Below are 72,089 nucleotides of genomic sequence, written 5' to 3'. Positions count from 1 at the left end.
TGTCACAGTGCAGGCAGTCTAGCACCACAGACTGGTTTCAGATAGGCCAGGTAGAAGGCATTTTCAATGCCGACTGTCTCCAGTTTTGTCACTAATTTGTCCTAAAGCAGCTGCTTCCCTTGTCATTCACCTTTGATGATGATAATTAAGAAATCTTCCCATGGCTTTCAAGGCATTATTAAGCTAGATTCTGTTTTTAAACATTAAGATATATGGCAAATCTCACCAAAGTTGTGAAAAAAAATTCATCAAGTTCCTTCTCAACTTTATGATGCAGTCTCCTTGTCCTCTGATATGGAACCCCTCTCCCCCATTTTTCCCTTGTGACTTGGTAGACTTCTGAGAACTTCCTCTTTTTTTCCCTTAATTTTCCTTTAGTCACAGTAACAGAACTCAGACTAAGGTAAGCACAGGCTTGTAGAGCAGTACTCCAGACCCAAGAATGTTCTTCGAATCATATCTTTTCTTATAGACTTTTGAAACTTTATACAGATTGATGGAAATGTTCGATAGTCTACCCTCCATCCTTTCTCCAATTCAACTATGTCTGCTACCTCATAGCACAAATAAGGTGATTTCATTAGCAGAGGTAAGGCTCTTGGTCTATAGAGAGGCAGTTAAAGAACGGAAATGAAACCCTAGCCTCCTCCCTCTTGCTTACTCTTGTGAGCACAGAAAGCAAAGAGAATTCCCAACAAGGTGCTGGGGAGGGGAGGGTGGAGGGAATGATCCAAGACTGGGGCAGAATTAAATATGTTTCATCTACATTATGCATATTGTTAATTATGACTATACATACTTACTTTTCCTTTCAATTTATATAATGGAAGAAATTATCTGGATCTCATTTTGCAAATGAAAAACTATGTGTAGGAGAAAATAATTAGTCATACACACTACTAAGGAAAAAAACCAAGGCCAAAAAGAAGCTTGTCTTATGCAGGCCATTGTTTTGCTGGCCTCCAGGAACCAAAGCTTAGATCTTATAAGGTCCAATCTCCCTCCTTTCCCTTTGTGGTAGCTACTGCACAAAATGTGTTATAAATGAGTGTACAATAGCTTTAAAAAGAACAGGGAAACATGCTTTGACAATATTCATGGGCAAAGAGCCCCGGGAGTTGAAAAATTCAATATCAGGGGCAGTAACAGCCGAAGCACTGCATGTAAGTGACATGATCCTGCTGGGTGCTTGCCTTCTCTGCTACAGGAGAGAGAGTTGTTTACGTTATGGGAGTTTGTACCCAAGAACTTGTTAAGGGTAATAGACTGGTTTGTTACATAAATGTACATTTCAAATGAGAAGAATTGTGAAATTATGAGGCAATCAAGTGGCAAAGCTTCCAGTGGACTGCAGCAATTGCTTCCTTTGGCCACCTCTCAGCCAGTCAGCATCAAAAGACTCTAAAGACGAAGTGTATCATGTTCTTCAAGTCTCAGAGTTCAACAAATACAGGCAGTTGCACTTAATGGCGAGTGAGGTCAGGATTTCTTAAACCACTCCCCTGCCGGTCCCATGCTCAATAAAGCCCACTTTTGTCAGAACTGTATTAGGCAAATCAGGGCAAGGAAGAAGCTGGAGCCCACACCACCTGGCTTCTGCTGAACTGCCATCTAGACTTGTTTCTTCACAGCTCTCAAGGAAAGACAAGAGCTGAGAGGCAAAGAATTTCCCCTGGCTGGCAGGAGTTTGTGACAGGAAGAGAGATGTTCCAAACAATCGAATCTGGAAGGCTTGCTGTGGGAAGTTAAAACATTGACTAAGAGAAGGAACAAGTTGGGGGTGGTTGCTGTTCATCACTACTGCATTCTCCAGGAAAAGATTGCTCTTCCAAGGGAGGGAAAGGAGACCCCTTCTTTCATTATACGGGAGGGCGCATATTAAGGGAAGAGCTAAAAGAGGAGGCTGGAACCTGATTTGTCTGCGGCAGAATGTATCTCTACTCTCTGTTTTCTGAAGCAGAAGGTTGCTCAGCGCTGTTGAATGTTGCTGGATCAGGGTCTGTGGAGACCGTTACTCAAGGAGGATGTGGCTGGGAAATTCATGGTATTTCTTGCTCATCCAGAGGTCTCAAGTTCAGGTCCCAGCACGTTGGGTGGCTCACAACAACCTGAAACTCCATTTGGTCTGATGTCATCTTCAGGTCTACGTGGGAATTGTCACTCATGGGTACATACTCACAGGCAAAGACACAGACACACACAGACACACACACAGACAGACACACACACACAGACACAGACACACACACACAGACACACACACAGACACACAGACACACACAGACACACAGACACACAGACACAGACACACACACACAGACACAGACACACACACACAGACACAGACACACACACACACACACACACACACACACACACACTAATTTAAAGGTAATTTGGCACTAGTCACCATGAAGCCGCTTGTCACTGTTGTCTGTTAGAGTTCAGTATAGTCTCTAATTCAAACAAAAGTTCACCTAAAATGAAGAGAGATTGTTCTTTCCAAAATCTTCACATGTGGTTTGAATGTCCATATTCTGGAGGTCATGGCCCATGACTAAGACTTTTTCCATGATTCCTCTTCACTTAAAACCCTAAACTCTGTGGAGAATCTTTTGTTCTTTCGTAATCTGTTGATCCTCTACTGTCTCCCCACCCCCAGCCACCATATAAATCTGGTTGGTGACTGCTTGGGGTCTGTTTTATAGGGCTTATTAGAAATAACAGTGAAACACCTCTCCCTGGCGCCAGGTCTTGGTCACAAAGGAGGTCTGCCAATTTGCAGTAGCGTTTTTTATGGTCTACTACCAAAGCCATCCCCATGGTCCCATCTGGAAAGGAGGGATGAGGGTTTCCTCATACTAGACTATCAAATGACAGAGTGGGATCATTTAGTCAATCAGACAGACACTTGGTCCTCATAGAGCAAAGGCACAATAGTCGATAGTGTCTGTTGTAAAGTCACCTACCCCATTCCGTTGTCTGTTTTGTAAACCTGCTTGGAGAATGTTCTTTGGAGTTTGGTAAGTCCCGTGGAAGTGAGAGGTCATCTCAGGGAAGCTGGTGTTTGGGGTCAGCATGATGGGTAGACAACAGGAACACTGATTGCATTAGAACTCAGCTGTTTGTTCCCATGAACGAGTAATTCGTTGATAGAACTGTGATTCCTCCTGCAGGAAAAAACAAAAAACAAACAAACAAACAAAAAAACCCCTAAAACACAAAACCAACCCCAGCTGCTATTTTGGGGAGGAGGAGAGAGAGTTTAAATGAAAAGCCTATGAAAGTAAACTACCCTGCCAGGAAGACTGTCCGTGAGCTTTCCAAATCCGTCCACTAAAGTAGGAATTTGAAAGCTGCACCACAAACTGCCTTTCCCTTCAACCAGGATGCCTATTATGGTCCTGGCTCCGCGCTGCTGGCCTATTACTTACACATGAGTTTCGTTACCCTGTATTTTAATTATATGTATAGAGCAAGTTTTATGTTCTCTTCTGTGAGTACTCGTAAACTTCACAGAGATCACCCCAAACCATACCGTTCTTAAAATAGCCTTCGCCTCTGTCCTTGTAGTGATACCAAATGACATTCTCTTGACCCAGCCCTGGCTCATATTAAGGACATTTGGAGGCTGGCAGACGTGCTTATTCAAACCCCGGCTTAGCTCGAGTTAAGCATACCCCAATTGCCAGACTCTGTGCCTAGAACACACCATTAGAGACAGGTCATGTGACTGGCAACAGGCACAAGCGGGATTTCTGCGGCGTCCTTTGAACTTTCCCGGTGTTTGAGTCAGAGCTGTGGGCTCTGGGGGGGTGTGCCACTTCTGTTAGCTGTCATGGAACATGCATGGGTTTGCATGCTGCCCTCTTAGGTGTGTTTCCCTCTCTGCTCTGTGCTCTCCTTCTCTGGCCTGAGAGCCACAAGGTGTACTTTTTGTAATTCTGGGAGAAGAGTGGCTGCAGCTAACTTGAAAGGCTGGTCACATTGTTATTAAATGTCACCAAAATGGGTAAAGAGAGTGTTCTAGCCTTGATTGCAGGGTCAGACTGCTACAATGTCACCTTTCTCCATTTCTGCTGGACTATTTCACTGCCATGGGAAACAGTGTAAATCAGCCACTGGATGGCTCACATCTTCCTCCTTCTCCCTTTAAAAATACAAGCTCTCTTTCCTCCCACAGATCATTATGGCTGATAAATCAGAGGCTAACCATAATATCTTAGGTGACGTGGTTATAAAATATGAGCCGTGAGTGTTTTCCTTTCTGAAACTTCACTAATTGTGGCATAATTCACTAACACAATGTTTTATTTTAATTCACATAACCAGACCAGCTCAAAAAGATTGTTTGAATAAAGGAGTAATATCACACGGCTATATTTGTTAAAGAAGCAAGCGTTATTGACCCAGCTGAGTATCCTTGGTGGGTCGGGGCTGTGGCTCTGGTTCGCAGGCTTCGGTGTGTTTTTCTAATCTTCTGTGGCTCTCCCTAGGCAGGAGTACAATGTGCATGCGTCTGTCAACCTGGGACTCAGAACGGAATCATTTTAAACTGGCGGTGAATCTTGGCATTCATCGTTATGCTGTGACACAGAAAGAAAGAGAGATGTGTTCCTTTCCCCAGTGCGGTGTCTCTGAGGCTGGAGTACCAGTGGGACCGGTTTGCATCCTCCTCTCCCTCCTCTCCTGTGCCTCTCAATCCATGACTTTGACAATTTGTTCGGTTTTTGTATATGAGTTCGTGAAGTTTTCAAATTCCTGGGTCTCCGATGGTAATTCTTACTGATGAAACGTCTTTGGGAAAAAGGAATTTGGAATGAAAACAGATGTTATAAAATTCATGTGTTTGACAATATTTTTTTCTTTAAAATAACAATAAAATCCATAGCTCAAAGTCAGGGAGGCTCCTATCAGGGGTTCTGATGAAAAACACTTGCAGATCGCTCTGACAGAGAACCATGGCAGCAGAAGTGCTGACGACGCCCTGTGATGAGTTGAGTTATGATCTCTAGCCGAGTAGCTGATTATCTAGTGTTCCTTCTCTCCAAGATCTGGTGAACCGTCGCAGTTGAATGAGCAGGAGGGCTTCCTGGTATGCATGTGAGGTACGTAAAAATGCCCTCTGCGGGGCTACAGGCTAAGGGACCATGTGTGCCATAAAACTGTAGCTTGAGCAGAGCCCTTGGCTGGGTTTCTGGGTCAGGGCCTCAAGTAGTTCCCAGCCTTTTCCTCTTGTGGTTGCTGGCTTTCTAATTTTGGTTTCTAATTGTACCCGCCATTTTACCACAAGACCACAGCTGTAAGGTGGCATTTGGAAAAAAGGAAATAAGCCTGTCGGGTCCCACCCCTTCCTGTTAGAGGGATCAACTGACTGTATTGTGTTTATCATGGATTTTTAACTTGGAAAGGAGTTTATAAGCCATGTATCTAATTTCTCTTGATTTTCCTTCTTGACTGCCCATCAACCCTAGGCTCAAATTTTACTGATGAGAGCCTAATTTGAAGAATGAAAATTACCCGTACAAGTTGAAACATATCTTTTTACTTTTATCATTTTTATATCTTGCCAAGTGAAAAGGAGTGAAGCATGCTTATTTCTGAAAAGGACAGAAGCCTAGAAAATATAAGTTCATGTGACTTTTTTTTTTTTTTTTTTTTTTTTAGGATATCTCTGTCTTCTCCTGTCTTTGTCTCTCTTTTTCCTGTAAAATTTGTGAACTATCCTAGCTCTGAGACCCTTTTGTGGCCTAAGGAAAACTTACTGAATCTGGGGAGATGAGGCAACAAGGCAGAAGACATAGTGACTGAAGAGCTCTCCATGTTGAGGAGGGTGGGAAACAGAGATACTTGGATACACATCATGAGAGCTCTTTACAAAGTCATAGAACTCAGGGAGAGAAGGCTTAATTTCTTTTTCTTTAGAAATAGTGTGGAAAGTTATTTTTAAGTTAAGCACTGAGCTACAGAAGAAAAGTGAAATTGGGTTATAAACTTGACTAATCAAGTTTCAGAAAATGTCTTATGGATGTTAAGCAAAAATTAGGAGTCAGCTAGGACAACTTTCCCTATGTTTTTGGTGATCTTCAGAAATTTTCTTTTACGAAATACTGACAGTTCCAGAAGATGTCTGGCCCAGCTCAGATGCAGTAGGCTACAGCAGCATATTGTGGTGCTAGTTCTTTTTGTTCGTTATTCAAATGTTTGACCTAATATTTGGAGGTCACTTTAATGGGGCTGACTGGCATGTATAAGGTGCAAGGTCTTTCCTGGTAGCTCTGTGTAACTACCATGGTCAGTTGCTTCCGTTTCATACGGTATACCCAGCGCTTGAGTCACGGAATTTTACACTTAGAACAACTCATTAGAACTTTCATTTTGTTGATGAACAGTCGAAGGCTCATACAGTTCACGAGATCAAAAGGTGAATCAAAAGGTGTATGACTTTAAATTTGATTATTCATCAGGAGGAAAAATCTCAGCAGAGATTGGGCTTGAGGTCAACATTATTAAGGGGTGGGAGGCGTTTCCAAGCAAGTCATTAATTTGTCCTAGAAGGCCCTTTTTTAGAAAGCTATGCATAGTTGGGGCACCTGAAAGACGTTTTCTTCTATTAAAATTATTTCTTCAGTGACTTTATGGCAACAAAATTAAGTGAATATGATTCTTCTGTCCTAGACTGGCATCCCATAATACTTAGATTATTATTAACTATTACAAGAGGCTGCAAAAATGTCATGGAGATAAGTAATTAACAGCCTTAACAGTTACTTTCCTAATGAAAATAAAATTAACAAAATCACCACTAGAGCACAAACAAACATAAAAACCCAACCCAAACTGAGTAACAACAAAAAAAAAAATCAGCAATGGCAACAGAACCCCAAAAATTCAACCTTTAATCCTAGCTAAACTTGGTTAGAAACGCCTCCTTGCATTCTTGAAGCAGAAACAGAAGGCTTGCCACAGGTTCAAGGTCAGCCTGGTTTGAATGGTAAGTTCTAGGTTAGTCAGGGCTATCTACTAAGACCCTGTCTCAAAACAAAAACAAAATCAAAAACAAAACAACATAAAACAAAACAGAAAGCAAAACAAACAAACAAACAAACAAACAAAAACCCCGAAACAACAAAAATAAATAAAACTTAAAGAAAAATGCCCTCCAACCCTGTGCACTTAGTATTACTAGAGGAAATCTTCAATTTTTGTTTTAAGTAAGAACAAAAGATACTAAAACACAGCACATCCTAATCACATTTTGAGCTTGAGACTGTGCCCCAAAGCTGGCAAGGAGGGAACTGAGGAAATGATACACTGAGGCACTGAAATGAGACTGATCTTCAAAGGGATTCTGTTCTGTGCTGGGACCTTAGCTTTTTCTGAGATAGCTCCTTTAGTTGCTGATAAACTCAGGAAACAGGAAAAAAAGAAAACCTTGCATATTCTCTATCTGGCTTCACAGCACGACTTAGAACCATAAGCAGTTGCAGCTAGAGGAATTTCCCAGCCAACTCCCTCATTTTGGAGAGGAGGCCTGGAGAGGCGAAGTTACTTTTCCAAAGCAGTACTGTTAGCTAATGGAAGAGCTGGGAGTAGAAGCCAGAACTAATGAAGCTTCAGCTTAGCGTTCATGTGGCTTAGCATGGTGGTAGGAATCCAAGAAAGGGGAAGCTCGGGAAGGAATGAGAGCAGCTTGTGATTGAAGGTCGATCTAAACCAGATGCAACTGAACTAACAAATACATAACCAACTTCACTATGACAAAATTAGACAGGGCTAAGTCATTAACCTTGCAAGGCAAAATTTATAAGCATTGACTCAATTTGACCTTAACCCAATCAAGCCTTTCCATTTACCAGCATCCCAAGAACACACTCACAGATGCAGGCACATATGCACACACAGTACACCCCTTCAGACTTCTCTCTGTGAGACTATGGACTTAGAATGTGGAGGGCAGTCTTGATAAGATTTTCTAGTAAACTATGCATTTTGATAACTAAATTTGATATAATTGCTCATTGCATAAAAATGTCCGAACTGGTTCATAAGAGACATTCTTATAGCTTTGAACTCTGTCTCTCTCCTAGCTTGGTAAAACACACGGTCCCACTGCAGAGGACAGCTTACACTGCCTCCGGATGCCCACAGAATCTCTTCCTTTCTAAGCATTGGGAGGGTTTTGCTCCTTCTCTTTGCCACAGGACTTACCTAGGACAATGGTGTGAAAGAAGAAAGGTTGGACGCTACTCAGGCTCTGAGGTGCATGCTCGGGAGAATGTTTGCTCTTTTCTACTGTACGGATCAGTGCATGATACAGTATCCCAGAACCTATCCTTGAATGCAGGACGTACAAAGAGGAACGTCCGTCTTCCAGGGATGGACACTTACAAAGAATAAAAGCAATCTTTTATTTTTTTTAAAGGCACTCAGCTTCTAGGGGTGTTCACTTTCACAGCAAAATTTAGACAGTCTTGATGGGAAGAAGATTCTTAATAGGCTCACCCTGTTCGATGTATTTAATCACTAATGAAAATGTGCCTATACAAATTGAGAGAGGTCAAGAGTTACTTCTATTACTGTTCTAGAGAAAGTTGTGCAATCAGAATATCTTCTTGCATTTGGATGTTGCTGTAATATTTAAGACTCCTCAGAAATAGCTTTCTATCTTACCTGTAAGAAAAATACACTGAAATATACCACCTTCTGTTTTCTCAGATGGGAATACTAAGATTTTTTAGTTTAAATGGCAAACTATGGCTGTGAAGGTGCTAAGAAATGAATTTGCTCCATTTACGAATAATAGTTTGCCTCTTGCCTGCAAATAAGTTCAGAAATTTTCCCATTAACCCTTTCTGGGTTGATCAAGGTTGATGGAACTAATGTACCATAGAGAAGGCAGCTAGGAGCTACCACACTAGCCGCTCTACCGCTTACATGAGTCCAGTGAGAGAACACAGACAGTGAGTCAGCCAATGTCTCTTAGTCATCCACAGATAGGCAGTGAGGAGTCACAGATACCAGGAAGCATGACATACTGACTTCCCAAAGCTAAGGAAAGCTCAGGATGCTTAGAGTCTCATCTGTGCATTCCCCTTCTGCATTTTGTTGCATTTGTAGTATATTTAAAGTTATTCTAAGGACAACATTACCTACAAAGGGAAAGAGCTGGCACTACCACAGACATCTAAGAATCAATTCTGCACATATTTCCTGAAAGACCACCATAGTGATTGGCACATGATAAGACTTAATAAATATTATTGTTTTTGGTATTTTGACTGCCACAGATTCTTTCTACCAAGAAAGCTGTGCTTAACTTAGAAGAATAAGGTCCTGCGAATTCCACAGTAGTCAAGAACCAGTGGGTTTGAGTAAGGAGAGCAAAATGTGAGGTTTATTGAGAGGTAGAAAAATAGCTTTTTGTAGCAGACAGGAAATTCAAAAACCAACCAACCAACCAACCAACCAACCAACCAAACAACCAACCAACCAACCAACCAACCAACCAACCAACCAACCAACCAACCAAAAGACCAGTTGACTTTTGCCTTCTTGCACAGCTCATTTATGTTTTGGGATGAGCTTGAATGTTTTGGTCCAAATGCCATCCAGAATTAACTTAGGATGAACATGGTTGGGTAGTTGGAGGGTATATGTAGGAGATTCTGATTGATTTGTAGGTCAGATGAAGTAGTCAGGCTCAGGAAAGCTAGCTAAAAAAAAAACAAAAAACAAAAAACAGAAAGAATCTGGAAAACAAACGAAGGCAGATGGTCAGCTGATATCTTAATGTTTTGGGGAGTTTTGTATTCCATTTTCTGAGCTCACTTGTTTAGGTAATTTATTGTAAAACTTCAGTGCTCTCAGGATCCACCAGGACATAGAATCATCTTGTTTTCCTTGGGCCTCTATTCCCTACCAGCTATATAGAGCTTCTTTTCTCCTAACGTTTATGAATATGACTATTATTTCTCTTTTCATATGAATCACACTCTTCTTTCCTCACCTCATCTTACTGCCCACTTGCTGTTTAACTTCTACCTCACATCAGATGTGCTTGAAATTCTTCATAGTATGGTCAGGTGAGTAGCCCACAACTAGAATGAACACCTTCACAATAGACATTACTACTGTGTCTTAGTCAGGGTTCTCTAGAGTCACAGAACTTATGAGTGGTCTCTATATAGTAAGAGAATTTGTTGATGACTTATAGTCTGTAGTCCAACTTCCCAACAATGATCACCAGCAGCCATGAATAAATCCAAAGATCTAGCAGTGGCTCAGTCCCACAAGGCAGGCAGGTGAAAAAGAGAGGCTCTTCCTTCTTCCAATGTCCTTATGTAGGTCTCCAGCAGAAGGCATGTCCCAGATTAAAGGTGTGTATCACCATGCCTGGATCTGGGACTTGCTTTGTCCCAGATGACCTTGAACTCAGAGATCTCCTTGCTTTAGGATCCTGGGATTCATAGCCACTTTGCCTCAAGATCTCCATACCAAGATCTAAGTTAGAAACTTGTATCTCCCAGTCTCAAGATCAGGATCAAAGGTGAGCCTTCCAATTCTGGATTGTAGTTCATTCCAGATATAGTCAAGTTGACAACCAGGAATAGCCACTACATACTGGGTATAGGTATATCATAATGTATAAAGTTCATACAAGTATGTGAATGAGCCTCAATGTTCCCTTGTTTAATCCCCTCGTCTTGAGTGTATGCTGGTTTGTTGAGTCAATTTCAACAAATAGAACATAGCCGACTATAGTTGACTGTCATTTTCAAGATTATTTACCAAATGTCTATAGCTTCCATCTTGGGCATTCTTTGTCTTTCTTCACTTAGCCAACCATCTATTATGCAATTAGGACAATTACAGACTGGTTCACAAAGTCACCCACTAAAGTTTGGCAATAGCCACACGAGTAAATTTGGAAGGACGTTTATCACAGTTAAACCTTAACATGACAGCAGTATTGGTTGACAGCTTGATTGACAGCCACTTGTCAAACTACTGAGATTTTATTTGCTTTGTTTAAGGACATTATGTTTTGGGGTGCCATTGAGTATAGTAGACTCTACTGATAGCCAAGTAAAACAATGCTGACAAAACTATTTTGAGAGGAGACTTCACTGGACAAGGACTAACGTAGGAGAACGAGCCCAGTAAAAGGCAGAGGCTCACAGGGCAATGGTGCCTAGCAGCCATTTTCCTCAAAAGTTCTTTTATTCTAATCATTCGGATTACACAAATGTAAATGTTGTAATGTTTTGAAATGTGGAGACAATGAGAGCTGGAGTAACCCAGTCCAGGTCTGGCACTTCATAAAATAGAAGATCAAGACCCAGGGAGGATGTCTTAATGTGTTCCACATCAACATAGCCCAGTCACACACAGGACTGGATGCCAAGATTTCCAGCATCTTGCCGACGGCTCTTCGTTATATCATGCTAGCTCTTTCCTTACAGTTGGGGAAAAAAGGAAACTGTTTAAGAGCAACTGTTTTGATTCTACAATTAAAAATATTTTATTTTTAATGACATGTATTTGCATGAGGGGTAAATATATCCACATGAGAGTACATGTACTCCTAGACTCCAGAAGAGGGAGCTGGATCCCCTAGAGGTGGGAGTTACAGAGGGTTGTGAGATTCCTGATGGGAGTGCTGAAAATTAAACTTGGGTCCCCTGGGCCAGCCCAGCGAGAGCCCTTCATAATGATTCTTAGAAGCTTACAATATTTTTTATTTTAATGAACATCGAGACTTTTTTCAAAAGTCTGAATAGAATATAAGCATTTATTCTTTTTTCATTTTTGTTCATTTACTGAACACCTAGTATGTGTGGGTCAACACACACACACACACACACACACACATACATACACAGAGAGATACTCATACACACACATACACACACACACAGAGATACTCATACACACACATACACACACACACAGAGATACTCATACACACACATACACACACATACACACATACACATAATACACATACATACACACACATACATACATACACATAATACACATACATACACACATATACACAGAGATACTCATACACACACACACACACACAGATACTCATACACACACATACACACACACACAGAGATACTCATACACACACATACACACACATACACACATACACATAATACACATACATACACACATACACATAATACACATACATACACACATATACACAGAGATACTCATACACACACACACACACACACACACACACACACACACACACACACTTGGTTCTTGCAATCATTGAAAATACTTGCTGGATATACCAAGATTTATTTCATCACCAATAAATATGCATCTGTTCTGAAAGACAGATACCTCCAAAGTTTTAATTATTTGATCCCAATATTAACCAAAGCTTTAGACAAAGCTGAGATGCACATTTGTATTGTGTGACCTTCAAGGACATAGCATGGATTTCTCAGTCACGTACTGGAAACAGCATGGCATGATGTGCTATGGTAAGTTACACAGAGAGACATGATTGACCCTTTGACTAAGAAGGTAAAGATAGTTATAGAATAGCAGTTCTCAATTTGCGGGTTGCAAACCTTCTGGGGATTGAATATCCCTTTCACAGGGATCTTCTTACACTATTAGAAAAAGCAGATGTTTACATTGTTATCCATAATTGTAGCAAAATTCCAGTTATGAAGCCACAATGAAAAATAATTTTATGGATTGCGGTCACCACAGCATGAGGAAATGTATTAAACGGTCTCAGCATTAGGGAGGTTGAGGCCACTGTTATGAAACAACCTGCTAAATAAACAGTCTTCAGTTCTTCCCTTCCTTCTAGAGTGATAAGACCCCCGGCTTGTGGCAGTCTGTTTCTGATCAGTTATAGCCTCTAAGGCTATGAGTAACATTGGCATGGCCACTAATCATTTGCTGAAAATTTGCTGCTTAATAACCTGTGATAAGCTGTAAGTATCTACCTTAAATTATAGCTTAACTACTTTTAATATTTGGATTTTATTTCCACAGAGAGACTCCGCAAAATAAATACTATTGTAACACCCACTATGCAGAAGAGAAAAATGCTGAACAAAGAGAAGTCAAAGAAGAAATTTAAACCCTCAGAATGTGACTACTTCTGTGATTTTTCTGCCTTTGTCACACTGTAGATGCATTTAAAAACACTTTTTATTGATTCTTTGTGAGATTCACATCATGCAACCCAGTCCTACTCGCTGTTCATCTCTTCGTATCCACCCTCTGCCTGTGCAACTTTACCATGAAAAGAAAAAAAAAAACAAAAAACAAAAAAAAAAAACAAAGCATTGAAAACATCTTGTGCTGAAAGTTGTAGTGTGTCAAAATGTGTCCCACAGTACACCCTTGTGTCCACAGATCCATTACTAGCAAATGTTCATTGAAATGAGTCGTTCTGGTTTGAGGTGCTGGCCTCAGCTATACCATTAATACTAGATCCTCACTGAGCTCCCTCTTCGTTATCATGTTGCTGCCCTGTGTTATGGAGGATCTCAGGACTGGCCCTTTCACATGCTTCAGCAGTTCATGGGTGAGGTAGACTTGGGGTGGGTCAACTCAAAGAGCTGGATGTGGTCTGGGTGTTGGGAGCTGAGTTGGTCATGCTGATTCTTCCTTATTCACACCACCAGGATGAGCTCTCCAGTATTGCCCACCCAATGCTGCGGTCAGCAGAGGCAGAGTCAACTGTCCTGCTGTCATTTTCATACCCAAGGGTCTGCCAACCCATGCCTTGGCCATTAAGGCTAGTTCTACTGTTCGGTCGAGGTGTGGAGGCCCACTCTTCCTGACTGCTGCAGCAGGTGAGGGGCTGGGCCAGCTCTGTGCCTTGGCCATTATAGCCAGCTCTACTGGGTTGCCCAGGTAAGGTGCATGGCCCACTCTCCTAAATGCCGCAACTGGTGAGAGGTGGGGCCAGCTCTGCACAGTCCTTGTTCCCAAATGGCTGGCCAGGCAAGGAATGTCTGCATGGTCTTTAGTGGTAATGTGAGTCATGGACATCAACACAGATTCCTGCTGTGCATGTCCATGGACCCATACATGGCTCTCAGGGCAGCATGAGCCTCAGGTGGCAGGATAGGCTGCTCACAACAGGCTATTAATCCTCACCCTCATGTCTGAGAGCTCCACCTCTCTTACAGTGCTCAAACTAGTCTTTTTCTCTGTCTCTCCCATCTGTCCACCACCTACTTGCATGTTGTCGTGGCTCCTGCTGAGGTGGGCCATGTGGGTGAGTCACTGTGTGTCCTCTACTTGCCTGTTTGAGCCTTGTATTGTGACTGTGGGTGGGCATCTGTGTGTCTACAGCTCATTGTGGTGTGGCAGTTGGCTGGCCTCTGGGGGTCCTCCACTGACCCATTCCACTGTCATGGTGACACTCAGGCTTCTGTCTCCTCTGCCTGCCTGTGCTGTGTGGGGTCATAGATAAGTGAATTTTTTATTCAATGCTGCAAAAGGGAAAAAACAAAACCAAAACCAAAAAACAAAACAAAACAAAAAAAAAAAACAAAAACAAAAACAAAAAAACCCAAAAACCTCCTGAAATGAAGTCTCTGGTAGTGTCAAAGCAGTCACAATCACATGGTGCTGTCAGCAGTCATCTTCCGTACAGTCTGAGCACTTGACTATGCCGCTGATGAGGATGAGGACATGAAGGCATCTGCAAGCTAAAACCACACACTGAGTTCTTAGCTGCTCTTAAAAATAACTTAAGCAAACTGGTAGGCCCTGGTTGAATTATTGGATTGTATCTTGTCTATCTGTGTCTCAGTGAAGATATAATCACAGGAGATAACTAAGTTGGAAGATTAAGAAAGCCCTATCTAGTAAGCAAATGGCAGATCAATTGTGCAAAATCTAGGAGAGGAATGTGTGTTTCTGAATACAGTTTGTGATGGTTATCCATGGTCTCGTTTAGCCTTCATCTAAGGGAGCTGGTTGATTCTAAACATTCCACATAAGGAAGCTGAGGCTCACAAGGGAAGCCATGCCACCTTGAAGCTCTTAGTAGGGATGCAAACAGCCCCCAAAGCATGGTTGACCTTCCACTGTGCTGCTAGCATGTTCTACCTTAGCTTCAGGTAATCTTGTCTCACTTGTCTTACCAAGCACCAGTTATTTTTAAGGATCACTGGCAAGCGAGACTGCTAAAAAAACAAACAAAACAAACAATCCACAAACATTGCTATACGTTTGGGGAAGGGAAGAATACCAATATGGATGACCGAGGTCAAGTTTTCCAGAAACCACAGACTAAGTCAAAGAAAAGCTTTTAAACTTTATACAATTGCATAAAGAAGAAAAAAAGCACTAAACTTACGGTGTGAATTTTCAGAAAGGTGGTAGTTTCTGATTCTTAGAATCTTACAGTCAGCAGAAGGCCACCCCAGGAAATCCCGTTTCCGCAGACCCTTTGTGCATGGCTAGTTATGTCCACTTTGCTATTTGGCTCTTTGTCTCCCCCCAGCCCCCACCTACCCCCAGTTCTCTTTATTTGTTCATGGTCAATACTGTTGGATCTTTTTACCCTTTTATGAACCATAAATGGATCTTTGACACTTTGTCCCATTCTTTAAGAAGTAGCCTTGCCGAGATCCAAATTGCCTAGGATGTTTGGGTCAGTGGTCACCAAATGCTAATCCCATATCAGATGTGCCATGAGGGTGCTGCCAGCCCCTCTTCAGTGAAAGGCTGAGAGAACGGAGGGTGCTTCACTCACTACTAACTTTGCTCTACACCAACAACTTTATAGTTTGAGATTGTCTTCAGCTTATTTTGTAGTTTAGGATTAGTTGGTTTCATGAAATGATTCTGAGGGCAGATGACTATCTTAAGTAGCCTGTGGAATCATTGTTGAAAGCTTCTAGTTACATTGATAAGAGTCGAGTAATGGATATTGATTAAAGCTTAGAGAAATGTTTTTAATGGTGGAGTTCCTTTATTTTTTTATTTATGCGGATGTCTTGCCTGCATATATATCTGTGTACCACATGTCTGAAGAAGCCAGAAGACATTGGATCCATTGAAACTGGAGTTACAGACAGTTGCTAGCTCCACGTGGGTGCTCAAATCTGAATCTAGGTTCTCTGAAGGAGCAACCAGTAGTCTTAAGTGCTGATCCATTTCTCTAGTTCCAATGATGGAGTTTGATATTTTTTGATAGATAATATCATAGGTTGCTTTACAGATTAAGTTAGAACTGGGGGAGGTGTATTACCAGGTTCAAGTGCTAACCTTGCAATTATAAGATCAGAGTTCGGATCCCCAGACCTCCTATAAATACTAAGAGTAAGAAGTAGCTTGCCTGTAATTGCAGAATCAATGAGATGGGTAGATAGGGAATCCCCAGAGTAACTAGTTAACTAGACTAGCTGACTCAGTGAACTCTGAGTTCATGAAGAGACCCTTTCTCAATATATAAGACAGAGATGGGCTAACATATACCCTCACACATGTTTCCTGACACATGCACAAATAGTTAGGCACATTATACACACTCAGAAAAGTATATATACTAAGTTGCATTTGTGGCATACGTGTTGCTAGTATTCTTGGCACTTAAGCAACATATTGGTTTTCTCTCTTGACTGTTATTCTTTGATATATGAGACAGTTCAGTGCTATGTGGTATTGAGCCTTCTTTCTGTGCCCCACTTAAATGTTAGTAGTAACTTTGAGGTTTAGATCCAATAGCCAAATCACCCCATACATTTTCATCAACCTTCTCTGTGGGATGATGTCAACGTGTAAAAATAATTAACTAAAGGCTTGTGTTGGTTGAGTTTTGTCATTTGACACAAACCTAGACATATTTAGGAAGAGGGAACTTAAAGTGAGAAAATTCCTTCATAAGGAAAATTCCAATAGGAAAGTCTTTGGATAGTGTTTTCATTAATGACTGGTGTTAAAGGCCCAGCCCATTTTGCCCAATGATCCCTGTGAGTATGAAAAAGCAGGCTGAGCAAGCTTCAGTAATCTTCCATGGCTTCTGATTTAATTGATAACTCAAATTGTTGCCCTGACTTACACTCATGATGTACTATAACTGTAACTCCCCAAGTTGCTTATGATTATGCTTATGTGTCTTTATCACAGTAATAGAAACCTAAGCAAGACAGAAATTGGTATCAGGAGTGGGGTGGTGATATGACAGACCTGACCATACTGTTTGAGAGAGGATTATGGAAAGAGTTTGAAATTTGGGGCTAGAAAGTACATTGACTGTTCAGAGCTGTTGTAGAAATTTGGAAGATATTGCTGAGAGCAGTGCACACAATGGAGTCCTTACTTGTTAAATTACAGATGGAAGGTTCTATTGGGGTCCTTTATGAGCTTTATGAACATTACAATGTTATAGTTCTGATCAGCTGAGGCTAAAGGATCTGATGTGACTAACAAGAACCAGAATCATTAAAGTGAAATGTTTGCTTTGCTGGGACAATTGATGTTGGTTACCTTGAGCTGAGTAATTAGTGGTGCTTATGAAGATTTTGCGTGATTAAGTGGAATCATCTGGGAAGTATTTCCTCAAGGTAGGCACACAGAAGCTGTAATCCAGAGGAGCTGTGCTGCCTCTTATCTGGTAGCCAAACTTGGTAATGTGTAAGAGACTCTAAGGTAGGATGGGTTTTGAAGGCATAAAGGGGCAATGGAGGGTGGGTGAGGCTTATCACATGAAGTAGGGAGTGCCTGATGAGAGGCCCTAAGAGGCTATTAATGAAGGTGCAGGTTCAGTTGCAGTGGAGACTCCAGAATATTGAAGCTGCCTTGTGGTGGGGAGAACCAGGGAATTGGGATTGCTCAGGCATTTTGAAGGGCAGAAGATCATGAGTGAATCCCAGATGTTGGAAACTAAGCTATTTACATTGCTTAATTTTGGTCTTGTTTTGATGTGATTATGACGATGGCCTGATTCTTTCATCTTGGAATAAGAATGTATTTAATTTAGTCTTGAATTTCTAGGACTCCACAGTTGAGAATTAGAACTTTTAAAAAGATGTCATATTTTAATTGAAAACTTGCACTTTTAAAACTATTGAAAAATTTAAAGACCGTGGGCCTTCAAAAATTATACTATATTTGTACTGAGATATTAATATGAAAATTTGGGGAGGAAAAAGAAGAAATGTTGTAGTTTTAAAGATGATGTGTTTGTGTGTCAAGTTAGCAGGGGGTCGATTGTGTTTGTTGATTGTGTCAACTTGATGGAAATCTAGACATATCTCACAAGAGGATCTTAGGAAAAATGCCTCCATAAGATTGCCCTAATCTGTTGGATATTTTCTTAATTAGTTAGTGATGTGGCAGGCCCAGACCACTGTGGGCAGTCCTATACTTGGGCAGATGGTCCTCGGTAGTATAAAAATGTCAGACTGAGCAAACGTATGGAGAACAAGCCTGTAGAGAGTGTTCTACCATCCTGTCTCAAATTCCTGCATTGACTTCACCTCATGATTGACTACAACTACAAGATAAAATAAACTCTTTCCTTCTCAAGTTGCTTTTGGTCGTGATCTTTATCATAGCAATTGAAACCTAATAAATGGCCTATGCGGGATTTGCCAAAACATCTTACAATGGCCAATTACTATTCCCTTCTTTCATTGTAGACCCCCAGCCAGATGCATGGTCAAATAGTACTGCCCACGTTTGCCTATGGAATGTTCACTGCTATAAAATAATATAACCACAGCAATAATTTCCCCTTGAAAAGTACAATTTTTAATCCAAAATATGTTGCCTTTTAATGTTATAGTCTTTATGGGAGATTTGTTCTTTTTTGAAACCTTTCTTGTTAGGCCCAGTCACTCTCTCTCTCTGTGCCTTACAGCCCCACATATTTATTAAGATGAGTTGCTATACAAAACACTGAGAGCAGAGCACAGCAAACATCATTTTCTCAGTCCAACTTATTGGAGGAGCTGATACACAGCCATAGCTCACTTTCAAACACATTGCACTAGGGATTGTGGAAAGGGAACCTAAGAAGGTAAAGGGAGCTTGGGCCATTACTCTTTGTTTGTAAATCTCCAGTCCTACCTCTGACACCAGGAAAGGAGCTTTACTTTGTCTCTGTACAGCTTTCTGGTTGGATGTGTGCCCTGTTGGCTTGTTTGCCTTACTGCCTTTAAGCAGTCAATCTGGTTCATGTTTTAAGCACATTTTACCTGTTCCCCAGGATTTTACTGGAAGAGGAAAAAACGTATTTGAATTTCTTTCTGCTTGACGTTATAGCACTGATTAGATCACTCATGAACCTGCTTCTTTTATCCATTTTATGTATTAGGGGCAATAGTGTTAGTGTGGGCACCAAGGAGGGGAAATTTATGTAGACGTACAACTTTCTCCTTCTTCTACCACATATGTATGTGTGTTTATGTGTGTACATGCTCAGAGTGAGTTTACATCAAAGGACGTAGATCATCTAGAGTCCCTCAAAATGGACATGGAATGGCATCACGTTTGGGCACTGCTGAACTTCTACTGCAGCAGTAGCTCCAAGGTCTGGGTCAGTAGGTAAGGCTTGTTCCCTGGAAGTAGGCCTTGTGCAAGGTGGTCTAGTGCATTATTGCTGGCTTATGATTACTACTGCACAGCAGAGGAGAAGGGAGGGTAAGTATAGCCTTGCCAAACACAGCACTCAGTCAAGCGTGATTCCAGATGTTTGCATAGAACATCACAACTTGCGGAGTCAATTTTATGGTTCTCACTCACAGATGTAGAAATAAGCTCAAAGGAATTAAATTACTCACTTGAGATCCCTAAGTGAGGAGTGGAGAAGGCTAGATTTTGAACCCATTTACTATATATTACATATGTTTATATTTTCCTCAAACATCATACATATATACAGGTGTCTTCTACAGCTCTTTATCTTATTTTTTGAGACAGTATCTCTTCCTGAACTTGGAGCTACTCTTATTGGCTAGACCCTGGGATGCTCCTGTGTTTGCTTCCTAGAATTGGGATGAGAGGTGTGTGCTGCTGTGCCAGGTGTTGAGAACTGAATGAAGGTCCCATGTTTAACACAACAAAGCACTTTACCAGCTGAGGTATCTCATTAGCCCTGTTTTGTTCATGTTATTAAATATTGATCATCTTTTTTCTATTGTTTCTTGTAAAATGATGTTCTTATATTCATTTTGACACTTTATATCTTCCTTTTATATCCCTTTAGATTTCATTTACTGTTCTATTTGACCAATAGTCTTTGTGCCTTGACATATATTTGTAGCAAAAATTTACTAAAATTGCAAGTTATAAGGCTAAAACCAAAAGTACTTTCTTTCCTTTATTCCTAGCTCTCTGTGTTGTATGGAAATCTCCTTTCCTTCTGGTCTCCTTAACGTCAGGTAGGAAAGATTCTATCAATCAATTTAAGACATTTTGTAATTAGGGCAATTTCATCTCAATACAGTCCAGATCTGTTTCTGTTACACTTTACTCTCAAGCTGCTTTTCCCTCCCTCTGAAAAGGATAGAGAGGGTAGGGAGTGATGAGGAGCCAGAGTTGGTCTTCTAAACCGACCATGTGGCTTAGTTTTCTTGGGGAGGGTTCTGGTTTAAGTCTGTTGTCTGGGAGTTATTAATGGCATGCCCTGTTTCCACGTTGGCGATTTCCTATGCAATATATAAGATTATTTCACTTATCTTCCATGTTTGCTCAGTTGGAATATGGGGAAGAAAGGCAGGCTCTCTCTTGGCAGACTGGCTGGTTATGAGGTACCAATGGTCTCTGTGTGATAGATTCTCAATGTCCCCTGTCCTGTGAGTTGAGTTTATGGTTCTTCAGAAAGCTGTGCAGAAGATTCAGACAGCATGGCTTCCTGACTTGGGAACTCTAATTCCAGACAATTCTCCTCATTACCTATTGCTCTCAGCAATTCTCTGTCCTGGCACTTCTGGTTTCCCACAAGGACACTTTACCTTCTAGGAAGTACCACCATGAAACCTTTGAAACTGAAGGAGGATGATGAAACTAATCCCAGCAATGGCATTTCCACGGCACCTCAGCTCTTTACGCCCCAGATCTTCTTCTCACGGGGACTAGGCTAGATGGCCAGAGGTGGCTATTTGGAGGGTAGGCTCAGCTCTGGGGCCTCTCAGTAACTCCTAGGACATACCTGGCTCAGGGCTCCTTGAAACTCTGGTTTGGAGATTTACCATCACCTTCTCAAACTCAGTCTTAGCTAAGCCCCAGAGCAACAAGAAGAATCCTGCTTGGCAATGGGGTTGTGTTGCTCAGTGGATCGATTTCCCTAACACGCATCCCTGTGGATACCCCAGGCACATACCACAGTGACTTTCAGTTCAGCTTCGGTTTGGATTTTTCCTGGTAAGTTTATTTTCCTTGATTTGAAGATATTAGTTACACACTGGAGGTGGAGTAGGCTCTTCCTTGCCCACCCTCTTGTCAACTAATGATACTTCCTTTGCTCGCAAGCCAATTCATCCACCCAATTTCTCAAGGACAGAGAAACATCTGCCAAGCAAACAACTTCTGCTTATGTTAGAGGCCCGGATTCAGCGTGCCTGGTCTTCCCTTTCTAATTCCTCTAAAACTAAATTGAAACTTCCTCTGAAGGTGGGACTGTGTACCACTCGTACTTGTATTTCTGTCATTGAACCACAATGTCTCACTGTTTGGCGTGACTCTGAAACAATTTGTTTGATGATGGTTTCCCTCTTTTATCACGTCAGTGCCTCCTGTGATGATGCACAAATATTTGAACACCTAGACATTTATCCCATGTTCTATGGGACAAACAAAGCCACTTTGCTTCATTTTCAGGGTTGCATTAAGTAAGAAAGTTTCATTCTGACAATATGCCATTTCATGCAAACACATTTCTCACAATCTGCTTCCTTTGCAACAATGTCAGGAAGAGTATTGAATAGGTCTCAGAAAACGACCCACACATCACGGTCCTGTTTACCGATCCGGTGCACAGCTGGGTTCTTCCTTTGCAGCCACTGGAACAGTTGTTGTTGCGAACTTTTCTGAGCACACTCTTTTCCTTTGTTCAGCGGTTTCTCTTTTGCAGTATCCCAGGTAGAGACGGCCTGTTCTGAGGCACAAGCAGGGCTGCCTTTGCTCATAAACATGGAAATGAACAAATGTGTTCCCCGAAGCTTTGCAGCAGTGTCAGGAAATGGCCTGCTTGCATGCCGCATTTCGATAGGTCTGGAAATTCTGCCGAGTTTGGGTTGACTCCAGAAAAACAGTTTATAAAAGTGTGCAGGGAGGAGAAGCATCAAAGCAACCATTAGCTGAAGACACCAGTTCTCCTGTGTAGTCTCAGGCCCCGCTGGTTGCAGGGCAGTGAGTGTCACTGGAGCGTGGCTGTGTGCTGTGCTGGTGGTTTGCTTTTCTGAAGAGTGGCTTGGAGGAAGCCTTCCTTGGCAGTTTTCGAGTCTCAGAGGTCCCTGTGCCCCTTTGGCTAGGACTGTTCTCTTGGAAGCAAACAAGGCTCAGAGTAGACCCCACTCACAGCTGAAGAGCATCCTGGCTTAGCTATTTGTGTTTCTAGGGTAGTTTATAGTCCTTTCTAAAACATGCCCCGAATATATGGATGAGTAAGCGATTTCTATTGACAGGATGTTGGAGACATTAGGCTCAGCTCAACAATGGGTCTCTTCATGTATCTTGAGCCAGGCAAATGATCTTGAGACACGAAGATGTGAATACGCATTGCATACCGTTCTTGCTTCTTTTAGCCGGGTTGTCGAGACAACCCCATGCTAATTATTAGCAACTCAGTCAGGGATTTCTGGTTTGTGGAAAGGTCTGAAATGAGTTTTCAAATTATAAGATTGATGGCATTTCAGAGACATAAAATCTCAGTTATTTCCTTCCTTGTGGTTTTCTCTCTTTGCTCCAGGGATTCTAGTTCTGTGAGAACCAGAGGACATAGTCTGAGTAGTGCAGTTGGGGGCCAGGGGTCCTCTAGTTTTCACTAGCTCTTGGAAGAAGCACGGGGCATTGTGGGTACCTTATGGTATTTGCATCGTGGTATTTTAGAAGTCTCCCCAGTACCCTGGGAAGGAATTTGAAACAAGATGCAACCAACCAAAAATTTAGGATTACTTTTTTCCCGTTCCAAGATACAATTTGAGGATGATTTTGCGGGACTCCCTCAATACCTTAAAAGGCATCCACAAAAATGTTTTTGACCCATGGTGTTGCACACCTGGGTTCTGACATTTGCATACTTTGTGACTTTAGGCAAGTCACTTAACCTCTCTGAACTTTAGCTTCCTCAAGAGCAGACTGAGGTATGGCACTTCTACTTAAGTCATAGATTTTTTTCCCCCTAAGGCCTCTGTCATTGAATACTTGTCAATTTGTTGATAGGATGAGAATCTTCTGGAATTGTCACATTGCCTAAGCAATGCCCATCAATAGTTTAATCCAGGACCCTCAAAGTCAAAGTTGTTTTTAATGATTGCTACTTTTTCTTTTACCTTATTTATTTATTTATTTTTGAGATTGTAAGATAATTACATCATTTCCCTCTTCCTTTTGATTAGTACTTTTTGATAGAGTCCTGTTAGAGACTGGACCATGACCACTTGTACTCTTAATGTTTTCTCACAATCATGGGCTCTGGTGGAAGTTTCACTAGTCTTCACTAGTCTTCACTAGTCTTTACTAGTTTTAAAACTCTTTGTTGATCCCATCTCTGTTCTAATTCCCATGCAGCATAGTATATTAGTTCTCCATATGAATTTTAATGGACTTTGAATCTGTGGGTTAGTGTTGTTGAAATCTCCAAATGCAAGGCTGTAAATGTCTTTTCAAGCACACACCTCCTTGGGCCTCCTCTGTGCTGAGCAGCCGTTATGAGGCTGAAACTGGGGATCAGGCTGTAAAATGCCAGCAAATGGCTCGCAGTCTTCTGGAGTACGTTTTTTGCACTGTAAGCACTTCCTTACTTGTCTATAAATTATATATGCTTAAAAGGGAGTGGGAAGTGAGGGAACTGGCTTAGCCCATCCACACAAAACACTTTTCCAGGACTGTTCCTATCCCAAAGCACAACAGGAAGCTTACCGCTGAAGAGAAACGGGAGCTGAAACAGAGTGTGTCAAGAGAGGATTGGGAAGAATGGGAAACAGACAAGGGTAGCCGAGAACTGAACTGTGTCCTCCTCCAGGAAAGCTTTCTATAAAAGCATGTGTGAGGCAGTCTTTACATCTCAAGGGGAAAGTCTGTGTTCATATGTGGGCACACATACATATATGTGTACACACAAAACTGGCACTTGTATTGCAAATAACCTTACAGTAGCAAATTGGCCAGGATGCATGTATTTGATAATTTCTTTCACGCTAACAGCATGCTTTAGCTTCAGTCATGTTTCTTCCTCTTTTGACCCTTTCTGAATGTATCTGGCTTTCTGATTTGGTTAGGAAGATGAGAATATACACTATACTGCCAGAATTATTCAAATACTTAATAAGATTGATCAGATACCATCTATATCAAAGGACTACATTAAGTAAGTTGGTGCACTATTTGTTTCATTGTTTTTAAATTCTTTTTGTAGCAAACAAAGGTATGGGTTTTATTATGACATTTTTGGACATATCTGTGTGTAAATAAACTTGGTTACAGTTTGTTTTGTGGCCTTTGATGGTTTCTGCTACATCACCAAGATTGGAAAACCACAGAGTTATTATGTATAGAAGAAGAAATTAAAGATAATACTGAACTCAAATTGTGGCATTAGATAAATATATTAGTTCTCTCCCATGTGTAGATTACTGGTCGAAAAAGATTAAAGTACATTGGATCAAGTATTTTATCCTCACTTCCCTGGTAAGTCTTTCGAAGGAAGCTTCAGCCTGTCCATAGAATTGCGATAAAGAAGGGTACCATAACTTCCTTATTTAGGCATTGTACTTAGAGTTTTAACAACAATACTAATTAGGACAGTAGTAGCTGAAGTTGTGAAAGGGACCTTGGCATTTCACAAGGTGTCCAGGTGATTTTGACATTTGCTCATGCTAGAGGACTACTGAGTTAGGACGCCAAATTACTGTTTTACAATAAGTTTCTGTGCTAGAACAAGCAGATTTTTAGAAAGATATGAACTTACATAAGTCTTGCTATAGCTACTGAGGACAGGAAGACACTCCCCTGACAGCTGAGAACACTGAAACCTGGAGATTAAAGCCACATGGATAAGATTCTTTCCCTAGGCAATCAACCTTCAGGGACTGTTCCTTTTTTTTTAGTTTACAGAATTAACACCTTCAATTCTCCTACCCAGACAGCTTCATTTTCAGTTGGTTTCCAAAGTGTTTTAGGTTTGGACAGAGCTTAGATAACACCAAAACTTCAGTATAGAAAAATCTATTGGCTTCAGTGATTTGCCATACGAACCCAGTCGTTGACTTAGGCTCTTAATACCCTCAGTTAAGTAGAAGAAAAAGAGATGTTTCCACTGGAGTTGGATAGTACCACACTACTAAGCTGTGTTTTAGTAAATGTAATATAGTCTGGGCGGGGCATAAAAATTTTAAAATTTCAACAAGCTATCCTTTAAATGTACTAGGGCAATCTTAATATAGCAGATCACAAGTCTTAATTGAAGTGAAAAGGGTCATATTTTTAATGATGCAAATCATATCCTCCAATACAGAATTTTTCAACAGGGCGGTCAGGGAGCATAGGAGACTCTCTGGAAAGCATACATCATCAAAATTTCTTTTAATGGGCAAAGAAGGGATTTAGAATTATATATTTCAGATGTACAATGACAGAGTTCGTTCTATTTTTGGCTTAGGAATTTCAGTAGTGAAGGTGTTTTATAATAAGTGTAAGTATAAAAAGCTGTAAAACTTTCACATCACTGATTATATCCTATATTTCATTTCACCGAGTTTCTCCTAAAAATAATAGCCCTCATTTTCCAAACGTAGCCAGCACTATCATTAAATGCAGACTCTCTTGTGCAATTTTAAGCAAAGTCTTAACCTTTTTGCTGCCTAAAAAGAGGGAGGGTGCTCTTCAAAGTAGATTCCAAGTTGTATGTTTTCCTTTCTGCGTTAATGATAGTTCCCCAAAGAGACTCCTTTGCAACAATGTGGTTCCCTCTTGGGTGACTTGGCTTTCCATCAATGAGATGATGAACATTTGTCCTACCAGAAGACAATGCCAAAATTTCTTTTCTCTGTGCTGAAAAGCTTCAAACCTAGGTGTCTTTTAGAAAGGTGACTGTGGGCTATGGGCTGAAGGAATGGTGATAGGGTATACTGGGAATTGTAGTCAAATCAGGGGCCTAGTGTCACTTTCCAACCTGGGGACCTTACATTTCAGCTCTTATGAGTTTTATGTCCTATGGGTTTCCAATCTAGATAGGCCAGAAACTTCTAAGTGGAATCAAAAGTATCTCTTAATGTCTTCTAATTTTTCAAATTATATTTTAAAGGCTTTTACAATACAGTCTATAATATAAAAACTAAAGAAAGATATTTGTGGACCGAGTTGGCTCAGAAACTGATGATTTAGTGTGTGTGTGTGTGTGTGTGTATGTGTGTGTGTGTGTGTGTGTGTGTGTGTGTGCGTGTGTGTGTGTGTGTGTGTAAAGTGCAAGACAGGGCAGATTATAGACTTAGACGTACTGATTTAATTAAATTTATTTGTGCATACCTAGAGATGACCACAAACAAATGTGGTCTGGGCTAGAGCCCACTGTTACCTCAGGAAGAGTGGAGAGATCTACACTCTGGTTCAGCATTCTTACAAGCAATGTTCGTCTTCTCATAGAGCTGTGAAATAGCTGCACAAGGCAGTCTTTCATTATTTTGATAAGTTATGGTAGATCAGTCATTAATACATTACCACAAATAGCTACTGAAGGTTAACCAAAATGCAACACATTGTAACTTACCAGTTACATCAGTGACACAAACCACAAGTCCATATTTACAATGGAGTGGTTCAGTAGGCATCTTCAGGGTATGATGTCATCATGAAGAGAAAGACTAAGGACAAAATGCTCTTTTTATTTCTCTCTGCTGGGGAAAGCAGCACAAAGCTATGGTGGTGGCCATGCAATACTCATCGCCTGTGGTTGGTGCGGTTCTGTCTGCTCATTAAGTTAAAAACAAAACAAAACAAACAAAAAAACCCCCCAACAACCTCTCGAGTTATTTCTTTTCGATTGTCTCATAAATGTAAATCAAATAGGGAAGGAGAGTTGTAAAACAAACACAAATGCCCTTTAAATGGGCTAAGAAATAATGGACTAGAATTATTCCTTAAGGTACTTAAGTACAGCGCTCTGCCCAGTACAGATACCTCTCTTTAGTCAATAGATGGGGTCCTGAAAAGTAACTTATAAATCAATCTTGCCAACTAAATCTTATTTTGAGTGCATTAGATGACTTGGTTTTTTAAAGGAATGCTAGTATGAATATTTTTGGAAAGCAAAAGAAAAAACCCTTTTGGAAAATGAAATCTGGACTCTAATAGATCTCTCCTGCGAGTTCGTAGAGCCACAGAGTGAATGCCTAAATTGGGGTACTTCCCTTGATTAGCTCGCCAGCACTGCACACTTGCAGACCTCAGAGCCTTTCTGAGTAATGTATTCAGAGTGCTGCTTTCAGATTTAAGTGAGATTTACATACCCACAATGACTTAACTCAAATGCAGACATGTGTAAGAGGTTTGAAAATCAAATGACTCTCAGAGAAGAGGAGGTATTCTGTCTGAGTCAAGGTTCTTGTGGATGCAGAGTTAAGTAGCATTGATGTAGAGAGTAAACATCTTCCCTCCATTTTGAGTTTAAGGTGGAGGCCCCTCTAACAACAGACCCATTACTGAGCACAAAGCACAAATTATTTACAGTAACCAGTATTAGACCAGAAGCTTTTGCCAGGAAACAAAGACCCAAGGAATAAGGGTATTGGGTGCATATTTGTGCTGAATTTGTGAAAACTGAGCATCTTAAAGACATATTGTCTGAGGATGTAATGGTCATAGACTGGGAGGAACATTCCAAAGCCTGTTTGTTCAGATTCTGTCCTTAAGGGAAAATGGACACTAGGTACTCCAGGATAGGGATGACGTCTCTCAGGTGAAAACTTTATGGCTTACTTCAAGGGGAAGGTCTGAGAATTATTTACAAGTGTTACACCCTGTGGCAGGAGAATCAGGTGCAAGGAGAGGCATGGAGAACACCCTGCCTTTGTGGTTTCCTCAAATGCCAGGGTGGTGAAGTTTGCAGGAAGCCACACCTAGCTGGACGAGTGCATTTGATTTTTCTTTCACAGGAGGTAGGGACTGAAAGGTCAGAGCAGGAGAGGGTCTACCTTGCCATCTAGGCTTTCACCCTCTACTGTAAAAATGCAAAACTCAACCCATTGTTAGGTCCCCTCGTCAGTAAAGATGGCAGGAGTGTTGATGGGCACAAAGGATTCTTCCCACGCTACTAAATATCGCAGCATTAACACTCCACATCAAGCGCCTTAAAATGCTCTCAAATCGCCAGACACATATTTTGTGTCTTTCATCCTAAAGCTACCGAGTACTGTTTAATTCCCTCCTCTGCTTGTGTCTCCTCTTCGTTCCCCTTCCTGACCCAAGACAATGAATTCTGGTTTTGCATAGGACTTAAGTGCTCTTCCTCCTTGCTTGTACCTGCTACGCCCTCAGATCTAATTTAAATAATTTATTGGGAGGTAGTTCTCAAAACAAAGACATTCCTCTGAACATTTTCAGCATTCCACCTTGTTGCTGCAAGAGGCAGTGATATCCTGCTCAAGTAAATTTCAATAGAATTACTAACGCCCTAGAAACTATTACTGGGCCTGAGGGGATTTCCCAGAACATTCGAGTAGAGGAGTGGTTAGTCTCTGAAGGTCAGGAATGAGGAAGTAGGATGCGGCCAGGAGGTGAGTGTGCCTTCTTCCCACTCCCTGCTTGCTTTTCCTTGGGCCACATGCCTCTAAGGTCTATATTCACATGGCCTTTTCTCCCAGCACATAGTTTTCCTGATTCTCTTGTCTGTCCAGAACCTCACAGTTCCTGAATTCACGGAAGTTAGTTCTGGTCACTATCAGGGGTCCCTTCTCAGTTATCTTCAGAAAGCCTGAGTGGATGACCATAAACATGAGGGTTGAATGACGGGTGTTCGGTGAAGCGCTGTTTGTTACAAGGCATGTAATAATGTCCAGACAACGGCTCCACGGCAGAGGTCCTGAAAGAAGAAAGGAAGATATAAGAAAAGAACGTGAGTTTTACTAGTTGACAACACACTTGGAGCAAAAAAAAAAAAAAAAAAAAAGAAAAAAAAAAGAAAAAAACCAAGGCAAGGGTGAGGCTAAGAGGTAAAATAAATTTAATCTTTTCAAGACTGGTGTGCAGACATAACAATTCATTGAATTTTAACATGAGGAAGCAAGGGAATAACCTCTTTGTAAGATGAGTCTCCCAGAGGATTTTGGTCCAACCAGAATTAGACAGATGCTAAGAAGTGACCTTTGATAGGGTAGGGCTCTGTAAAATCGGAAGATCACAGGGGCCTCACGAGAGTCACTAGCTGTCCCTTGTCTTCATGGAATGCTGGCAGAAGAGGTAAGTACATTAACTGACTTCAGGAACATTCCCCAGACCACTTCCCAATTGGAGAAAACCACCAGGGCTCTGTCTTACCATCCTCAAAAACTATGAGACACTTTCCTCTTTCTAAACAGAGGGGAGCCTCCGAGCTTAAGCCTGCTTCATGGATACTTCTCGGGTTCTGTTGTCCACTCAGCCCTTTGCGAGCTAGTCTTCAGTCTGTCTTCTCACAGATGAGTCTGGGAAACCTCAAAACTCAAATCAATGTACATTTTATTGTGTTTTGAGCATGTGTGTTCTGTCTGCATGTGTCTCTGTGCACCACATGTATGTAGTGTCTATGAAGGCCAGGAGAAGGCATTGGATTCCTTGGGAATCACAGACAGATGGGAGCCACTATCTGGGTGCTGGGAATTGAACTTGGATTCTCTGGAAGAGCAGTCAGTGTCTCAGGTTGCTTATATTTCAAATTTTGAAGGAAGATTTCCTCAGTTTTGTTTTTGTTTTTGTTTTTTTTTTCACTTCTTTTGTTGAACAGACTTTTGGGAGAAATCTTTCAATGTTCCTATCAAAACATATTTAATTTTTATGGCATAATAGATGAGTGAACACTAAGAAAATCAGGGAACTGAGTTTCTGCCTCGACTACTTGAGCTTGCACGTTCTTTAGATTGTCAGCTCACTGTCCAAAACATGTGACCATGGAAGCTAGAGTGTGAATGATATTGCTGAATGACAAATGTGCTGAGTGCTGGCCAGTCCTGGTTAATTATCCAGCTGCAGGGGTGCAGTGGGTGACTTTTCTTTCCAAAGACTCCTCCCCTTAGCCAGCTCCAAACCACAGAGTAAAGAGTAGAATCCACAGCCCTCTGCATTAGGGCTTTTAGTGCAGCCACAGTGCAACCAGAGTCCCAGGCTGTAGAAGCCATTTCCCAAGTGTGGTTGGCTCAGGTTGCACCCTGTTGCCCATGGGGCAGATGAGTTGGCTCTCACAGGGGTCCTGTGTGGAAATGCTCAGCTCTCTCGATGCCCTTACAGCTTTCTCTGAAGCCTCAGCTCTTCATTCTGTCCTGTAGCTCCTGGAAACCGACAGAAAATGAATGATGAATGTTTAAAGTGCATGGTGGGGCCCATGGATGTGAAGTGACACTGTCCACATGTGAAACTCAGGTTCACAATCCTCTGGGCAGCGTCGTGATCACCGAAAAGTCAGATGGCAGAATGGGATGAGAGGCAGTGTAAAGCAGCAGAAGGGAGTGAGCTACACTGTGACCCTGTATCTCTGGGAACTATTGTGAATATCTTCCAGTGCTAGCTAGCTGCACCATCGAATGTCTGAGCACTCACCAAGCAAGTGGGCACAGCACAGAACAGCACTATTGATATGCTATGCTCTGAGGTTCAAGTTTCTCTGGCTCTTTTCCTATGGTCCAACAAATATCAGATGTTAGTAAACAGAGTTTAGCCTTTCTACACATGCTCTAATTTCCACTGCATGACATGGTCTATTCATTACAATGAACACATAAAGTGGATGCACAGCAGAGAGCTGTCCCACCTCATAGAGATTTGGTGGTAGATGGTAAGATGGGCCGTAGTGTTTTCCTCACAATGGTTTCAACATACTCCACAGAGGATCTATGTTTAGGAGCCTTGATAGCCTAATTTGTGTATTTGTCTATTTAGTTTGTTACTGCTTGGTACATCCTGCTTGCAAAGAAATCTTCATAAACACTGGATGTTAGTGCATTACTATGTGTTTTATTGAATTTATAACGTCAACAGAAATAGTATTAGCCAATTACTCAATTTATACAAACTCAAAAGGTCTCTCAAACCTGGAGCTGTTAGAGTGTAAGCAATTATTGCAACACTGGAAATTGAATTGGTCAGACATTAGGTAATACACATTGCATATACATGTATTGATAGAAATACAAAAAGTTGTGGATAGATTTCTTTCATGACTTCTTTTTTTCTTTGTATCACTTGATTTTTATTCTGTGCTTAATTTCATAATAGTTTGGTAAAAACCTATGAACCTCAGAGGCTCCCTAGAGCTCCTCTTCCAACATTTTTATTTTTACTATCTAAAAACAGCATTTTAAAAAGTTTTCTTAGCATCACTATTTTTCATAAATTTCCAAGGAATTCTGATGATGATATTCGTGGTATAGCTTTATTTCTAGCTCAGCGAAGCTGCATTACTAAATGTCAGCAATGACTAAGCCCTCTTGAACATGACTTTCAAAAATGTCCCTAAGAGCCTGATATGGATGTCTCCTGAGAGGCTCTACCAGAGCCTTACTGATACAGATGAGGATGCTTGGAGCCAGCCATTGGAGTGAGCATGGGGACTCCAATGGGAGAGTTAGAGAAAGGAGTGAAGGAGCTGAAGGAGCTAAAGGGGTTTGAAACCCCATAGGAATAACAACAATATCAAACAACCAGACTCCCCAGAGCTCCCAGGGTCTAAACCACCAACCAAAGAGTACACATGGACAGACCCATGGTTCTAGCTGCATATGTAGCAGAGGATAGTATTGTCTGGCATCAATGAGAGGACAAGCCCTTGGTCCTGTGAAGGTTTGTTTCCCCAATGTGGGGGGATGCCAGGGTGGTGAGGTGGGAGAGGGTAGGTAGGAGAGGGAGCATCCTCACTGAAGCAGGGGAAGCGGGGCTGGGAGAAGGGGGAACCAAGAAAGGGGATAGCATCTGAAATGGAAATACATAAAATATCCAATAAAAATGCAAAAAAAAAAAGAAAGAAAGAAAGAAAAGAAAATGTCCGTAATAGGGTATGCACACACTTCCTTGCTCCTTCTCCGATCCTTCTATGTGGAGCACAGATCTGATACATGGAGTCCTGAAAGCCATTTGGATCATGAATACTTGTGTCACTTTCTAGGGATGGTAGAGTAGAAGATGCCACCAGATCCGATCTTACGTATTCTTTACTTCATGTGAGGGAAGAACACTTATACCATTTCAATAATTTTGTTTTGGATTTCTATGTGACTGAAATGAATTCTAGCTGCCATTTACTGTTTGCTGATTTATGTTGGCTTTGGTATTTCATTTGCTCTGTGGGAAAGTCCTAGGGAAATGATAAACATGATAAACTCAGGAATAAAGTGTTTATCAGTTTGGGAACTAGAGCTATCCAAACGTTCCCAGTCCCATTCTATTGAATTTGGTGAAGATAAGAATTTCCAACTTCCAACGCTACTCGTGAGTAGCTGGTGACTGTGAGAAGTGACCAAAATGTAGGCCTCCTGGGCAACATGAGAACTTGAGAGATGTAGACTGAAGACAGAGAGCCAGGCAGGCAGGGAAGGCAGTGAGTGGAGCCACTTTCCTGCACACAGAAGGACTTGGAGAGTTTGGGTGTTGTGCAGTCTTACAGGTCCTGGAGCAGTGGTTCTGGGAAAGTCATTTCCTGAGCTTGCAATGATCTTAATTGACGCAGCAGAGAACTGTCTCACTGAGGGATCAAACCTGTGGTACCTCAATTGTGGGCAGTGATAGGGAGACACAGCTTCTGCAGACAGTGGCTGAAGTGGGCAGCTTTCTGAAGGACATTTCTGGCTGCTCACCAGCATGGGACTGGGTCCTGGGAATCAGCCCTTTCCTTAAGTCATCCCTGCTCCCAGATAAAAGCTGCTTCATGATTGGTCCAACCCTGGAGCAGCAGATTTTCTAGAGGTGTTGAGGAGCTCCCTCAAGTTGAACCTTCATCTCGTCCCCCCAGGTTTTAGAAAGTGTGGTTTGCTTCTGTAACCTCTAAGCTGCACTAACATTGCCCAAGACCATCACCCGGTGTCGAACAGTATCTCTGAGTATAAGCCAAGAAGAACCTCTCCTCTGACTTTCCTTAATAGAGACCAGTATTTTCCTATTAAAAAGAATCTTGGGAATGATTTTGAATAATATAAGAAGGGAGGAATACTTTAACCTGATGAAAAACACGTTTGAGTGTTGAAAGTCAACTGATTCTCCTTTATGAACTTTCCTTTCCAGATCTCGGAACTCTTAGGAGCTGCTTCTGTCCTTAGTCCATCCATTGCTCTGCCAGTGTTTCCAAGCTGGGCTATCCCTGACAGTGCAGGTGATAGGGTCTTCCCATATGGTGGACTGCATGTTTGCATTCTCCTCCGATCCTGTGTTGGAATCCTAACACTATTGCGATGGCATTGGCAGCAGAGCCTATGGAAGGAAGGTGATTATTGGGCACAAGAGTAGAGCCTTTGCACAAGAGATTAGTGTCAACAGGAAGAGCCACCAGTGTTTACTCTGCTCTGCCATATAAGGCCACGAGAAGACGGCATTTGTAAATAGAAATGCACTAAAGCAGCTGCCACACTGATGGAGAACATCTTACCTTTAGTCCTGAGGGAAATGTGTGCTAAGTCACCCAGTGCCTGGAAATTTACACATTTGGGGCTAGCCACCACATGTGCGTGTTCTCAGGAAAACGCTATCAGCTCTATTCACAATCATTGCATGCATTATTATCATTATACAGTGAATGCTCACAGCAGGGTCGGATTTGTATTGCTTCCCGTGCATGTGAGTGTGTGTGCACATGCGCACTCGCAGAACTGTGAGTGGGTTGTCTCCCATCTGCTTATTGCCTTGAGTCTTTGTACCTCTCCCTAGCTGACAGCTCAACTCTCCAAATTAACTGCAAATCTCACTTTGTCACAATAGTTCTGGGATGTGGCTTCTGAAGCCCCCTCCCTCCAGTTTCCCATACACATTGGCTTTCTTTTAGGCCTCAACCCAGATGTCCTTTTGGGCTCTTCTATTACAGTGCCTTGCAAGTAAAGTAACTGTCTTATGGTTTCTATTCCTGCACAAACATCAGGACCAAGAAGCAAGTTGGGGAGGGAAGGGTTTATTCAGCTTACACTTCCACATTGCTGTTCATCACCAAAGGAAGTCAGGACTGGAACTCAAGCAGGTCAGGAAGCAGGAGCTGATGCAGAGGCCATGGAGGGTTGTTACTTATTGCCTGGCTTGCCTTGGCTTGCTCAGCTTGCTCTCTTATAGAACCCAAAACCACCAGCCCAGGGACAGCACCACCCACAATGGGCTGGGTCCTCCTGCCTTGATCACTAGTTGAGAAAATGCCTTATAGCTGGGCCTCATGGAGGCATTTCCTCAACTGAGGATCCTTTCTCTGTGATAACTCCAGCTTGTGTCAAGTTGACACACAAAACCAGGTAACTATTGGAACCTCTGATTTTTAATTGCATCTTTGAGGTATAACTTATTCTTTTTAATGGGGCACCTGGAGGTGACTCTGAAACGGGAAACGTGGCAGCAAAACATTTCAAGTTCTTGGCTGCCACAGCATTCCTTCTACTCTGACGTTGCAATTTTGCTGGCCTTGAGCTCTGACTTGGAGCTATTGTTGTAAAGTTGAGGCCTGCTCTTCATCACTGGCCTCCCCTTGGCGCTGTGCCGCCCTCCGCCCAGTCCATCTCTCCTAAGTGACAGGATCCCAAGAGCTCTTTAGGCTCTTGTCTGTGTCCCAGGCGTCCAGCAATTATACAACTCCCTTGTCCATCTTGCGGCCCCACACTAGCATTCCGGTGCTAGACTGTGCCTTTGAACATAGTCACTCATCTCTTTTTGATGCATTATCGCCGTGCTCATATCTCGCTCTTCATTATCTGAAGATTTTCTTCCTTCTGGAGTTCCTGGGATCTAAAGCTAAGCCTTCTGGAGCCTTTCTGCGGTTTTTATTATCTTTTCCCTTCCAATTTTCCATCCTTTCTTGTGTGCTGGCTTTGTCTTCTTGAGATTTCCGTGGTTATCTTCTTTTATAACTTCAGTTTGTTCTGGAAGCTCCATTTAAAAATAACAATGTGCTATTATTTCATGATGCAAAACCTTCTCGGACTGCTTTGTGACAATTAATACTATGTGCGTTTAACTTTTAGTTTTCTGTTTGCATTGTTTGTGCTTCTTACGTGTTTATCTTGGCCAGTTTCCCTGTCAAAAGTTTTCCTCCAGTGTATGATAAGTATGAACTATATGTTTTATTTAGTTATTAATTTATTTTGGTTGTTCGGGTCTAATTTATTAACGGCAAATTAGTAAAAATTTTGGGGAACCACGAATCATTTAATTTTTTCTTTCATTGCACTTTGCTCTGGTTTTAAAAGGAATAACGCATCTGTTCATTGTGACATAAATGAGGAAGGAAACAGCAAACAGGGACGCCCTTGTAGGCAAAGGTAACGCTGGGATGATGCTGAGGGGCTCCACAGATTAACGTGCGTGCCAGCCCAAGGTTGGCCTTCGGAATCACATAAATGTGAAAGGGGAAAATACAGCCCCAGAGTCCTTCTGACTCTCATATGCGTTTCTTGTCACACAGGTCTTTTGGACACATGTCCTGTGCATGCACGCACACATACACAAGCACAACAATGATGAACACACAAATTCAAAATTAAAAATATTGGTAGCATTTCAACTTATTTCTTTCCCTACATATTAAGAGAATTATATATAAAACTTTATCTTTTTTCTCTCTTTTTTAAAGAATTGTATCATGATTATAATTTTCTCCTTTGAATTCAAAAGCATACTAAAGTATTACTAGTGTACAGTATATGTTTTGGGGATTATATATCAATTTATGGCTTTAATTTTTCTTTCTGACAGGTCTAGGGACGGAAGAGAAGGTCTCAGGCAGGCAGGTAAGAGCTTGACCTTGAGTCACAGGCACGACTCTTCACATCCTATTTTTGATCACTGGAATTTCAGTTATGACTGGATAGTGTGATTAATGCATTACGTTCCTCTAAATCAAGCATATTAAAGCATACTTCCAAAACAGACTTTTGAAAAATTTAAGTGAAAAGTGCAAAAAAAATCATTGTGAGGAAATAGGTAATATTTCTGGATATTAAAGAAATAAAAATTCCACCTATAGCTATTAACTGCAGAAAATTCACAAAGGCATTGCCACAGGAAATCTTCCCAGAGTTCTGTGCAGTAATGAAGGAACATAGTTGCTGGGGAAGGAAGAAGCATTGGTCTAAGCATTTTGTGCCCACCACACTACAGGAGTTCAGCAAACTCATGCTGAGTGAATTAAGACAATAGATTTGCCAACCTATATCTAAACATCGGAATACAACCTCTATTGAGATATCATCGAATATATGACACCTATACTATCAAATATATATGATATCAAATATATATGACATCTTGACACAGGCATTTCACACCACAGAGTGGCTATGTCATCTGAACTGAGTGTCTGGGCCTGACATGACTTTTAGGGGAGCCATTTTCCTGGGAGGAGGACTACATTAGCCCCAGCTCCTTTCGGAGCACCTCAGTTCTGTGTGCAGCTCTGCTTGAGGCTCCTGACAGCACCCCTGCTGGCCTTGTCTCTCCCAGACGGTGATGCTCTCCAGAGGGTCATCTGGGTTAGAAAGGAATTGTTGCCCCGGTGGTTGAGCTGCCCATGGACATCTCTAGAAGATTTTAAAACTATTTCTCCTTTCTCTTTCTACCTTTAACTGTCTAATCTCCTTTCAGAGTTAAGTAGAAAATATATTAATGATTTTCTAGGTAGTGAGGTACAACTATCCTGCAGAAATATTCTGCTTATTTTCTCTGCTCTTTGACTACACACACACACACACACACACACACACACACACACCACACACCCTGAACTAGAATCATACTGAGCACAGACAAAAGAATATTTAAAAATAATATTCAAGGAAACGAAAATGTAGTTCACATTCTCTTTTGTGGTTTTTATGAATATTGGAAAAACATGGGTGCTATAAAATAAACCAGTAAGATGATATGGTAATGAAGTAAACAGATACAGGGTAAAATTTAGCTAAAAAAGAACCTTCAAAGTAAACATTTAAGAAAGATGTTTAAAATTCATCAGGGGTATAAATAACTCCACCATAAATCAGATCAAGGGTACAGAGTACATGCTCTGGAAACCCTTCCAATCTAGAGGTAAATGACAAGGGAAAAGGCCAGTCAGAGCTGAGGGAAAGCCCAAGACACCGCTGCTAGAGAATGTGACTGGAGAAAAGTCAGGAAAGGAAAGGAAAACAATATGTAGAAAATTATGTCTAGTCAAGGGATAACATTTAAGCTTGTAACATGTGAACACAACAAATTAACATATCGACGAAATAGCAGCTGTGTACATGCAAGGAACACAGGTCATTGGTGGTTTTAACACTGCATAGGGAAGAAACAATTTTTGGCTTGGTAGAAAAGATTCTGTACAAGAAAAACAATGAGAAACAACAGAAACGTGTGGAGACATTGCTTTGTATAGCGGTAAGGGTTCACAATGGTTTAAAATATTTTAACCAAAGATTACAACAATGCTAGAGTTTTTTTATATAATTTTTTTGAGAATTTGATACATGGATGCTTTCTTTACATCATTTCTTACATCTCTTAAATCTTACATTTCTTACCTCTCTCCCTTGTCCATCTCCTCCTGTGTTTCTTCGCATCCTTCCTCAAAGTCATTTAGCCTCTATATTATATTACTGTTATTGTGTGTGTATAACGTACATACATATAACCTACTGGGTCAATTTACTCTTGCTTGTGTGTTCACCAATATAGCTCTGACTACTTGGGATTGAATAACTTATCAAGAATTTTTTCCCCTGGAGAAAATTGGTTCCTCCTCTCTCAAGTAGCCGCTGATCGATTGAAGCTCTTCAACGAGGGTTGTGACCTTGTGAAATTCTACCATCTATGTTGGCATGTCACCTGGATTCATATTTAGTTATTTTCTAGGTAACCACATTCTCTTAAGTTTCTATTGCTGTGATAAAACTCCATGGCCAAAAGCAACTTGGGAAAGGAAGGGTTAAACTTCTTTCAGCTCAAACATTTTACTGCTGAGGGAATTCAGGGAAGGAATTCAAAGAAAGACTGTGGAGGAATGCTGCTTACTATCTTGCTCTGCCTGACTTTACTCAGCCTGTTTTCTGACACAACCAAGGACCACCTTTTCAGAAGTAGTGCTGCCTGAAGTGGGCTGGGCCATCCTTGAGAGGCTCTAACAAGGCCAAATTTGGCAAACATGGTACCAGGAGGTCTTATCCTGCCTCTTCCAAAAGCCAACCACCAAGATCTACTCCCTTATTTGGTCACTTTCTCATGCCTGACTCATTCCACAGGCTTATCACCAAAAGTCCAGCTATCAACACATCGAGTTCCAGTAACCAAAAATCTGCATTTGGATATGCCAAATACTATGCCCATCAGGATTTACCAACCAAATCCCAGCTCATTCTAATATAGACCCCTGCTTTTTCCTCTTAAAATTAGACCAGCAAAGATATTTGTTGCTGTTTCTGCCCCATTCAGATTCAGCCACCTTGTCTCTTTTGCCTTGCTTAATAACGGATCTCTTTGTATTGGAAATTGGAGTTTGGGTATGGTCTGTGTCTGGGGTCCAGAGAGCACCCCCAGAGATCAATTACCAGTCAAGAAAATGTTCCACAGGCTTCCCTATAGGTAATCTCATCTTCTCAACTGATGTTTCTTTTCCCAGATCACTATAGCTTGTTTTAAGTTGGTAAAACAACAATAGTCACGACAATTGAAAACTTGTCAACTTAATCTACTTATACAGCGCTATTTATCCATAATCCCCTATTATTGTTTATTCTTCAAAATCTCATACTAACATTGATACCATGATATCAAATATTCCAACTATTAAAAATTCCACAAGCTCTAAACATTCAAACATTTAAAGTTCAGTAAACACCCAAAGCCTCTTTAAAAAGTGTTTCTAAAATTGTCAAGGTCTCATAAGGTTCCTGTAAAATGATAATAATAATACCACAGGTTAATATTCTATTGTTCCAAGAAAGAAGAAGCAGGGTAGAGTTACACTGAAAACAAAGAAAGAGCGAAGGCCAGCAGGAGGGTGAAGATCTCATGGGGCCCTGCTGATGTGTTTGTTCTTCTAGTGGTCTCAGCATCCAGATTTCACCCATCCGAGTTAGCAGCCTTCTGATTACTAAGGCTAGACTTTGGTTTCATACAAGCTAGCCAAATTGGTTTAAGAAATACAAGAAGAGCAAAAGCTTCAAATCTCCGAAGAGAGAGATTGGATATTGAGAGAGACACTGGGAGATAGGAAGGCTTCCTACACTCATAGATCAGTAGCAGTAATAGTGTACAAGTGAGCATCTGCCAACGGAAGTGGACACACACACACACACACATACACACGAAGAGAAGTAATTAAATACAAAGTGCTATTTTATGATTTTAAAAAGTAAATGTGTAATGTATCAAAAAACACATTCAGATTATTAGGTCTTTCTTTCCTGGGAAGGAATTATAGATATTAAGGAAGAGATTGGAAATTAGAGACTTTTTTCTCCCTTTTATACTCACTGTATATCCCAACTTTATAAAGACAGATAATGAACATTTTTTTTTAAAAATTAGTATATTCTGCCTGTCTCTAGCCCATTCTGTTTCCCCCAAACTTGCTCAGGTCAGATTGATGAATGAATGATGACTCTGGAGAAAATACAGAAGATGAGGCCAGAGGCACACACCTGCTCAGACTGGACTCACCCCCTCCTCTCCCGTCTCTGGTCTCTGTCTCTGTCTGTGTCTCTGTTTCAGTCTCTGTCTCTGGGGAATTTCAAATAGCTTTTCAGAATTGCCAGTCAGATGACTGACGATGAGTCGGTTATTCAGACATCATTTGCACTAACTGGACATGGTCATGCAGCTTTGAATCCTAGCATGTAAGAGAGTGGGACACCAGGATAATGGGGGTTCAGCCTGGGATACACCGCAAGATCCCATCTCAAACCAGAACAATAACGGAAAGACGTTAATGCTGTGTGCAATGGGGGAAGGCTGCCTTCAAAGTGATTGGTCAATAGGAGCAGTGGGTGCTATTTAAGTGGTGCTCTGTCTATATCAAGCATTCTTCTAAGTGTTTGTAGGCTATAACACTTTGGTAGGCACTTGAAATTTTAAGGGGCTGCTACATTGCTCTCGTTTTATGTAAGAGAACACCCAATCTCAGAGCGTGGGAAGATAATAGCAAGGGACTGTAGTCTGCAAAAGACAGATGATAGTCTCCACTGGGTGCAAGGCCCACATGGGTTCTTGGGACAGCTTGTATTTCTTGTCCTGATGCATTTCCTGTCATCTAAGACATTCCCCTGCCTCCTTCAGCTTTCCCCCTTGTCTTCTGCAAACTTGAGTGGATGGTAGTTTCTCGTAGTGTGACTCTGATTAAGAGGGATTGTAGACTGTGATTCCGTGAAGAAGGGCTTGAAGTTTTAAAAAATCTCTTTGTGCTGTCTTTGAATATAATAGAGTAGATAGAATAAAGTATTGGTGGGATTTATCATCAGCAATCCTGAATAATAAGGGATATCTATTCTCCAAACTCATGAATGGCTTTAGAAAGTATTAAAAAATATATGTCCATTAAGGAAAAGATATTTTCTGAAAAATAGCACTGGCTGGAAATATTCAGGAAATTGTTAAGCTCTCTGCTTCCTCATTGAAAAAAAAAAAACGACCAATTTCTATAAATTTTGGCATCTAATCTCAACGAGAGTTCGTGTTGTATAATGCAGCTACCAGCTTCTGAATTTGAGATTATTGTTTTAAAAACGCCTGAATATTTGTGTTATTGCTGAGCTTGCACGCGTACGCAGTTACCTTAATCTAACCAGTGTATTACCTGTTTAGCCTCCTCTGGGTCCAGTGTGGTTTACATCTGAGTAGAAGGCAGTAGAAAGGAAAAGAGCTTTGCTTGAAAGGAACAAGAGTTTGGAGTTTCAGTGACTCTAACAAACCCCCAATGCCCAAAACAGCGTGAGAACACTAACTAACCAAATGCTCGCTCAAACCCAGCACCTCATTTCCTTTTGTTGTCTTTTCTTTCTTTCCTTCCTTCTTCTTTTCTTTTCTTGTTCTGCTTCTCTATTTATTATCCGCCCCCCCCAACCCCGCGCGCGCGCGCTTTTAAAAGAAGCTACTGGAATGCATGAGTTTTCTTCATAATGACAGATTTTCTTTGGAAAGGCCATTTGTATTTCAATGGAGTGTTTGACAAAATTACTGGAAAACTAGATGAAATTACCCGTGAGCAATGGGATGTGCTGGTGTCTCCAGGTCACTTATTTTGGGCTACTAATGGCTGTGTAACACAGGCGGGGAGATGTTCTTACATAAAGGACTCCAAAGAGAACCCAATGGCCAGAGACACAGATGTAAAAAGAAGTCTTTGGCTAAACATCTGCATGCTTTGTCCATGTGAGTGTTTCTAAAAATTTGAGAAAGTATTTGGGGACATCCAGATGTTTGGCCTCATGCAGCTCAAGCATCCAGATGTTTGAGCCAAGTGTCTCCCTTCCAACTGTATTTTTCATCCTCGAATAGATACTGGTCATGGCTCTGGTAATTACAGGTCATTAACTAGTGTTAGAGAAAAAAATATTTGGGGGGAAACCGTGGCACGTCAAAGCGTGAAGGTTTACATGACCACAAATGTCTACTGTAAGAAACCAGGTGGGGGTGTGTGTGCTGCTACCCAGCCAGGTCAAGTCATTAGCACAAATTGTCAGCAGTATGGTCCTCTGAGGAGAATCTAATAATTAAGAAAAACAAACATGAGCTGGTGGCCTTCATTGATTAAGAAGGAAATCAGTAGCACTGAATGTTTACAAAATTTAAAAGATGTGGAAAAGAACATCCCCTGCTTTGAAATGAGTAGAAAATTCTAAGCTGTGTGGAAAGAGGCTGAGGAAGGCTCAGTTCCCTCTTATTTTATTGGGCTCAGCCTAATGTGAACTGCAGTATCTCCAATTACAACGTTCTCAAACTTGTGGGAATCAACCTAATAAAAATCCTGCAAAGAATCGCAGCCCATCCTCAGCTGCGGGCCGGCTGTGTGGATTTTCATGGTCTGGGAGTGTGAACTGGCCTCCATGGAGCAGGCTCTGCCTTCTACATGGCAGAAGCATGAACCTGAAGAGAAGGCCTCACAGGAGAAAACAGCAGTTTGATTCTGATTCAGATCCTCAAGGCTGATTTTTAGCCAACTCTCATTGGCAATAAGACAGCAATACCATAAATAAAATAGCCACAGACGGATCTGGATATGTTATGAACAAGCAACAGGAAAACATTTTTTTATTTTACTTGATTGATACTTCACAAAAGTAGTATTCAGCCAAAACTACCTCACCAGGCGTGCGACCTAGGGTTTTAACCACTTTGCCTCTGCATTCCAGAAGAAGACAAACTATCTTAGAGAGGTGCCTGGTACAATGCCACTGACTGATATGGGTCTGTCCTTGCATACCAAGCCTGAAATTATTCAATACATTTATCTCCTTTATACTTGAAAAACACATACTTCTTCAGCAGTAGCTCAGATGTGGCCTCGGGGTGAGGGTGTCTTTACAGAGATGGCAATCTTCAGCCAACCTGCTACTGGGTTGTGTTCAGGAGTGACACAAACTGTGTTTTCTATGACCATGGAAAAGCCAGTGTTGATTTTCCAGAGAGCTTAGCTAGAGAATTCAGAAGAACAGAGACCATAAATGCTAAAAAAAAAAAAAAATTAATATTTTAATTGCAGAAGGTTCACAATGGTTTTTGATTCAGAACAAAAGTCACCCAAGTATGATCAACTTAAAAACTTTTTATTTTTTAGTACCAATGACATACACAGCATTGTCTTGCTTTGAAAGAAACAAGAAATATGACTTCAGCTCTGAAAGTCTATTCTTTTGGGGAGGAGGAGGAGGAAATACAGTTACTATACAGTGTGTGGTACCAAGGGAGGAGTTAGCCCTCATGTATGTATGTATGTATGTATGTATGTATGTATGTATGTATGTATGTATTACCTTTTCATGCTACCTGACTGGAGAGAATCCCCTCCTATGTACAGCTTAGAAGGAAAACAGAACGGCAAATGAGCAAGGTAAAATAAAGGGCTTGTAGAATACACACATTCTAGCTGGCAAGATGGTGCTAGACACAGAAGGGTAAGAATCCTCATTCTGTCTTCCATCCCACCTCCTCTAAGATACAGTCTCTCCATGTCTCAGTTCCCTTCCTGCCCAATGGGGACTACAACAGGAGATATCACAGGGTTTGATGGCAGGAGGAAGGGGGCTCTGTAAAGCTCATAGAACAATGACTGCTCCAGAAGCATCCAAGGTAATGACGCCGAGTCATCGAATCCCCGGGGATTCTTGGGTGATTGGAGATAAGAATGGGAGAAGAAGCCATATCGTAAAGACGCTGCCATCAGAAATAAAAAGAGACATGTTTTGACACTTGGTGGCATTTCAAAAGACTGGGTGGTTACGAAGGTACACATGCGTCTGCAGCAAATGTGGCAGGGGAGCGGGGAGGCGAGGGTGCGCCACCGCGCAGCTTTCAATTAGGCTTCCGTGGGAGGGAGGAAAAGTAGAATTCACAGGGAAGGAACTGGCTGATATTATTATTATTTTTTGATGCAGCATTCCACAAAACATAATCGATGGCACCAGTCCAGTTCCCATTTAGGAACCAAAGAACTGGCTGCAGCTGTTTTTATGCCTGGTGGTGCCAGTTTGATAGTGTATAATCATATTTGCATAAAGATAAAAAGGAAGGTGTTATAGAACACAGTTAAGCCTATGGTTTCACCATGAATTAAAGGTAATTTCAGACTAATTAGGTATAATTTGTTAAGGAATTCTTCCCAGCAATGATGACTCTGATTTTGTAATTACAGGACAATGCTTACTGTGGCTTTCAAGGCGGGAGAAAGCACCCCCGAGGGGGTCGTGTCCCACACTAGGCAGATCTAATGGCGCCACAAAAGACAGGTGTTTCGTCAGATTTCAGCCACACACTTTCACACCTGCAACGCATTAACTACAGCGTGGATGTTAATGAAGACCAGGTGCCTGTTTTCCAACCTACGGAGGGACTGCCAGGAGGATTACTGTTTGCTACCTGACATCTCCTGGGGATCTCCAGCAGAGTCCTCTGGTTGAAGACTTGAAGACTGGAGAGACTGAACCTGCCTGGGAGTGACTAGCCCTGTGGAAACTAGGGTATTGGTATGAAGACTTCACCCTCACCTTATGGTTGCGAGTTGTGACTTCTTTACCAGATCCGATCTCTGCCATTTTCATCCTAAAATAACCGGGGAACTCTTCCAGCAGTGTGTCTCTGTTCTGTAGGCTGCCTGAGCCCAGAGTGCAGTCTCCCAGAGCCCTGGAAATTGCTGAGCTACACGATCTACAAAGTGGATTTCTGGAAACTGCTGTGTTATCAGCTGTTACCAGGGAAAGTTTGTAGCAACTCAAGTCTTTTGAAACTCAAGGTTTGCCATTGCTCCCGGAAGCAGGTAATGGGCGCCTTGAGCAATCTCTATTTATTTTAATAAGACACAAGGTTTTCATTGTGTGCGGGCTATGTAGTTTTAATGCTTTCTGTTATGAAATACAAAATCCTTTTCTCTCTCCCTTGAAATAAAAATCTTAGCAGTGGGGTTTTCTTCTCCCCGACAGCCTGTTTCTATTTTGTTTCACTATTTTCAATATCGCAGTTATCTGCCCTTACAATTTCAGTAAAGTAAGAAGGTAAGGTTGTCTAAAAAAAAAAATTAAAAGAGAAAAATCACACAACAGAGCTGAAAATGGGGGTGGAAACGAGCAGGTCTAGATTCTCAGCAGCAGGAGGGGAATAAATGGGCAGACTCTGGCCCAGTGACTTCTGGCCCAAACTGAGTCACTGCTTAACCCTGGGAGGTGGAAGGGGACAGATATCTGAATATTCAGCAAAGGACAGAATTTCACACCCAGTAAGTTAGGAAATATCGGAGTCGTGGGCTTTTCGTGGAGCAAGTGCTAGTTTGAGCAAGAGGCATGACCTGTGGGTCTAGAGTTAATCCAGATCTCCAAGGCAAAGACACGGAAACCCCAATCTGCAGTCTCAGATGCAGAGACTGGCGCCCTTGAGTTGATCTGGCAGCATATATGCCGCTCATTTGTTCTTCGGCCCCTTGAAGAATTCTTCAGGCTTTGCACTTTTTCTCCATGAGATCGAGGTGTTTTGTTCTTGTTTATTCATGAGTCACACCAGCAGAAGCTAATATGACTGAGAGATATTTCCAGAAAAAACGGTAGGCATCTGGGTTTCTCTTTCCACACTTACCCACCAAGTAAAACAATGTTATGTTTTGGTTTGTTTGATCAGTTGGTGTTCATCAAAGATTCTATATGAAGTATGGTTGTAGATACAAACAACAACAAAACAAAAGCCAACACACACACACACACACACACACACACACACACACACACACACACGTATCCTGGTACCACTGTTAAACTCCCAGGTTTGGTCAGATCAAGGCTGCTCTCCTGGACAACATAGGCCACATGTGTATGTCTTAAAATCTATCCTGGCACAACAAGAAATCAACTTTCATTTTTGCTTTTTCTCTGGTAAGTGGAATATCTAGACAAGTGCTCTGTCACTGGGCAATGTTTCCCAGGCCTCTAAACCTAGTAGCCAAAGCAAATAAATTAGTTTTTTAATCAATACTAGAGAGAATTTCGGTCCATACCCAGCAAAAAGTTCAATCAAAATTGAACCAGTTACTCCCTAGCCCGTTTAAAAGCCTCCTCTGAAACTCCTGCTGTTGAGAGCTGCCTCTGCCCTTACAGCTCTGTGGGTGGTGCATGGAACGGTAATCGTGACTCAACCTGGACACACATCAAAACTACTGAATAATTGCCTCAATCAGGCCTACTGAATCAGGGCCTACATTTTTTTTTTTTTTTAAGTTACCTTGTTGGGGAGTCGATCTGTATTTCAGAGGTGGATTGTTGACCACCGTTTGTCGCTAATACTCTTGAGTCGTCATTTCTTAGTCTGGGATCCTTGGTGCGAGTCCAACACCAGGTTGAAAGAATTGATAGCACCCCAAGAGAGTCAGTTTAGGAGGACTTGGTGGTTTTGGGGGGGTGGGTTTCTAAATGAATTGCCTTTGTTACACAGGTCTTCATTTTTTCCAGTTAAGATAGATAGTAAGAGAAATTTAGAAGTGTCTCCATTCCTAGATTTTTCCTTCTACAGGCCCACGTTCTCTTTGGTTTCTCTTAACCTTTTCCATGCCCCTCAGGGTATACTCTGGGATCTATATATAACTTCTATTGTATATAACTTTCTCTTCTGAGACTGTTCTTATTTATTTCCTGAAGGAAATTCGTTTCTGTGGATGAGACAAAGGCTCCATTCTTCCCTGTTGACAGTTTGTAGGAACATTTTTTTTTCTTTTAAGTTCTCTGAGTTGGGCTGACAAATCCCTTACCTTTAAGTTCTTTAGTGGAAGGAAAACTGCAAGCAGAATGTCTCGTCTTGTTGGGTGCATTGTGCAGGCTTTCTGCTTTATTTCTGTCCACTCAACACAAAGCAGGCAGTGATGGAGAACAACTAACTCAGCTCTTGTTTGTCCAAGGGGATTGACAAAGGGAAGGTCCAGGATTCTAGGATTCCAAATCTTCTCCGTTCTCTAAAACTTGAGGTGTCTAAGATTAATCCAGATTTCCTTTTCTTTATCTCTGACACAAGTTTTTTTTCCCTCTCCCTAGAGGATAAGAACAAACAAACAAACTATGGATAAATTTAAAGACAGAGGTAAACAGATCCAGAAAAATAAAAGCAAAACTAAAACCAACATAAAATAGGTACTGGATATCACAGATGACGATTGAAAGTCCACCATATCCAAAGTACACAGTACTGAGTGCTACCATCCTCAGTGTCTTAGGAAACCAAAGGGGCATATTAGGTTTTCATTGACTCTGGTTTTTCAATGCACTCAACTGTTGGTTTTGCAGGATTGTTCTGGAGTTTTCTTTCTCATGTTCTATAGTCTCATGCCTCTTGTGTTTGTGTTTCTAGGTAGAACTTCCTCTTCCTGAATAACCTTTCCTTCTTCTGTCCTTAGATTTCTGTTTTCGTTTCCTTTTCTGTATCTCATTTGTATAAACTCAACTCCCAAAGGTGTTAGCCTGCAAATCAAAGGAAGGAATCCATTTATGGGATCAGGCATTTTTTTCTATATATAGAGAGGATCATCTGGGTTAGTATACATTTCATATTCAGATGACCTAGGACATTTGGGAGAACCAGAGATCCAAAATCCTTCTTAGATTCCATTAGATGATATCTTCTTGATGAGGCTAAATGGCCAGTATACAGGGTTTCCCATGGTTCAACAATCTGTTACGATTTTTTCTTCCCTAAATAAATAAGGTGAGGGCCTTGGGCTTCTGGCCCTCTCCCAGAGCAAGTTTACACACCCTTGAAGTCTTAGTGGAATTCTGCCATCTCTCCAGCAACACTTAATTGGTTTTAATTATCCCTCCACTGAAGCCGAACCATCTCTCACCCAGGCCACACCACAGAACATGGCTCATAAGTTTTATGAGCCACCTCATGTATCCTGTCCATGTGTGCAGCCACCTCTTCTAGCAGAGCAATCTATCAGCCAGGTAGCCCTGCCTCTGACAGGCTTGGCTGGATGCTCAAAACAAGTGGTTTTGTTCTTGGTAACCCTGTGTTGAATGCTATAGCATCTGGAAATTTGGAGCAGAATAGAGATTTGAACTGTGCAAATTTCAGTGTTAAATGAGACTTGGAAGTGCTTAGGTCATCAAGCTTGCGTACTAAAGGAGTTTGAGATACTCACATCAGTTTTCTTTTCTGGGAGGTGAGGTTGCACGTCATATCTCTAGTGGTGTCTCAGGTCTGTGCTGCATAGGACTTCAGTGAATACCTGTAGAATAAATAAAAACCCCAAATTAGAGACATGGTTCTTATGAATATATTCCGTGGGATCTGGGAAGATTCAAAATGTATTTTGTAACTTATGTTCTTTCCTTGTTATAAAGTATATGATGATATATAAATTTTTTTTCTAGTTCTAATACCCTCATGGACTTTTTAGGGGTGGCGGTGGTGGCAGATAAGTATATAAGATATATTTATTTAATACTAAAAGTATAAAATTAAGTTGAGGCTTTGGAATCACTTTCTGAATGCCTATTGTAATTGTATAGAAGTTTATTAAATTGTGTAGACTTTGAGTCTGGTTAATTTCGACATGTGAATTTTTTTTGCTTGTTTGCAAGTGTTTTTAAATAACAATACATTTATAAAATTAAAAAGGCAACAGCCCACCGAAATAAAATTTTGTTCCACCCCCTCCGCTCAGAGTAAAACATGGAAAAGGGAGTGTGAGGAAGTAGAGTGAGAACTTTTAGTAAGAGTAGCCCACTTGCTGCTTTGTGAGAACTGTGACTTATTTTCTTCTGTGGTCAAACTAGGAGGGGCAGCAGGAAGATGTACCTGTCACTTTGGAGAGAGGCTAGATCAATAAAAACCTAATGGATAAAGTTTATTTTAGTAATCTGACTAGGTAAATTACTAAATATCTCAAGTTGCCTTGGTTAATTCAGAGTCTAAGAACCAATGATGTGAGCCTAGATGGTAGTTATTGGTCCGTGGAGGCTCATCTCCTTCTTCTGGAGTAGCATTGGTTTGGGGAAGGGTACATGCTGGGTGCAATGTTCTGCTCAGATGAAAGACATCTCTACTCTTCTAAATTCTTTGTTGCTTTGGAGAGGAAGCAAGGAGCAGCCTTTACTGCATAGGGTCTTGGGGTTTGTCTAGCTGGCTGTCCTGCCAGCTCTTCTTCCCTACCATCATTTTCCCTTCCCTGTTTTGACTAGAGGTCTTGAATACCTCATGTAAAATGGTGTTGACACAAAAAAAGTCTTTGTGATCATCTTGTGCCCCTTTGTCCCTTCAGATGTCATTCAAAGGGGGAGAAACTTGGCAGAAGAGCACAGTTGGTTTTGGCAACAGCATCCAAGAGTCAGAGATTTCCAGACACATAGGCTGGGGAATGCCCCCAACATGGTACCCCAGTGCATCTGCTGGAGTGGGAGTGAGTGTAAGTGGGAGAGGTATGGGTGTATATTTGTGTAAAGGGTAAAAAAAAGTCTTCACTGGAATAAGGGAGGAATGCAAAAGGGATCAGTTAGACAATCTGAGGGAAAGGTCAGCAAAGACTCCCTTCAAAACCAGTAAATGCATATCGTAGTAGGAGGCTGGCCTTTTTTTTTTTTTTTTTTCTTTAAGCTTCAAGGGAAATTACATGCAAGCTGTAACCTTGTGCCACTAATTATACCCATCATTCCTCCAGGCGACTCCCCTATTGGGCAGGGTCTTGTCACTGTTGCCACTATCCCCCTACTCAGTCACACCCCACTGAAAGCTCAAGTTGCAGGCTGTATTCACACATGGAATACTCTTAAAAATAAAGGGTCCTGGGAGGCCAGAGTCAATTCTGTGCATTTGGCTCTTGTGAAAAGGAAGTTTTCCTGTGTTGGATGCAGACATTCTGAGAAAAGTTCCCTCCCCTTTAAATTCAGTTACCCTAAGAACAGAGAAACTGTAGCCAAACACGTATAACATTCATCAACAGACTGCAGTATAATAAAACATCCCTGCTTTTTTGTAAGAAAACTATTGTATGCTTTTTTTCCCCCTTTGGACTGGAAATCTGGAAAAAATAATTTAAAAGTAGGTCCAGAGAAACCTCCTCAACAGGTCTTAGAATTTTAAAGTAGGAGCCTCTTTTGTTACATTTACATTAGGAAATTATTAATGATCCTGTGTGAAAATTTGGAGAAACATTCATAACTACACAGGGCCCCACACTGAAAAAGATCTTCCACGTAGTTTTAAGGTCAGCAATGACCACTCTGAAGTCCCGTATGGTTTTCTACAGCACTCTCATGTTCGCTTTCTACATCTCTTCCTGCAAGGGGCCGGAGGACGGTCAGGAACGTCCTGTGAAGATGGGGCAAACTTTGGAGAGCTTGATGTTCCTTGGGCCAATATTTTTGGAAATAAAGTTCAGAAAAAGATGAACATGTTTTTATTTTCTTAAAATCAAGCTATGATATCACAGCCATTGTTTTGATTGCTCTGACTGATTTACACAGTCACGGCATTCCTGATTTCCCATAGCTCAATTTGTCTTGACCAAAGCCTTTTGATAGATTTCCATTGTTAATGCATTGGTTCACTCATTGAATGTGTTCAGCAAGATCTTCTAAAATTACACAGCAATAGCAAAGGCTTAAGACATAGCTGTGCCCCCCTACAAGACCAAAAACTGTGCTTGTAGAGAAAAATGATCTTAGCTATGACAAAATATCTTAGGAGATCCTGTAAAGAAAATGACTGACAGGATGCTAGAAGGCAATGAAGAAGACTTCTGGGTCTTTTTGTTCTGGTTTATGTCTACAGGACCTCAACATTCTGAGCAGAGATGAAGGATATTAGGGGGAGAGGATGCCTAAAGATAGAAGCAACTTAATGCTCAGAGAACAGGGACTCAGGCAGTGCTAGCAAGAATGAGGTTCACGGGACACAGGAAAGGAAGCCAGGTTGTGGTGTGAACTGTTGGTTTAGTGGTAAGTACTTATCCAACCAGGGATAATGGAATAGGAGAAGTGCTCCAGTCGACCTGTTGTTTAGACAAACAGAAACAAAAGGAAACAAAAGACAACATACCATGAAATCGGATCACGAAGTAATTGAGAGATGACTCAAAAGAGACCGAGATAAGAATATTAACATCCCAACACAGAGCTATGGAGTCTCACTACTCTGCCCCTCAGGCAGCAAGGATTGGTCTTTCATGTAGAGAGGAGATGAGGGAAGCAGCCCTAACTTGGAGGTTAAACTTGAGATTTTTTTTTTCTGAAGGTGAATAGACCCCATATACAGTGTCTTCCAATGTCTGAGTTAGCTGGCTGACTGTTCTTCTGTGCTGACATTTATAGAAAAGGAATGCATGACTGCTGCACTTAGGTAAAAACTTTCTTCAGTTTTGGCTAGATACCTTAATATTAAATTCATTTTCAAAATTAGAATAGGTCCACCTTATTTCTATAAGGTACAGTAAATGTGGTTCTAATATGTTACAAGGACATGCACAGTGCTCAGTAATTTAAAACTATTTGGTGAGTGTGGCCAGGATAGTTGCTTGGATATTATTTCCTTTGTCTTTAGTATCTGTAAAGTATTTGCATCCCGGTCTCAAATTGTATAAATGTTCCTTTCAGTTTTTGGATGCAGAATTCACCGTTGCCTCAGAATTACTTGGAAAAGAATCAGAGAGTTCTGTTTTTCTTATAAAACATATTCCAGGAGACGAATTGCTTTTCCATGCCATGTACTCAAGTAAAAAGTGAGATGTAATATCAGCAGTGATGTGACTGCTCACTTGAGGATGGTCCACTCAGCCAGCTCAGATAATTTCCTGTACTGAGTCTTGGGCCAAAACACTATAGAAAGGATATGATCTCAAAAATGTAATATCCACTAGGAGAGTGTCAGCCACTGGTTGTGTACAGCATTCGATCTCTTGACCTGAATTTCATCCAGGCTCACATATTTGATCCTGATGCTTTGAATTCTTTTACTTTAGTAAGATACTTGGTCTTAGCATATGCTTTCTAATTGGTCAAGTACATTAAGAATCATGTAGGTAGTAATAAGAATCATCTGTCACTTGGAGTTTACTTCTTAAAATATTTGTTTTCTAACCTATTTTTATATAATATCATAGACTATTTATATCTGTTCCAATTTGCATTATATATACATTTATACATTCATTCATACACACACACATACACACACACACACACACACACACACACACACACACACACACACACACACACACACACATTCCCAGAGACTAAATCACCAACCAAAGAGGGAGCCCAGGTTCCTTACACATATGTAGCAGATGAGCAGCTTGTGTATGTTGTGAACTATTTAAGATTAAGTTTGGGATTGCCTCTACCCTTCAGCAGATTTCCTTTTTCTCTCCCCTGCTCTTGCAACATATGATATCCCCCCTACCTCTTCTACCCAGTTCCCTCTTTCCATCTATCTGTGGTATTTGTTTTGTTTTCTCTTCTGATAAAGATGCAACCATCCTCCCTTGTGCTTTGACTTCTTTGAGTCTGTTGATTACAGCATGGTTACCCTAGCATGGTTATTCTGTATTTTAGGGCTAATAACCTCTTATCAGTGAGTAGATGCCATGTATGCCCTTTTGGGACTGGGTTATTTCATTGACTTAACCACAAAGCCTTCAACCCAAAATATGTCTTGCTTACAAGGTGTACAGGGTCAAAAGATAGAGCAAAGTCTGAGGGAATGACCAACCACGGACTGCCTCAAATTGAGATCCATTCCACAGGTAAGAACCAATGCCTCTGGCTCCGTTATGCTTGCAGATGGGAGCTAGCAAACTGTTCTCTGAGAGGCTCCACCCAATCGTCATTGGAAAGAAATGCAGAGACTCACACTTAAACAATAGATGGAGCTCAGGGAGTCTTGTGGAAGAGTTGGGAGAAAGATTGAGGGACCCAACAAGGACAGGAACTCCACAGGAAGTCCAACAGAGTCAACTAGCCTGGACCATCCGGGGCTCCCAGAGACTAAATCACTAACTGAAGAACGTGCCTGGGTCCACTGAACATATGTAGTAAATGAGAAGCTTGTTCTTCATACAGGGTCCCCCAAACAACTGGAACAGGGGCTGTTCCAGGGCTGCCTGTTGCCTACCTGCCTGCCTATGGATCCCACACCCCTAAATGGCCAGCTTTGTCAGGCCTCCGTGGGAGAGGATGTGCTCAGTCCACAGCAACTTGATGTGAGGCATGTGGGGGGGGGGCGTAAGGAGCTGAGGGGATGGGAGAGTTTGACACCAAGAACAGGGCTTCCTCTTCTAAGGGGAATGGGGGGAGGACTTGTGTAAGGGGGTACTGGGAGGAGAAGGACTGATATAGGGTTGTAAAGTGAATAAATAAATTTAATGATAAAAAAGACTGGGAATTTCTCTCATCTCTAAATACTGTAGTTTGTACATTACAAGATGATCACCATCAAGATAGCATTACAAATTGAAAACAAGTAATATTGCTAGCATGGTACTATTTAGTTTGTGGTCTGAATTCATATATTACAGCTGTTTCAATCACTTCCTTTATCCCATTGTTTGTGCTGGCCCAGCTCTGCTCTGTCTCCATCCTTACTTAGGCTTCCTTATGCATCTATATCTCCTTATGGAGCAGTCACACATCCTTTCTCTTCCCTTCTTGCTGAGTGTTGTTTTAGGAGTTCAGGCCTGTTGTTCCATAGGTGACTCTCGGTCTCAACATGGCTAATGGTTTTGAGGATTTGGACAGTGCGGAAACAGCACTGAAGTCATGATGTTTAATTCTGCTCTGACCTCTCTGTGAGCAGGGACGAGACTGACCTTTCTTTGTGCACCTATGGTACTAACTGCCATTAGTGGTTAAGGCAGTATTCACCAAGCTTCTGCACTCCATGTCTCCTGCTCTACTTTATGACTAATAGGGAATTTATGGAGAGATGTTTTAAACTCATATAAATCCCAGGTCCTCATCAATTTCCCTCCCATTTTGGTGACTTCCAGCTTTACCCCTGCATGTGCTTTGTTGAATGACAAATTGTTCACAAATACTTCTATTCTCTTCTGTAGTTTAATGCAGAAATTAGTAATTATATACTATAATATATATAGTATAATATATTATATACCATGCTTTAGAACTCTATCTTATTCTTTGTATATATATACATATCTGGTTCTACTTAAAGTAATTCTAAACATTTATTGATAAATTTTAAAATATGGTGAATTCCTCTTTACCTGATGATTGTTAGTGTTAATCAGTAATTTCTCTGGCCATATGGCAGACTCTACTCATATTGAAATTTGCAATAATGCTTTTAGTAAACCAGCATTTCTTAAGTCTGGTGCAAAATGACATCTCTGCTTAGCATCCACTATATTGAAGGTTGTGGAGTTAGGTGAGCATAAAACATGAATATATTTACTGTTCTTGCAGATATTTTCTTTTAATAAAAAATCACTGATTTGTTTTTTAAATGTGTACTCAATAGTAAGAAATTAGGGAGAAGAGAAATGGTTTGAAGTCATTTGAACCAAAGTTTCTTATCTGGCGGTGTTCTTGTATATTATGGTTGGTAGTTTTCATTTTATAGCAGTAAAGGATGCATGGCATTGCACATAGATTCTCAGAATGATTGTCACAAATGAGATGCATTTCTTTAAATGCTACAATAACCTTTTATCTTTTATTGAAGATAGACTCTTTTCTTTTTTTCTTTTTTTTTTCAGGTATGATGACACATGTTTTAATCCCGGGGTGCGCCCCCATACAAAGTAGATTAAAACATAGTAGATAAGACCTTTAAAATGGTCTTTTTAGGATGGTTTTACCAACATGCAACCGGTGTCTTTATCCAACAGCTTTGGTGGACGGCTCTTACTTTATGGAAGACACTCACGCCCGAGGCAAGCTCCTCCCTCTGATTCACCTGAGCCCCCAAATCAGCCTGGGCTTGGGAAAAATCCTTCCACCCGTGCCCTTCCTACACCTGTCTATCAAAATGAACCCCGCCTCAGCTCAAATCCCACCCTCTCCAGGACACCACCTATGAGCCCACACAGCCCACAGCTGGCTTTTCTTCCTCCGCAAGCCTAGTGTAGGAACTCTGTTCTGGGTAACTCATGGGATACCTACGTGTAGGTGCTCCCAAGCCTCCAAAAGCAAAAGAACAGATAACGTGTACCTAGTGTTCCCGTTTCCCATAGGAAGACACTGTAGCTCACCCAGGTACAGGAAGCAGGAACTCCCCTGAGGTTCCTGTGAGTCTAGCCAGGCTCCTCCCACACAGGCATTCAATATAGACTCTTTTCTTATACAATATATCCTGATTATAGTTCTTCCAATTTCTCTCTCTCCCCTCTCCCTCTCCCCTCCAGATCTACTCCATTTCTGTCTATCATTGGAAAAGAGCAGACTTCAAAGAGATAATAAACAAACATGACAAAATAAAATAGAATAAGATAGAGGAAAAACTACCATATTGAGTGTTGAACACAGCAAAGGAAGAAAGGAGTCTAAAGAGCAAGCACAGGAGTCAGAGAAATATTGCCATAGTCAATAGTCCCATAAAAATACTGAGCTAATAGTTATAATATATATACAGAAGACCTATTGAAGACCACTGCTTGCTGATTCAATATTTGTGAGCTTATATAAGTCTTGCTTAGTTCATTCAGAGGGCCTTATTCTCTTAGTACCCTTTACCTCCTCTGGTTCTTAAGATCTTCCTACATTTTCTTTTACTAGCTGAGCTCAGAGGGGAAGGATTTGATGGAGATCTTCAATTTAGACTTTCCACATATCTGGGTGGATCTATTCTCATCTGCTGCTGCTTCTTGAGAAAGTAATCTAGATGTCCATCAACAGAAAAATGGAAAAAGAAAATGTGGTATGTTTAGAAAATGGAATATTACTTAGCTGTTAAAAACAATAGCATGAAATTCACAGGTAAATGTATGAAACTAAGAATAATCATCCTGAGTGAGGTAACCCAATCCCCAAAAGACAATAATGGGATATTAGTAAATGACAATCAAGCTATAATCTATAGACCAAAAAATATTAGGTAAGAAGGAAAGAAGTCCAGGAGAGATGTAGGGATCTCCCTGGAAGGCAGAAATTATAGAGGAATTTTAATATAGAAATATCTGCTCTGGCTGGAATACAGGTGCAACTTTAATCCCAGGGACAGAGGCAAGCAGATCTCTGAGTTCAAGGCCAGCCTGGTATAGACCAAGTTTCAGGTAAAGAAAAGTTTAGGTCCAGGTATGGTAGTACACATCTTTACTCCCAGCATTAAAGAGCACGAAGATCTCTAAATTCTAGTCAGTCAGCTGGGGGTAAGTCAGTTGTGAGGCAGTGCAATGGAATTAAGTTCATAACAATTCAGTTCAAAGGCAGTTTTTACTGGGACAGATTTACTGGTTGCAAAGAGAACAAGCTAGACACAGGTAAAGACCCAATGAGCCAAAGAATGAGAAGGAGCCAGATCATGGCCAAAACAGACACATATTTGCATCTTTTGGTTCAGTTGGTACTTGTTCAGGCTGAAGACAGTTTGCATGGGAAGCTCTGACTCATGTCCACAGAAGAAATTGGAACAGGACAAGATGGGCCATGATGTAACAGTGACTTGGCAGCAACCCTGTAGATGAAGGGACCGGATGGTTGTGAGGGTCTTTGGGTGATTAAAGGGTTCTTTGGTAAACTCACTTGCAACAATGGAGGGGAAAGAAAATGAGACAGAAATGGAGATCTGGATGGTAGAGAGAAAATAACCCTGTGGGAGGACAGTGTGGAGTGCAAACAGAGGACCGAGAAACAGAGGCCTCTGTAGAATGCTGTCTGGAGAAAGCTTCATGCAGAACATGGTACTGCTATCACTATTCATCTAGTCTGTGGTCATGTTCTAGTTAAAAGTAAGTTCAGGGTTAAGAAACATGGTATTTGAAAGTCTAAGATGTTGGTGCAGTATGATGAAGGACACCAGAGATCAGACAGCCTTATATTTTTGCATTAGCTTTATTTTGATATGGAAATATATCTTATAAAAATTGTATGCAATTTTTGTCACATATGCTATAAACATTTTAAAAATAAGAGAATTGCCCATAATATAAAAGTATTGCCCAGCTTCTAAGACTTTAGAATTTTTTTTTAAAAGCAAGAGGAAAGCAACATGAAGAGACAATAGACAGTATTGGTTGTTTTGTGGAGTGATGTGTTAAAACTTTAAAATGCTTTGTATGACATGGCACTGTATTCCTAAGGGTACGATAATGGCAGTAGCCAATAGATTTTAAGTTGGATTTAGGGCTCACTCACTAAGAGGGGAGTCATGTCAGGTACTGTAATTCCAGCTGTCATTGGAGGAGAACTCACAATGTCCACTCCACTAAACCAGCACAGTTTCTAACTACATTCTAAACATGTATCTTAATCCCCACAGACAAGAGTAGGCCTTGACCTTCATCAGTGAGAGGTCTTTCAACAGGCAAAGACCATTACAGAAAATCACAACCTATTAAAATACAGAGAACAAGTGACTCTGTGGTATCTAGTCCACCACTCTGTGGTGCATCTAAGACATTAGCTAAGGCCTTTGGCTAAGGCCTAGGGTTTATGGTGGAAGAGGAGATAGGAAGATGGTAAGAGACAAAGTACCAGGAAGTTTACTGTGAGATTTCATCTCCTGGAAATGTCAGAAAAATCTCTATCCACGAAGTCTTATGACCATGGCTTCCTGAACAATACCTAAACAAGAACAGTAATAGAGACGCTAATGCAGATGGGGAAGACTTTCAAGGGGCCTTAACCCTAGACAAAGAACTACAGGTGACTAATGCATGCTGAGAGCGGGAGAAACAGTTTTCACCTGAGAAAAGCAGCGAGACTGTGTATCCAACACCATGTGATCAGCCCTGAAATCATATCTACACAGCAACATTACAGGCTGAGCCGGTTGCATTTACACACGCACGCACGCACGCACGCACGCACGCACAGGCACAAACACACACACACACACACACACACACACACACACACACACACACACACACACACACACCAACAATTAAAATGAAAGAAATAGAGACTTGATTTAAGTGAGTAAGGGAGGGGGTTGCCTGGGAAAGGTTTGGTGAGGGAAGGAAAGAGGCAAAGGTATGTAATTATATTTTAATTAAAAAATTTAAAATGCATTACATTAAATGTTTAGCTTAATGTTTTCAAATAATTAACAAGATAAGTGAAGCAGTTACGGTCTCCCTTTGTTTTGCAACATGATTTATATTTTGTCAATATTAATCTTTCTTCCTTGTGAGCAGGTATTCAGCTGGTGTTGTGGGATGAACTAGCTAGGAGCTTCAAAGGCTAGGGTTCTGATTGGACTCCGCTCTGTGTCTTTAAGCAGAAAATTTAAGCTATGACTCTCGGCTGTCCTATTTCCAAAATGGTGGAATGGAATACAGTGATCTGCCTAGTTTCTTTTTCCTTTTTGGTGTCCCCTGGTTTTATTATTCTTTGGCTATGGAGCTGAGTTTTATACTTAAAAGGCAATTAATCAAAATGAAAGTGGCCTGGACACTCCGCCTCAGCTTTACGTTTCTTACAGTGGAGCATCTTTTTGGTTTAGCTGGGTAATTGCTTAAGTTTAGTCCAGGACCATTTTGCAGCAGAATTTAGAATTTCCTAGTCCACATGTCTGATGGCTTTTGGTAGAACTTGGCTGATCTGAGGGGCTCATCCTTGATTCTGAAATCACCGTGAGTTGGAGAATTGCCCCAGTGTTGGCAACCGCTTTAAAATGAAGGTGCCCATCCCAGAATGGGCTGCTGCTGGTGTCTGCTGTGCATCTCTGATATTTGGTGTTTGTCAGTCCATGGGGTCTCATGAATAGGACTTGAGGGCTGCCCTGACCAGCCGCTACTCTTTCATTTCCTTTTGGAGCCATGAGAGAATTGCTTGGAACATGAAATGTATTTCCCGGCAGTTTCTGGCAGGGGCAACATTAGAAAAAGAACATGAACTTAACTTTCCCAGATGAGAGAAATGAGACGAAGTAATAAGAATACTTTGATACTCTTGTGAATAGATTTTATTGTACTTAAGTGTACTTAACATAAAGTTTAAAGTTTTGACAATTTTAGGTGCACAGTGCTGTGTGTATGAAGTATATTTGTATCCTGCCAACACCACTGCCGTCTATTTCCAGAACCTTCCATCTTCCAATCTGATTCGGGTACCTCATAGATGTGGAATCACATAATGCTTGTGTTCTCGTGACTTCAACATAATATCTTTGAGGCTCTTGTATAATGTAGTATGCCTCACAATTTTAGTTTTTTAGAGGATTGAATAGAATTGCATTTCTGTGTATAATAGTTTGTTTACTCATTATTTTTCCTGTGGAGATTTAATGATTTCTACTTTGAATTATAACAAACGATGCAAGAACATTTGTGCTCAAAATCTCTTTGAGTTCTTCTTTTAAACTATTTTGTATACATACTCATCTGTGGCGTCTCTGAGTCATATGGTAATCATGTGCTTTCATTATACAGGACTCCACAGTCTGTACAACTTCACATTTCTAAAAGCAGTGTACAAGAGTACATTCTGTAAATTGTCTTCCTCTGTTCCCATCACCATCTTCTCCTGTCTTCTCCCCAGGCAGTTTACGAAGTACTAACGGGCCCATCTTTGGCTTCAGGAACTTGAGTGCTTCTGCCAATGAGTTCTATCATACATCTAGGAAGATGGTGGGTAAGGTGGGCACCATGGTTTGAGGAAATGTAGTTTCAGTTTGCCTCACACACCTGTATATTTGACTGGACAGCAACCTCCCCTTAGGAGTGAAGAACCAGAAAGAAGGATCACAGTCTATAAGCCACGTTATAAGGATCACAGAGGAGGTGTGTTTATTATAGCCTGATTGGTGACCAAATGGTGTCTCAAACTGCTTTTCTAACTCATTGTGTTCATCTTATTTCTGGTAATGTAACAAGTACCTGAGATACTCAGCTCATAAAGAGGAAAGATTTCATTCTGGCCCACTAGATATGGCTTAATGATAGAGTGGTTGTGTAGCATGTCAAAGACCTTGTGTTTAATCTCTGACATCAAAAACAAAAAGAAAAAAAACTATTATTGGCTTAAAGTTTGGAGCTTTTAAGCCCATAGTTCATTGGCTGTGTTATTTTGGGCCCATGGCAACACAGCAAATCATAGTGGAAGAATGAGGCAAAAGAAAACTGTGTTAATCCTGGTAATGAAAGAAAGAGACAAGAAAGTGGCGGTTCCATTACTGCCTTCTAAGACACCCCCAATGACCTGAAGATCTTTCATTAAGCTCCATTTCTTAAAGGTTTTACCACCTCTGGAAAAATCCAGGAACAATGTTATAATATCCAGGTCTTTGAGCAACTTTTGGTATCCAAATGATAGCGCTGTTTCTCTAACTACCATGAGGGATTAACTATTTAAGAAAAAAATTCTAAACCTATGGGCTGAAGGGAGATCTTGATATTGTTAATTACATTATTGTGGCATAAATATTTTAACTTTAGGCTGAAGTGATCTCCTCTTCCTCTTCCTACTCTTCTACTTCTACTTCCTCTTTCCTCCTTCTCTTCCTCCTTTTCTCTTTTCTCTTTCTCCTTTTCTTTTTAGTCCTTTAAAAATCTATAGCCAAGCTTAGCAGACACTTAATGCTAGCTTTCAAAATCTCTATCATAGACCTTTCCAATGTTAAAGCCATCAGATACTGCTGATAGGTGCTATGGCTTTCCAAAATTATAAAATTTTTAAAAATGAAAAAATTCCTCCAGTGTGTATTTTAAAGATCTATAAATGTCACAGATAGAGAGGAAAAGTTAAATAATATGCCCTTTTCTTCTTGATCTTATTGGTATTGCCTTTCTTGGCAGTCTCTTATCTTGACTTGGCTTGCATGCCTGAACTTTCTTAACTACAAAAATGCTAATCTCCAAACTGCTTATTCATTCTGCAGGCTCTTTGTTTAATAGTTTCCCCTAATGTTACTCTGAACTCCTCTTACCTCCCCTGACCTGAGTGCAGTGCCTTCTTCCTATTGCGTAGTTTTCCTATGGCTCGTCTGCTCCATGCTCCCTTCTCCTCATTAGTAGTGCTCTTCTCTATCCTTAATGCCCTTTCTGTATATTCAAGGTATTCAGAAATCTTAGACCCTAAACTAAGAGTTAATGGGGACCAGAGCCAATCTAATGTTTCTTAAATGACTTCTAAAACCCTGTGGGGCTTGTGTTACAAAGGCCTGTTCAGTTTTGCTAGGACCTTGCTTAACCTTAAAACATTTATTACACTCTTCTTCAAGCAAAACTCCGCACACAAGCACGTGGACACAATTGAAACCAAGTTAGATGGACAATAGAGCGTAGCTTTTGATCATATACGGTATCTTGGCAAGTGGTATCTAATTTTTTGTGTGTGCGCATTTTTCCTCACACTCAATATACTTGGTACCAAATCTAACTCTAAGGCTGGACAGTAAGAAACATCTTCCACTTCTCTTCCTTGGAGTCAGAGCTCTCAGTAACTGCGTAAAAAGAATGTGACGCTTTTAATGTTGAGACAGGGCATATTTTTTATTGCTCTATAAAGTCATGCTATAAAGATACTCATGCATCTGCCATTGAGCAAACACAGGCTGGTTTTAAGTAACTGCCTGGGCATTGTCACAGGTATGGTGTTATAAAGATATTTAAGATATTGCTCTCGTTTTTAGGTATCTCTGAAAAATAAAAGAATAAAATGCAGTGCCTCTCCAAATGGGGAAACCAGTTTCTCGGGATCATATATTTCTGTCCCTATATTTTGTTGGATGTTTCCTCTGACAGCCTCATCTATGAATTGCTCTGTGCAACTTCCAGTTTGAGGAAGATAATTTATAGTCCTTTAAATCCATTATTTCAAGGCTCAGTGAAAGCCAGACAGATTTGGGGCTTTGGGGCTCAGGCCTGTGGCGTCCCAGGCTTGTTAGACAGAGGATGTCCCAATTCCTGCTCATGCCTGTGGCCGTCCGTCACCAGTCTTGTGTTGATACTGGCTGAGGTACTTGGTCCGTGGCCTCGAGGCAAAACCCCAACTTGGTTAGCTTTATTTTCAGGGTAGGAGATGATAGCGAAAGTGAAGAACTGTCACTTGAGAGGACTCCACGAGGGCTAGAAGTGCCCGATTTCCTGTGATGGGGTCTCTACCACTCACTCTGTACCACCCATTGCTGAGGGTTGAGTGCCCGGGCTCAGCACTTGGCCGCTGTGTTTTCCCCCCGCGTCTCCTCTGCTCTAAGCAAGAACGCCTGACAGAGACTCCTCCAGAGCCAGACTGAGAGTTTGCAGAAAAGCAGGTTCATGAGCCGAGTTCACCTTTTGAGTTTCGGAATGAAGCAGCGTTAATGAAGGGCTGAGGTCTTCCTAACGGGGCTGCTTAGATCAGAGTCTCCTGCATGTCTGAGGCAGAGCCATTGTTTGCCCCTTCATCTCAGACGCTGACTTTAAAAACAAAAAGATTTATTTTAGGCGTGTGACTGTTTGGTTTACATGCATGTCTGTGCACCACATATGTTCCTGGTGTATTCAGAGATAAGAGGGTGTCGGATCCCCTGGAACTGGAGTAGGGAGTGGTTGTGAGCCACAGTGTAGGTACTGAGGATTGAACCTGGGTCCTCTCAAGAACAGTAAGTGGTGTTAAACTCCAAGCCATCTCTCCAGCCCACAAAGGCCGACTTTTGGCCACATGCACTCACTTTGTCGTACTAACGCTTAACAGTGATCAGCTTTGATATAACTTATGTGAAAAGGCAACTCATCACAGAAACAGAACTCTCACCCGAAACTCTGCTTGTCACCTCTCCCTTCCTGTTTAAAGAAGCCCAGTGCCACACAGGTGAGGGACACAGTCTTCTGCTCTGTGGGGCACTGAAGTGCTAGAGAAAACAACTGAAATATTTGACCAATTGTTTTGTATCATAGAAATGAGCCTGATTCACCTACCCTTGTTTCTCCTCTCTGTTAGAGATTTTTTTTGTTTGTTTGTTTGTGGTTTGGAAAGCCCAGCCACTCACACTGAAGCGATCCATCTCTGTTCAGTTCTTTCCATATTTTTTCTAAAGAGCTGCATTTGAGGTGGGTGAAGGCTATGATGATTGCATTGGGGAGCCACCCCCTCAAATGATAAGGAAGCATTTGTATTATTCCTGAGTCTATCTTTAAGTCCTTCAGTTGGTACATTGTTTTGCTGAGGGCTTCTCAGGCCTGTTTTCTATCTAGTCATGCATCCTGCAGATTTTGTATGCACACATCTGTGGTCCTCTACAACACAACTATCTAAAACCTTCACTTGCCTTTTTCTCTTGGGACACCTTCCTGCACGGTTGTACGACTGATCTCTCTTCAAGACCCATCTCCGTTACCTCTGAGCCTCACGATGGGGCTGATGACAGTGCTTTTACCTATGAAAATGGCGGTGATTCATGTTTAAAATCACTGTCTCCTGAAGCCTGATATCATTTGCCAGAATAAAGCTCCAAATGCTGCATGGGACCATTCAGTGTGGCTACAGGAACCTCCAGTGAATTGTGGCAGTGGTAGGCTCTTCAGAGTTTTTGAACTATCTCTACCAATATGAGCAGTAGACATGCTGCTTTGTATGTGTTTAGGTCCACACAACAGATGCAAACGTATGTACACGTTAAGTTCAAGTGTACATGCATACACATATACACACACATGTACATATACATATACAATATACAACAGACAAACACAAATTCACACACATTCATATACACTTGTAACACACACACACACACACACACACACACACACACACACAGAGTTAAGTGCTGAGTCCCTTAGTGATGGGGAACAAGGGCTGAGAGAAATGATTTTTAAATTGCCTTATAATTTGAAAGTCATTCTTTCACAAACATATGCTAGCTCACAAATACCATTGTTAGATCTCTGCTCCTTCCTTTTATGTACCTCTTTGCTTCCTTAGCCATTTTTACAGCCACATAGTAAACCAGCTGAAGATTGATCCATCTGAAGGGGATCCTTTGCTGTCTAAGCAGGACCCATCTTCCACTCTAGTTCCTGTTTGGTGGGGAGGACAAAGAGAGCCTGGGAACTTCTCTACCTGTTCAGTGTGAATCAAAGTTTCTAGCACTTCAGGTCCAATAATTTGTCCAGTGATGTTTAGGGAGAAAACTAGGGCGCTGTGTATTAGTCTTCCTTTTGCATCCAAGCAGTCATGCCTATGAAGCAATAGGACGAAATACCAGATAATCTGGAAAGAACCATTTGATCGCAGTCTGGGCTTTGATCTATCTACCACCCCTTTCCTGCAACAGAAACGTCTTGGTGAGGAAGAACAGTAGCCTCAGCCACACAGTCCCCATCTGGGCTATAATCTCTCTGTTTGCTGGCAGGAAAAAGCTTGACCGAGCCACCATACGACCTAAATGTCAGTTCTCCACTCACCGTAAAGATTAAACATGATGGTTTGCAGCAGCTAAGATCTGTTGTGTGCTGGTTACTTATGTACTTGAACTCACTGCCTCTATTGAACCCTATGGGTCCATGGATTTATGGATCAGACTGCCTCTGACCTACTAGAAGAAAGCCTTGAACTCCTGATCCTTCTGCTGTTGCTTTCCCAGTGCTGGGGTTACAGTTGTGAGTCATGACACTTGGTTTTATTTGGTGCTGAAGATCAAATTGATGGCTTCATACATGGTACCCAGCACTGTATCAACTGGGTTACATTCTCAGGCCTAGCTCTATGGTAGGTTATCCTCATCACATGAGTAAAGAAACTGTGGCACACAGAATGGAGTCACACACAATCATGATGCTTCAAGTAGAGGAGGCAGTGTCTGCGGTAATCAGCTTTGTCACCACATTTTGTCTGATGATCTAAACCAAAACAGACTTCGAGTCCAGGAACAGACTCTGGAAAAACTCTAGGAAAGTAGAGAAAGGGGGTCACCTTCAAACTTCCATTCACCTGCTTCTTATTGGGGTCACCTTCAAATTTCCACTCATCTGCTTCTTACCACCTGTCTGCCTTAATGTGTAACATCACATTTCTCTTTACCAGTCTCAATAAATGAAGTGCTCCCAAAAGGAAAACTGCTTTCTGTGGTGTCACAGCTTAGGTGGCCTGTGCTTTTAACATTGCTCTGTCCTGCTCTCAATACATAATGTCTGTGGACAGTGGCCCTGGGCAGTGAGCTTCCCAGAGTCCTCTCTGCTGTCATCTTTTTCCCCAGCTATGTTTACTAGTCCTTAGTTCTTTCTACCCTTATGACTGACTGACTTTTCTCCTTACCTTGCTGCAGGCTGCACTCTGGATACTAGCTCCCAATCTGGATACTTTCAAATTGTGGTAGATGAAATTTCATATCCCTTCTCCCAGACAGATAACAACTTAGGAACTACCTTTTGCAAACAACGTGGTAGAGCATGTAAGCTCTGAAGGCAGAATGAGGTTTGGGAGCATCTGTTGCTTCTCAGTTTCGTACCCTGAGGTAAACTGTTGAAGTTCTCCGACTCTCAGTTCTCTCATTTGGAAAAGAGGAACGAAAGACATACTGAGCACCATTTTGGCAAGTGGCAGACATTGAAATAGACTCTTAGTTTAGGGACCTCAAGTCTTTGAGAGGCTAAACAAATGAGCTAAGACCTTACAAATGGTGAATGATGTCTTGTTATTATTATCATTATTATTTTTATTTTAATTGTTATTTCAATCAGGTTTCCTGAAACCCAGGGTAGTTTTGAACTTAGGTAGACACAGATGACTTTGAACTGATCCTTCCACCTTTACCTCCCAAATGCTGAACTTACAGACATGCAAAATTCCTGGCTTGGATGTAGAGGTTAATCCTCCAACTATTGACTATAGAGCCATGTCTGTGTACAGAATACCAGTTACCCTCTTTATGTTCTGATACTTGCAGGATTCAAATAAAGTAGTGTACTTAGCATCCAGCCAACTCTACTTTCTTTAGAAATATTAGCTGGGTTTCGTTTACCCCCTTTCCCAAGGCCCTGTAGTGTTGGGATGGAAAATCAGGTTGGCAAGCAAGATAGGGCAGCTATTTTGGGCGAGTGAGCAATGCTGCAGAAGAGGAGAGCTGGAGCAATGCTGTATCTCAAATCAAACTAGGCTGGCAGCTTTCAACTCCGTCTATACATAGGCCTGCTGGCCTTGGTGGTTGCATCTTTATTTAGAATCTCATGTCCCATTTTGAACCTTGTAACTTGAGAAAGAATGTGCAACTGAAGGAAAATGCAAAAAGATTAATGGATTAAATGATTTGTAAAAAAAAAAAAATAAAAAAATTCTTATAGGAACTTGGACCACTTAGGTTGAAGAGGAGATGAGAGAGAGTGAGTTTTGATTGTGCATTTGCATGTGTGTGTGTGTGTGTGTGTGTGTGTGTGTGTGTGTGTGTGTGTGTGAGAGAGAGAGAGAGAGAGAGAGAGGGAGAGAGAGAGATTGAGTTCTGACTGTGGCAGCACACTTTTTCTAAAGGTGAAAACTGGACATGCAAACATCCAGTTTCTTCTAAAATCTAAACTCTTATGTGTCTTGGGAAATGAACAGGAGACTTTGGGTTGGCCAGAACTTGCAGAACCATAAGCCTGTCATTCAAGTGGTGCTTTTGGATACTCTGGGAACATTGTGGAGCTCAGTGTAGCTGGTACTTCAAGCAGAACAAGCACAATTACCCAAGCAACCTCCTGTAATGGAACACAGACAGGCAGACACACATACACATATATATATATACACACACTCATAGACAGACAGACAGACAGACAGACACACACACACACACACACACACACACAAGGAAACATCTATCTCTTCATACTTCTCTTTCTGACATAGTAAAATTCTTTATTACACTCTTTATACATTAGCACCAACTCTGGTCTCCTACACTTTCTCAGAGTAGCACAATGCAAAGTCATTGGCAGATACCTTGCCTACGGCATGTAAATTGCTTGGTGCAAGTATGCCTCTTCGAGTACTCAGATGCTGGTCAAGTTTTAGCTTAAATGATGACCAGGCCTCAGTTGAAATGGAAAGGTTAAATTCTGTAATATACTTCATGCCAGATATTGGAGTGGTGTAGAATATCCTGTGTAAAATCCTTGATGCTATTCCATTTGGATACATGCCACAAAAAATAACCTCAAGTAGGTCTGAAGAAGTGTCAATAAATCATCTATTTAACCTGACACTGCAACGTACCAATTTATTTCTTTATAAGCTTAAGTGCTCTTCAAAGCCAGACAGTGTTAAAGTCCTAGTCTGAAATTTGTCCTTAGACAGACCTAGAGAATGACCAGAAGCTTGCACGGAAGGGTCATTAGGAGATGGTACCTTGATGTTCTTCATCCATACACTTCAGTAGAATACCACCAGTGACTGAAGGCATTTGGTACCAGATTTAGTATTTAGACACATTTTGCCATTTGGGTTTACTTCCTTATAATTCTGTCACTTGAACATTAAAAAACAATTAAACACATGGACTGACCACCTGCTTATATTCTTCACATAAGAACTATGGATTAACATCATAATTGTCTCTGCTGGGTGTTATTGGTAGGACTTAGGGAATGACTTTCTAACCTCTTGTGTGAAATGGCAACAGTGATACTAACGTTCCTTGTACTATTCCTTGTTCCTTGCACTCATTCCTTGTACTATTCCTATAATCCAGAAATGAGACAATGCAAGGCTAGAATTTTTAAGTTTTAGGTCATGAACTAATGGTCATTTTCGTGCCTACACACAATTTGTTCATCGTGCACAATGTGCTTCTTCCCTCTCCATTTCAGTGACTAGCTTTTATAGGCTTGCTTCTCTAAATCCTCATAACAGTTAAGGAATCCATTCTACCTCAATATGCAATGGGGGCAATAGAGAAATGACTCAAAAGTTGCATACAGGAGAAAAAATGATTTAAACATTATCCTAGAGAGTTTTAAGGGAGGGCATAGCAATGCCGTGCAAGTGAGGTCAGACGTTCTAGAGCACAGCATGTAAACCTGCTACATCCTGACTTCTGCTGTAAGTTCCAACACAATCATCCTATGCGATATTCCATTGCTGCCCTCTGACCTCAACAAGGAAACTGATTACAGTCAATCGAGATATAACGTGTACTGCAATTGTAGTTCTCAATCCACACTTGTGTAAACGAACGCTCATAGAGTTAGAAACACTTCTACTTTGCCCAACACCTCTAAAGTCTTGCTCTTGCTTTATCTTACCGTATTCTGTACTCTGTTGAGTGGAATTAGGTGGAGGAAATTACTTAGGCTCTTTTCTTTCTGAAGCTAAGAGTGAACTTGTTAAAATTCTTATCAGCGACTCTAGCTGTGGGTTTTATACCTGCCCTTTTCTATTTTAGAATACTCGTTTCCCTTCCAAGTTGTCTGGGTATTTATCTTGAACCGGCAATAAATTCTCCCAAATGCCTTTGGTATGACTGTTGAGTAATCACATAGGTTTTGTTTTCCCCCTCTGGTCTTATTAAATGGTGTGTCCATTGACTTTGGAATATTATGACTCTGAAAAGACCCCACTAGGGTACCACATGTTTCTCTTCTTGTATGTATAGAGCTAGTTATCCTACTATTTAGTTAGTAAATTTTGTCCAGCTTCCAGAGATCTGTATCACTGTCTTCTTGGAATTTTTTAATTGGCCTTTGATACCAGTTTAATATTATAGACCACAAAGCAAGTAAAGATGTATTCCACATAACTATTTTCTGAGTTCGTGTAAAATTGATATTAATTCTTCCTAAGATACTTTTTATAGTGTACACAATATAGTCCTGACTTGAAGATTGCTTTGTAGGCTTTGAAAACTCCCTCACTATATATGTTTTTTGAGTGTATGAACAGATATATATGTATTACCCCTAGATCCTCTTGGGTCAGCTTTGGAATATTACTATGATTCCTAAGGGGGAAGCGACTATTAATGTAGTATGTCAAACGTATTGGCATGATTTTTTTTTTTGCTGTGCACATAATGCTACGAGTTAGCTAAGAGTAAGGCAAGCCCGCCCCTGACCTCATGGCTTGGTCGTTATCTACTATGTTAACATGTGATAGAAATCGGGACTAATGAATTTGACAAATATTTGTTGTTCTCCTACTGTGCACTAAAGGTTTTGCTATGCTATGGAAATGAAAATGATTAAGATGATATCTTTGGCTTCAAGGGTCCAATAGTCTAATAAAGGAGATAGGTTTACAGGTAATTGTTTTTCAAAGATTGAAAGTGATAAGAGCTACCATATTGAATATCACAGAAAAGGAAGTGATTAATTACCCCTGGAAGTCCAGAGATCAGAGTGGGGTTTATAGAGAGGGCGATATTTACTTTTGGCCTAACAAGAGATAAAGGAATTTCCCAGGTAGGAAGTGAGGTAGAGAAACAGGAGTTCCTGGGGAGCCAAGGCATGGAAGGCAGGCTGTGGACCATGAGGAGGGACAAATCCCTGCTCCTGAAGTCCTGTGCAGAAGAGAGGATGAAAATGAATGTGGGGTCAGAGTTTGAGAGATCTAACCACATATATCCACTAGTTGTAGTTTGGAAGTGGAAACATAGGAATGGACACAGCTGGGTCAGCAATGGACAGATGCAGTGTAACCACACTAACAGGTTTGTTAAATATGTAAATTATTTTTACAAAACTCTCCCCGGTTTTTGGCAGCATAAAAAAGAGTATATTATACATCTCTCCAATGATTTGTTTTGGTGGTACTGGGAATCGAACTTAGGACTTCACCTGTCCTAGGCAAGTACTCAGCTGCTGAGCTGTAAGCCCTAACTGGGGCTCCTGAAGTCCAAGATGAATCACGAGTAGAGGTTAATCCCTAAACTGATAAATTTTCAGGAAGTATTACTGTCTTTCTCCAAATAAAGCATAGATTTGTTTTTTTTTTTTTTTTTTTTTGAAAAATAAATGTCTTTGTAATCTAGAGAATGGGTAGGGTGAACTGATTATGCAGTCACAACGATGTGCTGCCAGGAATTCTCCTCTCGAGACAGTCAGCCAAATTTACTGTTCTATTCTTAAGCAGAAAGAATCCACAATCAAAATAACAACAAAAACCTCGGCTTTCAAAATATAATTTTCAAAATGTGCAAAGGAGACTTTTTATAATTTCAAAAACTTCTTGGTTTGCTTTGTTTATTTGCATTTTATTTTTAAAACAAATTCACTAGTATACATACGTTTGTCCCCCATGGCCAGTATAAAGTGGGAGTGTGTGTGTGTGTGTGTGTGTTTATTGTTTAGTTAGACTTAGACTCTTTAACAAGCTACCACTAGGATATGGTTGCAATGAGGCATTCTTCAAAAAACCGAGACGCTCCCTGAACTGATGAAGACATACAAGACCCACCCACTCCAATATGTCTTGTATTGATGCTAACTTTAAAATAATGAGGCAATTTCTTCATCTCTAGGGAAATGGAGTCCCAGGGATAGTACGTCAAATATTATACACTATTAAAATCTTTCTGGTAGATAAAAAGAAATTAAAATCTGTTCCTATATACTCTTTAAAGTACCCCAGACAGTACCATTGGTAAACATATTATTCAACTGTGACTTGGGGAGCAATGATATTCCTTTCACTTTATTTTTTTTCACATGAAAAGCAGTGCAGTAATAATTTAGGTTTCTGAATCAAAAGTCAATGAAGAAGTTAAGTAAAGTCAATTCCAGGAAAAAACACGGTTTAGGCAAAATTAGCTTAATCCTTGTATTCACTTATGAAATGACCAAAGTGTGACTCAATATCCTTTTAGAGAGGTGTCTCAGTTAGGGTTTTACTGCTGTGAACTGACAACATGACCCAGGCAACTCTTATAAAGGACAACATTTAATTGGGGCTGGCTTACAGGTTCAGAGGTTCAGTCCATTATCATCAAGGCGGGAGCATGGCAGCATCCAGACAGGCATGAGCTGCTGAGAGCTGTCCATCTTCATCTGAAGATCACTAGGAGAAGACTGGCTTCCAGGCAGCTAGGATGAGGGTCCTAAAGCCCCAGTGATGACACAATTCCTCCAACAAGACCACACTTGCTCCAACAAGGTCACACCTCCAAATAATGCTACTCCCTGGCCAAGTTCCATGGAACTTATAGTGGTCTTTACATGTTTATTGACACCTACATCTGTTGTCCTCCTTTTCCCATCTGTGTTCATGGATAAATGGTCAAACAAGTTTGTAATGTCCTTAACAGCACAGCACAAGTTATAAAGATACTGCTGGGCTTCAGAGTCACTTTAAATAGGGCAATAGTGCATTGAGAGTTCCAGCTGTCTACAGATACTTCTGATGGCTTTTCTGTTTCCTCCCTTCCTTCCCCCATCACTCCTCCTCCTTTCTTATTTAATTGTCCCAAATTGTCCTACCTTCTCCTTTCCCTTTCTCCTTCCTTCCTTTCTTCCTTTCTTCACATTTCTTTCTTCACTCTTGATGTCCAGCACTGTCCTTTGTCATTTCTAGAATTCTCCTAATGCTTACTAATCCACAGAACAACAGTTCTCACCCTGTGTGTTGCGACCCCTTTGGCAAACCTCTTTCATTAAAAATATTTACATTATTGTGGTGCTTTGAATATGCTTGGCCCAGGGAGTAGCTCTATTAGGAGATGTGACCTTGTTGGAAGAAGTGTGTCACTGTGGGCATGGGCTTTGAGACCCTCATCCTAGCTGCCTGGAAGATACAATCTTCTCCTGCTTGTCTTCAGAACAA

General features: G+C 41.1%; 1 long non-coding RNA gene across 1 annotated transcript; it reads left to right on the top strand.

Annotated features, from left to right (window-relative positions):
• Positions 1-36,294: 36,294 nt before the first annotated feature.
• On the top strand, positions 36,295-45,207 carry LOC148005874 (uncharacterized). The gene is made up of 3 exons (XR_015620948.1): positions 36,295-36,329; positions 38,257-38,433; positions 44,426-45,207. It is a non-coding gene; the product is annotated as an uncharacterized LOC148005874 (long non-coding RNA).
• The last annotated feature ends 26,882 nt before the right edge of the window (positions 45,208-72,089 follow it).

This window comes from Rattus norvegicus, chromosome 5 (genome assembly GCF_021556685.1).
Source record: "Rattus norvegicus strain SHRSP/BbbUtx chromosome 5, alternate assembly SHRSP_T2T, whole genome shotgun sequence".
Classification (NCBI taxonomy): Eukaryota; Metazoa; Chordata; class Mammalia; order Rodentia; family Muridae; genus Rattus; species Rattus norvegicus.
This window is presented reverse-complemented; position numbering and strand designations above follow the sequence as displayed.